The 56,806-nt window shown below is 46.3% G+C and overlaps 3 protein-coding genes across 4 annotated transcripts in view; 2 read left to right on the top strand and 1 right to left on the bottom strand.

The window, feature by feature from the left end:
• IL23R (interleukin 23 receptor) overlaps positions 1-2,406 on the top strand; it is a 10,288-nt gene extending 7,882 nt beyond the window's left edge. Inside the window, exons 13-14 of the mRNA XM_088531967.1 lie at positions 800-881; positions 1,436-2,406. Coding sequence (XP_088388093.1) covers positions 800-881; positions 1,436-2,047 — 694 coding nt within the window. The 3' untranslated portion in view covers positions 2,048-2,406. The remainder of the gene's footprint in view (positions 1-799; positions 882-1,435) is intronic.
• Positions 2,407-14,981: 12,575 nt separating this feature from the next.
• On the top strand, positions 14,982-31,627 carry IL12RB2 (interleukin 12 receptor subunit beta 2). 2 transcript variants are annotated; one of them, XM_088531935.1, is made up of 15 exons: positions 14,982-15,016; positions 16,002-16,345; positions 17,234-17,348; positions 19,004-19,182; positions 19,376-19,515; positions 20,248-20,392; positions 22,916-22,995; positions 24,258-24,474; positions 25,261-25,461; positions 26,521-26,622; positions 26,704-26,859; positions 28,970-29,107; positions 30,059-30,146; positions 30,657-30,756; positions 31,112-31,627. In XM_088531935.1, exons 1-15 carry the CDS (start codon positions 14,982-14,984, stop codon positions 31,625-31,627), a joined length of 2,556 nt encoding a protein of 851 aa, XP_088388061.1. The 2 variants fall into 2 exon arrangements, with proteins under 2 accessions (XP_088388061.1, XP_088388062.1); XM_088531936.1 differs by having other exon boundaries at positions 14,982-15,039; positions 16,025-16,345.
• A 3,634-nt stretch (positions 31,628-35,261) lies between these two features.
• SERBP1 (SERPINE1 mRNA binding protein 1) lies at positions 35,262-51,467 on the bottom strand. Its single transcript, XM_088531954.1, is given in 11 exon segments — positions 35,262-36,185; positions 37,089-37,127; positions 37,993-38,166; positions 40,424-40,471; positions 43,601-43,778; positions 46,111-46,185; positions 46,800-46,895; positions 47,015-47,152; positions 48,104-48,281; positions 50,999-51,158; positions 51,160-51,467. Coding segments are annotated over 11 exon segments (1,356 nt in total). The 5' UTR covers positions 51,373-51,467; the 3' UTR covers positions 35,262-36,128.
• Between the last annotated feature and the right edge of the window lie 5,339 nt (positions 51,468-56,806).

Here is a 56,806-nt window from a genome sequence, read left to right as displayed (position 1 = left end):
CACGAACAGAGAGTATGTAGTTTCTCAGAAACACAGCAATATGCCGTCGCATCAGCAGAGCTTAGCTAAATTGAACTTTCTTGGAAAAAAAAAAATCATTTCTGCAGCAGCTTTGACCATAGAAAAAAATCAGTCTCTAGTAATGTGGTTTTGACCTCATCAGTTCAGGCAATAGATGTATCTTCTTATTTATATAATTGGTTAATTCCCCCCAGGTTAGCAAGACTTTCCAAAAAAATGTATGTTTAGTATAAATACATTATTCAGAGTAGTTAGCTCCCAGACTTGCCTAATAAATGAAATTCTCGGGTTTTGTTGGTAATGCGGAGGCAAATGTGATATTAGGGGGAACACTCTGCATTGAGCAAAGCTGGCCTCTTGGCCAGGGGCAGCCAGGCTTGGCTCACACCACGGATCTAACTCAGAGGAATAAGAGAGGCGGGTGAAGAGCTAGAGTTTGTCCTTTGGGTTTAGCCCAGCTGGCTGAAACGTGGCAATGAGAACCTTGTTGCATTAACAGTAGCTCACACGCGAGGAGCAGCCAGGGAGTTCGGCTTGTTGGCGCTGCTCCACCAGCACCAGGCATCTCCTGGGCACGGGTGACAGCGCGGATGGGACAACCTGCCCAAGCAGGGGTAAAACCCAGTCCCCAGGCCTCTGCAAAGGTCCTGGGCTGCCCATGAACTCTGTGCTGCCTCCTTGTCCCTTATTTGCTTGCTCTGGATGAAACAGTCCCCAGGCTAATAGCAATGGACTAACAGTGTGGGTTCTTTCTTTCTTTTGGGTGACGAATTACCAGAATAACTGTGTCGCTAATGCCGAAGTGGCTGCTTGAAGATTTTCCCCATGTGGAAAACAGCAATGTGATAAAGTCACTCCAGGTAATTGCAACATTGCGTCCCAGCTTGTTTTCACTTGTCTTTATGTAGATTTTAAAACAAGAAGCAGGATGCCAGGAGCTGCAACAAACCTGCTCAGCTCTAAGTAGGAAAATTCTCCCTGCGCTCGAGGAGTTTCTGGCAGGGACAGGCAGCATCAGGCAGTGGGTCTGGAACAAGCCCAAGGTGGGAGCCTGGGGACTGGCTGGGCAACTGGTTTCTGGGCATTTACAAGGCGCATCCCATGAAGGAGCCCAGTGTAGGGGCAATCTCTAGGCCTTCCCCAAAGCAGAAATCCTGCCATGCGCCCAGTTGCCCCGATCTGCGAGCAGGCGAGGGGAGGAAGGCGCGATGGCTCCCGGGCACTGCTTGCTTCTGCCTCACTGCAGTCACATTTGCAGAAGGGGACACGATGCGGGAGAAGGAAAGGACTGAGGCAGAGCCAGTGAGGACTGTCACCATCGTGTTTCCCCCTCGTGATGCTCTAACACTATCTCTCCCACTTGCAAAATCTGCCAACTCATTTTCACAATTGTTATGTTTTTTTTTTTTCCTAGGAAAAAAGTGGATTCACACCTAGCGTCTTCAATGGACCCCCCCTGGATAACAGTGATCCCACAATCATGGAAATAGAGGAGCTGCCTGTGCGTGAGGAATACAAGCTCGTGGATGTCAGAAGGAGCCCCAGCGCAGCGGTCCCCGAGAGCACGGCGTATGTGCAGAGCCCCGCGCCGGCCACCGAGCTCGTCAGCGACTACCGGCCTCAGCTCTCTGACGGGAACCTGCTGGGCTACATGGCTGCCAACATCTACCAAAGCCAGCCCCACGCGCTGCCTCCAGAAGCAGAGACAAATGTTTTCTTCAGGGATTACCCGAGTCCCGTTACTTATTTGTGGAACGCCGAAGGAATGGAGCAGCAGACGTTCCTGCTGGAAAAGATTAATCTCATTTTAAACAACAATAGGAGTGGGCAAAACCATGCGTTCGATTTAGCGCGGGAGGAACAAAATACCCTTTTGGGAAACCAGTGGGGAAAACCACTGTCTAGTGAAGATGCTCAAGAACAGACCCTGGTCCCAGATGAGTTGGTCTCTTGCTTGAGAACAATGAATGAAGAATGTGCGGATATACAGATCTGTTTTCCACAAAGCACTGGAGGATTATTTTAAGAAAACTTGAAATTGTGACTTAAAATGTTATTTTATGACCGTGGCACACACCAGCCTTTGAGAATTCCAGCATCAGAACTGGAACCGACCTCAGAATCGGAAGTTGGCTTCAAATTGACTCCAAATAATTTTGGATGAGAGGCCAATAAATCATTAATGATTTGTGATTTTAAACTTAGTTCATATTCTCACAGTGTAAGCAAGTAAATTTGGATTCCTGTGAGAACTGAGATACACAGCAGGTGATTCTTGCAACATAAATTATGCATCAATCTAAATAATTATCTTGTTAAATATTTGCAACATTTCATGCTTGGGGCTGATTTCGTTTAGAGATGGATAAAATGATTCCTTAGATATTTTGACTGATGTGTGTAAAATGTCTTGGGATCCCCAACACTGCACTGAAGATGATTTAGACATCCTACAGCAGATGTGAATGCCAAGAACATGGAAAGATTTTTTTTTTTGTAGGACAGAATAACCTTCTTCATCTTGGCCTACCTTGTTGACTTAGTTATCTGTCTAAATTTGTCACGGGACAGATTCTTCACTTGAGGTTGAAGATTTATCATCTTCTCACCCCCACGTCATATCAGGCTGTCGGTGTTTTGTCTCGGCCGGTCTGCGTGAGGGGGATGTGGCACAGAGGAGCGCTCATTCCATTGGGAATCCACAGAACGAGACAGGGGAGTCTCCTTGCTGCTGAGCGCTCTTGGAATCTTGTCCTTTGAAGGCCTGCCCAGGTCATTACAGGTGGTCTCGTCTGATGCTCCTGAAGCAACCAGAAACTCGGTGGAAACCTGAAAAGTTCGATTATGTCTCTAGTACTTACTTTGCTTAACAAACTCAACTTTTTTTTTTTTTTAAGGAAACAACCTAAAATACTTTTAAGAAATATAAGCACGGAAGAGGTTTACTATGCGCTGTAAAATGACTGAGCATCCTCTTGAGGAATGTTCTCCGCAGTGCTTGCCCTTCCAGCCCTCCCTTCACACGCTGCAGGTTAGAGCAGAACGTGGCTCTTGTTGTTCTGGAGTCATGGAAGGACGAGATGAGGGGACACAAATGTGGTCCCACTACTGCCCCGAGCTCCTGGCCTCCCTTTTGGAGCTGATGAGCCTCTTCCCTGTGGCTCAGCACCGGACCCCGGGGCACTGCAGTGACACCCTGAATAAAGCACACGCTTGATCCACCTGAAGTGGAAATTTGGTGGTGGTGGGGAGGGTGCTCTGCAGCACTGCATGGAAATTCTGCATGGAAAAACTACGGCTAGAGGAGCACCCTGGTGACCCAGCTGCAGTGCGTTACCTCCTCGGCCTCCCGCGACGTGCGGGACGGGGCGCATGAGCCTGCCCAGAGCTGCCCCGGCAGCTCCTATGGGCTAGGGCCTGAGTCTGCATTTACAGCACCAAGGAACCTCTCAGCTACGTAGCCCTGTGTGTGACTTCTGCTCCGCAAAGAGCTGGCGAGTTTTATAGAGCGCTGGGCAACTGAGCAGGCTAGGCAGGTTGTAGGGAACCTATTCCATAACAGTGACATTAATCATCACCGCATGAAAAGGAAATACATCACCATCACAGATTTTGAATACGTTACCAGTTCAAAATCTGTGCAATAGTAGGAGCAAGACTCAACAATTTTTTGCAAGACTTAAAAACCACAAAACTAATGAAAGTGAGCTATCTGTATTTGGCTATCTAGTATTAACCATCTTATTATTACTACTACCTTTTTTTGCAGTAGGATTTATACACCTGGAGATTATAATTTTCATCCAAATTTTGCTAGGCACCCTATGCTTTTTTTCTAACAGCTGTTCAGTAAATTGATCAATTTGGTCATTTTCTCCCAGAAAGAGGTGTGTGCTGTGCTTGTTTCCTTTCCACGATTCAAGAGATGTGCCATCTGTCACCTCGCTTTACAGAGGGGTACGTTACCTGGCTGGATGCAATAGGTTGGTTCTCTATAGGCAGCAAGCAAGTTGTTTCCAAGCCTGCGAGGTTATTCTTAAGTGCAAACTAGTCTAAAATTAGTGATTGCTGCTGTGCAGGAAGGAAATTGTAAAAGAGCAGCCACATACTATCAGCCAAATGTGTGAGGTGAAAGGCACCTCACAGTCCACATCCTGAGACTTGAGCTGCCTGTATTTGCCTGAACTATCAAAACACGTGGGATGTTTATTGCTGCATGGAAATGCTCAATGTTTTGGAAAGACAAGGTGGAGAGCACGACATAACAAGTTCCTGCTGGTTGAAACCTGAATTTCCAGCCAGGTTAAATCAATCTAGGATGGATAACTACAAACGTATTTGCGAACTGGAGGGTAACTTCTTTCCTGCTATGTGACAATAGTGCAGGGCTAAAACTTTTCCCCCCTCTCCCAGGGCATCCTTTCTTCATCAATGGCAAAACTTCCATAGATATCACTGGGGCTGAATGAAATTCACCTTCTTTAGGTGGGTAAAGCAATGCAGTTGGTAAATATGGACTGGTTACCTGGGGAAAGCAGGAGGAGAAGGGCACAAACATGTCACACAGCCCCCTCTCCCTCCCTTCTCACCCACTCCGGCTGTTTTTCTTTCTCCCAGTGGTTTGCAAGAGGTGACAGCTTTGCTCTGGAAGAGATACTTGTGACACTCGTCCTGCCTGGCAATGAAGCGGATGGATAAGTGCGTTGCCAGGCAAATTGACAAAAAAGGAACAGTTTTCAACAACAGGCCGGGCCCACGATGCCATGTTGTGCCCTCAATTTCAGATTTCACTTGCTCTGTGTGCTGTTTTCCTTTGCCTGATTTGACCTTAAAAAGTCTTTGCTCGGGTCTGTGCCTTCTTTCCGTCACAGACCATATTCAGTGACCTAACACAGCATCCTGAGCAATGGGGATTGAACGGGATATACGTAAGTAACCCTTGATTATATGGATAGCCACTGTTTTGTATCAAACCATGATGTCGGTACTTCTATTTTAACATCTTGGACTTCACTCCTTCCCTTGATATTTCCTGCACTCTAATTCTTTGTGTTACCATTTTTAAAGATATGTTTTCTAAATGTGGTTATTTTGTTGGTAGCCACATCTTGTGCCAGTGAGTTTCTGGCTGTTCATCAGTCTGACTATGTTTCACGGGTTCTTCACCTTAATTCTAGCAGGGGCTTTCTGTACAGAAGGAAGGACATGCTAACTAAAGCTTCTGCCCACAGACAACACGCACCAAACGCACTCGTCTCTCGTGCAACCCTCTGCCCCTGAGCATGAGCCTGCAAATGAAAGGCAGTGAATTCTGTTGATTGTCTTCTGACAAGACATTTTCTCCTCCTGCCTTCTGAGCAACGCAGAGGAATCAGCCACTGCAAAGGAGGACATGGGAGGGCTGTGCCCAGAGCACGGTCTTTTTGGGTGTCCAAGGGAGGTGACCCCACGTCCCTTGGTGTTGGGGTTGCTGTCGCTGCACCAGAGGCAGCCAGGGGCCCACACAGATCCACAGAGCCCAGCCTCAGGAAGAGCTCGGTAACAGGAATATTAGTGCAAGCTCTTCAGTTGGCCGCCTACCTAAATCTAATTATAATTACATATCAAAGCACAGTAATTCGTGACCCACAAAGCTGTTTCTCATTCCTGCTCACACATCTAACACAACCTCACTGGAAAGGCTCTTTTTATGCAAAGTGCCAAGAGATAACAAATTAAAACCAAGCAGAGCTTGGGAAGTAGTGTTGTGCCTTCAGAGCTTAGGTGGTTCTGAGCACAGCAAAGCCATTTGGTGCTGGCTCTTATCTCCACCCCATCACATCAGCTTAGGGTGTATCAGGCATGGCCTTGTGCCAGTGCAAATCCCAAAATGAGGTGGAAATTACAACCAGTGCAGCACAGATTAGCCAGATACCATCTCTGTGACTTGCTGCTTACTCTTCAGCACACTGGAATAGATTAGCAACAGGTAAATATGCTGCAGTGACTGAAATTGCATTAAAAAACTTAACTGAAGTTTTGCAAAGCTAAATAGCAACACTAGAACTCTGGGGATTTCTGAACGCGAAGATGATAAGATCAAAGCAACCAACATGCACAAGCAAAGCAGCAAACAAATGCTTAGCTCAGCAAAGTCAGCCTGAGAACAAAGCAAGTGAGAAATGACAGAGCAAGTGAAATGGTAGCACAATAAAAGCATGAATATTCATTAAAAATATGCTATTTGGTATGGCCTCTGATTTTGGTTAACCTTTGGGAGAATTAATCCTCTAAGAGGGAAGATGAGTAGTTATTCAAAGGATAGAAGGACTGAGCACAACAGCAGAGACTGAAACTAAACTTGTGTTTCATGGAGGGGAGGTGAGAAGTAAGGCTGTGGTTTTGCGCCTTCACTGGCCTCAGTGAATGTTAACTTCACAGAGCCAATTCCCATGAAAATGCCCCTTGCAGAACAGTAGAAGGGGGATTAAGAAAAAAGATTGAAGCGAGCACTAAGGGCATTGAGAAGAAAGCAAACTATAAAAACTGGGTTTCAGGACTGCTATTTGCCAAACCAGGCAAGTCTTTCCTTAACAGGAATTAAAATAATAATAATAATAATAATAATAATAATAATAATAATAATAATAATAATAAAAGAAGAATTAATCTTACTGCAAGAATATATATATATATGTAAAAAAAAAAAAATCCTTAACTTAAAAGTTGCCGAATGACAGATTGTCTAGAATGACACTGAAAAGTCACAATCCCCAAATGAATTTGGTTTTACTTAGGTCAGTTATGGACTCAAGAGAAGTCAGAGCAACTGTATTTGCACAGCTATGTACTTGGTTTGGTTGTGCTGGGAAAAAGAAAAAAAAAAAAAAGAAAATTTACTAGACTCACTGGCATAAACAAGGATGCCAAACTAACACAACACAGAGATGACCTGGGGTATTGTACATGCAATAAATCTACTCTCTTGCAGTTGCACTTAGGATTACGATTCTTTGGACCAGGACTCCACTATCCAGCTTCCCTCGAACCAGCCACCTGAGAGCCACTGAGCAGCAAGTGACAGAAAACGGCAGCAGGGGAGCAGATCATAGAATCATAGAATCACAGGATGCTGAAGGTTGGAAGGGACCTCTCGAGGTCATCTAGTCCAACCCCTGCACACGCAGGGTCACCTAGAGCACGTGGCACAGGACTGCGTCCAAGCGGGTTTGAAGATCTCCAGAGAAGGAGACTCCACAACCTCTCTGGGCAGCCTGTTCCAGTGCTCTGGCACCCTCACTGGGAAGAAATTTTTCCTTAAGTTCATGTGGAACTTTTGGTGCTTCAGTTTGTGGCCATTACCTCTAGTCCTGTCGGTGGCCACCACTGAAAATAGGCCGATAGATGAAGCGCCGCGAGCAAGCGTGATTCCTGGAAACCAGCCTGCGCGCCTCGCGCCGCGGTTTGACATTCAGCGCAGGGCCACGCGGGCTGGCCCGGGCAGCTGGGTCCTCTCAGCCACATTTAGCACTTCCACCTCTCCCACTGCGCAGATGTGAGTCACAGCCGTGCATCATAAAAGGGTTTGGAGGGGTGATCTGGCTAAAATACCAGCTGGTGAAAAATTTAAAAAAAAAAAACAAAAAAAGACAAAAGAATTATGATTCTTTTTTAGGCAGTCAGAGAAAGATCTGGGAAAAGTTTGTTGGATAAAAGTGTTATCCAACCCTTTTAATGAAGGGACTGAGGAAACGTATTGCTGGTATGTGGTTTGGAGGCCGATTTGCAGAGCTGGCCAGGAGGCCTAGCGAAGAAAGGGAGGTCGGAGGCTGGAACCTGGCTGCAACCTGCTGAAATGAGCCCCTCAGGGAGAACTCCACTGATACCCAAAGCACTGTGCTAATCCCAGCTCCCAACAGCAACATAAAGGGCTGCAAGTTGTTTTTGTTGGCTCCTATATTCAACTCTGCGTTGACATTGCCTTCTTTGCCGAGGGAGGAGCGTTGCAGCACGGGGTGTTGGTGCTGCTCGTGTGCCCAGGTCTCCAGCAGTGTTGCTGCAAGGAAATCCAAGCTGAGGGACACTGGCAGCATCTTTAAACACCAACAAAATGGGGATTTGCAATGAACTGTGACCATGTTTTTGACAGTATGACCAGCACTGTCTTCGCTGCATGACCAGAGGTCTACCAGTGCAGGACTGCTGCACATCTCTGCATAGTTCCCAGAACGACAAGATCATCAACACTGTCCTGGCATCTCATCACCAAAAATAGAGGAAAAATTAAGAGATAGGCAAAGAAATTGCAATGACAACAAATTACAAAAACAATAATAATAATAATGGGCAGGCTATAGTAATAGTAATGAAGCCTCCTTTTGGGTGATAGGCCTATCTGGAAGCAGGCGGAACCTCTGAGCTCCTCAAGCAGGTAGAAAAAATTATTTGGGCAGATACAATAAAAAGGAATCATGTTGAACAAAAACTGAAGACAAATATTTTGTGAGAAGCCTTCCTGACTGACTGTTGAAGGCAGCTACAGCAGAATTTTTGGAAATACTCACATTAGGTTTTAAGCTCTAAGTGCTCGGTAATTAACACCAGTGATGTCTCACTCTGCGTTCATCCTTTCTCTGAGGATGACTCACTACCATTCCTTCGCAATTAGTCTTTCTCAAGGTTATTTCCAGATCTACGACTTGACGTAACCACAGCATGTAAGGCTGCATCTCTTGATTTCACTTTTGAACTTGAATTCTCTTCAGTAATATTTTTAACATGGCTATTTTCTAGGCAGGTTCCAGTCTTCTTTCGTAAACTTTAATTTAAACTTTAATTTTTCATGACTTTCATTGGAATTACTATTTGGGAAAGAGGCAGCTTTCCACCATTTGAAACCTCTTATATTTTCAGACAGCAAATTTTCTTCTTTGAACGAAGAGAGAAAATGACTGAATAAGCCAATCCTAGACTTCTGCTTTGTTTTGTTTAGCCTTAGAAATCTTATTTAATGTGTACATTTATCCTGGATAAACTATTTCAACCTTCTCCTCTAGAACTTGACTGTGAATTGCCATGATGGTGTACACTCACATTTTATTGTCATGTACATGCACTTTATTTTCCCTATATATAAGGACAAACCATAGTCTCTACTCCGTGTTTTTAGTGATTCATTGCATTATGGGAGGGGGGCAAAGCATAGAATGTCTTGAACTCAGTGCACTGCGTTTATGTCCCAATGGAAATGCCTTTCTGAGAAGTCCCGGTACAATGTTGCAGAAATGACAAGAAGGTGCAGTAACATCACACACGTTCCTCTCACATCCCACTTGTGGCAGAAGTGCTCCTTGCCCTGCTGCTGTAATCACTGCACTAGCACAGGCACTGGCACCAGCACTGGCACTGGCAGGAGATGTTTTTGGATTCCCCCTCGCAGGGAAGCTCCACTCAAGGTAGCTAATATTGCATGAAATGCAGACTCAGAAAGCTCCAGTGTCACTTGTGTTGCAGCTTTGTGGCACACGCTGGCACTGTGACCACGTGGGCTTCGTGCTGGGGGCACAGCGTGCCTGTGGTTTGCACTAGACCATGGAGATTGTAGAAAGCTCGACTTTGCTCCAGTGGTCTCGCATTATGGCAGCGACATTAATGGCATTTTGGTAGAGCATGTCTCTTCAGCCAGGGTGCCCTCCTCTCAGCTCCGATCCAGCTTGGATCTGCCTCCGCTTCACTGGAAACACTCGGCATCGGAGGGACATGTGATCCCCAAACACGAGCTCTGCTGCTGGTGCTTTCCCAGGCTTCATTTTCAGAGTCCCCCTGGCACAGGGAGCCGATGACCCTGCATTTCCTTGGCATCATCTCTTGCTCTGAGCAGCTCTCAGGGCGCAGGCAGGTTGGCACCCCTCTCAGTGTGCCAGGGCTTCATTTCCATAGGGCCTCATCCTTGGGCTCTTTCCTTCCGTTGAGGTGCAGGGCGAAGGTTTGGGTGAGGAGCGGGTTGCAGGGCTCCATGGTGTGTGCCGGTGTTCCCCTGGAGCGCTCTGCCTTCGCCCACACTTGTGAGATACAGTGAAAAAATTACTCAGCCTGCGGGTTCTTAAGATAGGGCTTAGCACGCACTGCTTCACCAGCCAAAGCAGAGCTGGCAGCAGAGCTTTAGTCTGCAGAATACAGCAACATTTCAAATCATACTTTCAAATATTTTGTTTAGAAGTCTGATAGAAAAGCGGAGGGTTTATTCAACATGTGACATATCAAGGGTTGGTCCACAGCCAGTCCTTGGAGACATGCACAATCTAACACCATCCAGGGAAGAGTTTCAGAGAAAAAGTGGCCTTTGGTGCTAAATATCACAAACAAACAAACAAACAAACAAAAAGAAAAAGGAAAGAAGAAAAGAAAAGAAAAAGAGAGAGAGAAAAGAAAAAAGAAAAATAACAAGTCATTAAGTCATTGCATCTTAGGACTGTTAATGGAATGATTTTCTTTCAATTAAGTTTCCTGTCACCACAGCACTAAATTCTTATCGCTTTGGTCACCTGAGGGGCACCTTTCCTTAAACATATCATCAATTAGTAAAACTCACGTTTCTCTAACACCAGCCAAGCAGAGCGTCCCACAGCTGTTGCCATATTCTTCCACAAACACAAAATATACCCAGCAAGCAGTAGCAACAAGCAGGGCCTTGCCCGAAGGCAGGAGACGGGATCCGCACGGACTCCATAGGAAACAGGATGAATCCTGGTTCTGCAGCCCGTAGAGCACCTCTGTGCTGGGTGCAAGTTCTGGAAAATGTGAAAAGTGTAGATGCTGGGGGAGGAGGAAAGATATACGCTTAAAAAGAAACTGGTGATACTTGGGGTTTCAGAGGGTACGGACCTGCGAGGTTCACACAAGACATTTTTGTGAACATCGTCAGCACTTTTTTTCTCTCCAGAAAAATAGATACAAATGCTACCTAGGGAGCTGGAGGGAGGTAAGTGGAGTGGAGCTAAATTTCTCTGCAAACTTCGTGCTTTCTCTAGTTATTCTTTTGAATGTCTGCCTCCAAAATAGCTTTGCTGCAAACTCCAAGCTAGTAGAAGGTAATCACACCAAGAAAGCGCTGTAGGGAGAACTGATTTTATCCCCAGAAAAATGGAAGGAGCGGTAGGAAGTTTTGGGGTTTGTGTGTTTGTTTTTATTTTAAAACTCTGTTACGAATGGCGGTAGCTCGTGGGAGCAGTGATTGGAAACAAGAGAAAGCAAGAACCAAGTTGCATTAAAATGAGACACGGAGGAAGATGGGAAATGAGAGCGGCCGAGAGGCAGCTGGCTGCGCGGTTACGGGCAGGCAGGCAGCGCTGGGGCCGGCAGCGGCTGCACCGGCTGTTTTCTGGTAATCGCCTGTTTTTCTCACCCCGGCGGTGCTTTCTGCTTCTCCTGCCTGTTACAGGGTGCTGGCTCCCTGCGACGCGGGCAGGCGGCTGGGACCCCGGCGCGCAGGGCCCTGCCAGGGTGAGCACGTGTGCGTGTACAGGGGTGTCTGTGTGTGCTGTACCATGGTGTCCATGTGCGCATGTAGAGGGGTGTCCGTGTGTGCGTGTACAGGGGTGTCCGTGTGTGCATGTACGGGGTGTCTGTGTGCGCTGTACAGGGGTGTCTGTGTGCGCTGTACAGGGGTGTCCTTATGTGCTGTACAGGAGTGTTCATGTGTGCATGTACAGGGGTGTATGTGTGTGCGTGTACAGGGGTGTATGTGTGTGCGTGTACAGGGGTGTCCGTGTGTCGGGGTGTCTGTGTGTCATGTGTATAGGGGCATCTGTGTGTCAAGGTGTCTGTGTGTGTACGGGGGTGTATCTATGCGTCAGGGGGTCCATGTGAGCCTGTGTGGGGAGTGTCTATGTCTCAAGGTATCTGTGTGTTGTGTGTACTGGGGATGTGTGAGTGTAGGAGTGTCCGTGCACACCTGTATGGGGCTGTTTGTGTGTCAGGGTGTCCATGGGTTATGTACAGGACTGTCTGTGTGTCGGCGTGTCTGTGTGCACCTGTGTGGGGGTATCTGTGTGTCAGGGTGTTCATGGGTCATGAACACCGGTCCAGCTGCCGGGGTGTCCGTGTGTCCATGGGGCAGCGTGCGCGTCCCTCTGAGGTGGCGGCGGGGTGTCCGCACCCGAGGCCGTATCCGGGTGCGTGTCCGTGCCGCTGTGCGCAGTGTGTCCGTCCGCCCTGCGCGAGCGAGGGGCCGCGGCCCCCAGGCCGCCCCTCGGCGGGGCGGAGCGAGGCGGAGCGGCGCGGCACGGCTCGGAACGGCACATCTCGGCACGGGCCGGTGCCGGTGCCGCCGCCGCGCTCCCGCCGGAGGCTCCCGGCGGCGCCGGTGAGTGTCGCGGCGGGAGAGCGGGCGGATGCAGGGCGGCGGCGCGGCAGCCCCGCGGCTCTCGCTGACCCCGCGCGGCCGTTAACGCGCGCCGCGACCGTTACTTGCGCGCCGCGGCCCCCGCCCCCGCGAGGCGGCCGTTAACGTGCGCGCGGCGGCCGTTTGCGTGGCGGCCGTTACCTGAGCGCGGCGACCGTTAAGGTGCCCACGGCGGCCGTTACCTGCCCGCGGCGGCCGTTAACCTGAACGCGGCGACCGTTACCTGCCCGCGGCGACCGTTACCTGCCCGCGGCGACCGTTACCTGCCCGCGGCGACCGTTACCTGCCCGCGGCGACCGTTACCTGCCCGCGGCGGCCGTTAACCTGCACGCGGTGGCCGTTACCTGCCCGCGGCGGCCGTTAACCTGCGCGTGGCGGCCGTTAACCTGCGCGCGGCGACCGTTAGGCGCGTGAGGCGCCCGTTAGCCTGCACGCGGCGACCGTTACCTCCGCACCGTGACCGTTAGGCGCCTGTTAGCCCGCACACAGCGACCGTTACCTGCACACCGCAGCTGTTGCCTGGGCAAGCGCGGGCTCCCCTTTTCAGCCCTTCCCCGGTAAGCAGACGGTGGCAGTTGTTGGAGGAGTTGTTGTTGTTGTTGTTGCTGCTATTTTGGCCCGTTGACTCAAGCAGGATTTTGGGTATGGTTTTGCTGCCACAAAGCAGAACTTTTCAGTTCTGGGCAATTTCAGTTTATTGGAAGGCAGAGCGTTTACTCGAAGCTCTTTGGTGCCGCGATTGCTCATGTTCACGGTTACTAATCACCTCCCGCGTTCACGGCTGTGCAGAGCTGAGCTGCTGCAGCAGCTCTTGAAATTCCCCTCTAAACAACGCAGGGGTATAAATAGAAAGCAACCTGACTTAGGTGTATTTTGGAGATTCTTACATATTTCACAGTCGCATCAGGTATTAGTTCATTTTCTTAAGAATCTGGAATGGATCCCGCCTTGTATCCTCATGGACGTGACCTCTCCCCAAATCACATGAAATGCAGTCACGTTTTTAGAGTTTTGCTTTAAAAACAGATGCATACCAGGTCAGAAACTACAGAACTGGTGCTGGTTCATATGTCTTGCTCTGAAATATCTGGTATATGTTTCCTGCTTCTGTAGTCCTGCAGCAATAGTATGTAAAGGAAATAGTTGTTAATGCAGTTTGTGAAATGTTTTGGAAAAATATTGAGCTTAGTTCTGGCTGAACTTGAAGTATGGAATAACTTGAGTAAAACACTTGTTTGGAAAATTTCCAGTAGTGAAGTGTTATTTTTATATAGTAAGTCTAGACATGGTACAGCTTTGCACTTGACAGAATGTTTGAACTATCCTGTAGACCTAAAGCCATTTTGTTGCTAGACAATGCTCTTTCTTATTACATGTGTCTGCAGATTTTGTTAGTAAGGGTAGAATTTAACTAATACCCATCAATATACAATGTGTGGCAGCTTTCGTTTTGGAAAGCAGTGCAAAGAAACTGTGAGATTACTTATTCCCAAAATCTTGCACCAAATTCACTGCACAGTGTTTCAACTCTGGGAATCCTGAAGCCGTGTTAGTCACTTGGAATGAAGTGGGTTCGTTTGGATGTGGTGTCCTTCTAAAACCCCTTCCCTATGGAGAAGTGGGCAGGGGTCCTCCCGGGACACGCAGGCAGGACGGCTGCATCCTCAGCTCAGCAGCGGTGGCCATCGTACCTGCTGCTACGTTCACACGAGGGTCGTCTTGCCCAGTGTGCCCACGTGGTTTCTCCTAAGCGTTGGCAGGTTTGTCCCTGCCTCACCAACCTGGTATTCCCCCTGGTTCAGCTGCCCTGGGGAGATGGGAATCTCCCTGCCTGAGGTGAGTATCCCAGGTTAGGGTTCTAGCAGCCCCAGGACATTTCACCTGGTCTCTTACCTTTCCCTTGTACCTTTCCATCCTCCCTCTGGTTTCCCCACGAAACAGCTCCGTGGAGACCACGACATTTGCTTTGAGGTGGCAGGGAAGGAAGCAGATGGCACACAGGGGCTGTAGAGCAGCCTGGGGCAACGTGTGCTAAGTGCAGCGGGGTTGGCTGGTCGTGGCTAGAAGTTCTGCCAAATTGTAGCTGTTATGCTGCTGCGAGGAGCTGAGTAAGCTCCCCTTTAAATTTGGGATTCTCACCACTTTTGTGCAAATGTGCAAGGCAAGAGGTGTAAGAGCAGACATGAATGCAGAAAATCCTTGTTCCTTTGCACATGAGGTGCTTGTGGTCTGTCCCCGTTCTTCTCAGTTCTCGGCTTGCAGTGGGTCTGTGGGAGGGGAGGGAGCAAGTGATGTCTGTTTTTAAAGTACATAGCTTCAAAGTACACATAATTCTACTCTGCTCTAGCTGTCCTGCCTTTCTGCAGGGATAACCAACCTAAAAATCAGCTGTTGCTTAACACCATGTATTGGGAGTCACAGTTTAGCAGCCATCAGGCAAAATTAATTAGAAAGGATTCACGAAATAAACATTCTGAATTTTCTGGAGTTGTAGAATAGTAGAGTACAAATACTTTTAAATGGTTTTTCCACTTTTTAGGGACTGGTAAAAGGCATTCATTCCTCTTAAGAGACCAAAATGTTATTTGCATGGATTGTGCCTTCAGCAGTTTGGTTTTTGGTGCACGTCACAGCAGGTAAGGATTTCTTTTTTTTGTTTCCTGCATAGAAATTATCACTTAAAAGAAGCACTCAGGTCAGGAATTTTTCTTTAAATTCCTATGTGGTGCATGAGTAAGCATCTTAATGGAGGAAGCAATATTGCCTTAGATTTATGTTATAAAACCTTTGAGAACTGATCGATCCGGTGCTGCTGCTGAGTGACTTCCCATTGTTCATGACAATGTAACTTGTTGTTTATATCTGTTTGTGACAGAATAGAGAGTCAGGTTTTGGTAGAAAAGACAAGTCTGCTCAGGCACTGGCAGCTCTTTTACCGTTTATGCATTTCGTAACCATGTGCCCTTCAAGTCAGTTCCAATTGTGTATTTAAGGTAGTATATAGCAATTAATTGCTAATAAGTTGTTGTTTTTTAATTTGAAGTAGAAGCATGCAGCTGGTTACAGGAGAAAACATGTCTATGGTGAATTCCCACAGAGATTTTTCATAACTCCAGAGTAAATAGAAGTATTGCTCCATCATTTTTCTGTACCCACAGCATAAGTGTCTCCAAGCCTGCCATCAAACACATATCCTTGCACGCTGCATTCAATATTGCCTGCCCAGCCTTTTATGTGCTCTGGAATTTTGAAAAGAAAATATACAGGAGGAAGTCTAGTGAAATCAAAGAAAATTTGACTGTTTTTTTTTTTTCTTTAGCAGAGACATGTCTGCCACTTTTACTGAAATGCAGATAGGTCTGTAAACAGAAGCAAAGTAAAAGTTCTTCTGGCAGGTTTTTGCCTTAGGTTGTACTTTTTCCATATGATGACTGGTGCTAGACTTTATTTTCTAATCTCTGGCCAGTGAAGACTGTGGCAAAGCAATATGTTATGAGTAACAGTGCAGAGACAGGAATTCTTAAATTATAAATTTGGGAAGCCTGTCTTCACAGAGTGCAGTATGTGTTACAAGATAAAGGATATATTATTTTAAAAGTCTGTTTTCCCTTTTTGTTTCAGAAGCATATGCTAAAGGAAACCTGGCTGCTAGGAAACCCGGTGCTGCAGAAGTATGCGATAAAGGCAACATGACTGCTAACACCGCTTCTCACGTCCAACCTGGAGCGAATATTACCCTCTCGTGCCAGCTAAAGCAACCAAAACAGAAAGAGCAGTGCAAGATAGCTATCTTCTTTAACAGTTCTGAACTAAGTAGCAATTATGGCAGTTCAGTAAGCACCAGATTTCTAGTCCGTACATATGGCAAACTCACATTTACCTGCAAAGTAGTTTGTAATCACAGGAAAAAACTCATCTGTGGAATTGATATAGAGTCTGGAAGTAAGGACAGTTTCATTATTCTCTATTCTTACTCATTTTCTCTGGTACTTCTGAGACATATGTTACAAATGAGTAGTGGGTGGCCTTTTTTGAAATGGTGCTTTGTTTATTGGCTCCTTTTTTTGTAAGATATTGTAGGCTGAAACTGCACCACTGCAGAGGATCACTCCTGGCTCCCAGCCACTCACATGGATGGTCAGGATCAACCATATTTGCATCTTTTCCTTCTTTTGGGGGAAACTGCATACAGTTGTCCCTCTGCACCCACTGTGTGTCACCATTCAACCTTCCAAAAATTCCATGGCAGTTTATACACAGTGATGATGCTTGTCTTATCCAACTGGCTGCAGTGTAGCAAGTGAGAGCAGGAGTCCAAGTCACTGATAAATGGAAAGATGTTAAAAAGAACCGCTTAACCGCTTGTTGGAGCAAATACAAGACTTTCTTTCTCCTGGGCTCCCCTTGAAACCCACATCTCCAGTCCACAGGGAACTTGCAAGAAAGAGTCTCAGGAAAGGAAATCTCAGGTTTTCTTCTAGTTGTAGAGAAGCTGAAGCTGCTCCAGTAACCTCCTGCTATATCAGTGGAAGATAGGCTTCTCTCTTAAAAAATAATCTTTTGTTGCTTCAAGTAGAACTTGTGGCGCCCAGTTGTGACAGATTTTTAAGCACTTTTATTCATTTCATCAACCTCGTAAAGTGACTTAGGTTTGTTAGAGGTCTCAACGGATTGCAGAGATCCCAGAGATAGACCCAAACATTTTTTGCATGTATAAATTGAAAGCTGAAGTTTTTTGCTTGTGTATGAACTCTTTAAAAAATTCCTAGCATTTATTAATATTTCTCCCACTATTATTTTTAAAAAGGACACTGACAATCTCTATTTAAGATCCTCCAGATCAGCCAAAAAATGTATCGTGTATACAGTATGGGACAGATAGTAATCCTACCTGCAGCTGGAGTAAAGGAAGATTAACATTCATCAACACTACATATGAAATAAAGTAAGTAACATATGGATATATCTTTGTAATATTTATAATTGTCTCTTAGACTTTTTTTTTTAATTGACGTTTGTTACAGATTTTCTTTCTTTTTATCCAAGCACACAAAAGATTCAGTAAGTTATGAATAAACCAGTCCAAAGCTCTCATGATCACAAAGGCCAGTTGTAGCTTTAAAAAGATTTTTTTTGTTTACATTTGTATATGCTGTACAACAGTAATTCAATTATTTCTGGGTTAAGCAGTTAAAGAGAATATACCGAGGCGTGTCGTCTCTTTTGAAAATGGATGTTTAATATTGGAATTTGTCTTAAAATGGCTGGTTAAACCTGATGCTTTCCCTGTGGTGAATTTTCTGTTGAGTTATTCTGTGACTAGCAATACCTCTACCAGGAAATCTAGAACATGAGCTTGTCACTTTAGCTAAGGAGATGGAGAAGGAAATGTGCCTGGAAATGTGGTGGTGTCAGTTTTGTTCAGGAACCAAGGGTGCTGTTGCTCCCTCTCATTTTGCTGACCGTTTCCTGAAACAGATTGTGAAGACTTCCACAACAAGTGATAAGGAAGGAGCACAGATTTTAGTTAGCCTCTTGGGATAGCACTGGGAGATCCTTTTGATGAGAACGGTAATTTAGGGAATTGTTGCATTGAAGATGTCAGGAACCCCAACCCTCCCCTCCCCCCTCTCCCCCCCAAAAAAACCCTACTCAAGCAAGCATATACATAGAATTAATTAATTTTGCTATTTAAAAACAGCTGGGTAGATTGAACTTGTTCCCATTTTTTCAGAGGTCTTTTCGGCAGACTGTTCGTTTTGCTAGGCTCATTATTACTTATTTCCATGGGTCAAAGAAGTAGCAATGATCTTTTAGTATTTGTACAAACCAACCACTGCTCTTTAATCAGAAGGAGAACATAAAGTTAAATTGCGGAAGAGTGGGAAAGTATGAGGATAATGGGTAAGGATACACAGATATATAGGAGGACTTTGGTGAATTATTAAATATTTTACAAAATATAATCTTCTCTGATTCAAGCAGAAAGAGCAGAAAGGCTAAATAAGTTATGCAGTGCAGTGGGATGAATGATAGATGGAAATAAGTCATGTTTGAAGTCAAGCCATTTGACTATTAGATTACAGATACATTAAATGTTTAGACTACTGACTAATATATGTAAATAAGCCCATAATCAGCCCAGATTCTTGGATGCCAACATCTATGCTCAGTTATAAAGAAATACCAGGTAGCTGTCATGTTGTCAAAAAGAGCATACTCGTGTATTTGCAGCTCGGTGGAAAATCCAGAGGTATTTATTTTGTCTGCAGTTAAAATCAAAATGCAGTATAACACCTTGCTATCAATTTAGCATAGAGGGGTATTTGCTGTAAATATAGTACTTCAGCTGTCTTGAAAGTGCTTATTTAAGCAGAAAAGGTTTATCTTTCATCTGAATTTGAAGAGAGAGATTACCTCATTTTCAATAGAATTGTCCTTCACTTGAAAGACAATTTTCTTACAAGCTATTGAAAGAGTTGCAGTCTCAACAAATAACAAACATAGTTTTATGGGAATCAGATAGCCCTGCACATCAGGGGAATCTGACCTTCACAATGTATGGAAAAGTATTAACCAAGAGTTTTCCTTCTATTCTAGGCTATCGAATGAGACTGATAAGTTGTGTTTTTTAGAAGAAAATGTGAATAATAAATTTGGATTGCTGGATCTGAACATGAAGTTGAATTTTAACTCCACTTACACAGTTGTGGTTGCTGCCTCCAATGAACTAGGAAAAGCTCTTTCACAACCACTCGTGTTCATGTTGATAGACATAGGTAAATGCAATGCTTAACTCCTTTCAGTTAGTCCTAGGTATTTAGAAAGAAATGGAAACCATTTAAACACTATAATTTAAACTAGAAGTACCTAATCTAATAAGCTTCTTTTTCTAGTATTCCATTTAATCCTACTTTTCTAATAATGCTGCATGTCTAAGTGCTCTTTTCTTATTTGTGTTTTTGCTGCTAGTGAAACCACATCCTCCCAAGTTTTTAGTGAAATTTGAGAATTCTTCTGCAACAAACTGCACAGTTTTTTGGAGTGACGAAGCACAAGCTCAGCACTTTAGACTAAGATATCGTTCACTTAACAGTTACGTGTGGAATATGGTAATCTTTTCATTTATTCAAAAAAAAAAAAAATAGTGATCCTTGGAGGTTACTAAATTTTAATACTGCCAGTATGAGTTCATTATCTTTTTACTAGATTCGATTTGTTCAAATTATCCTCTGTTCTGTGGCATCACATAAGAAAAAACTGTCAGTCATAAACTCTTCCATTGTTCTAAAACTGAATGAAAGCAAAACCCTGACCAAGTAAGGGATCGTGTACAGGAATATTTTTCCTTATATTAACTGATGGATGATGCTCTGAAGAATCAGAGCTTATGTTTGAAGCAGTTCTTTACTGAAATGCGATCATTTCTTCTAATTGTAGTTCAGGAGCACGGTTGTGTTTCCGCCTGCTTGTGCCTTTTTTAATGTCTTCGTTTTTATTTTAAAGGGTGATACAAGTTATATAAAGTTATGTAAACTTGTTGTTATATAAATATGATAAGTTACAAAGTTATGAAAATATGTGAAGAGAAAATGTATTATTTTCATATAATTAGATGAAGGATTTTTCTCATGAAGACCTGTGAACTTAATACTCATTGTGACATAGTTTGTAAAGTTGTTTTAGGTTAGGATTTTTTTTTTCATTGACATTTTTCTTTTTTTATAAACTATCATTTTCTTATTTTTGGGTTATGGGGGCATTAGTAATTCAGACTATCACTATCTTCCACCATTTTATTTCCGTGTGAGTTTATTGTTTTATGTCCTTTATCTTCATTAAAGGTTGAAAGTTTAAACAGTGAAAAATGCAATCTTTATGGTCTGCAGCCTTATACAGAGTACGAATTCCAGGTTAGTTGTAAAATTCACCCTGAGAGAGGACTCTGGAGTAACTGGAGAACTTTTCAAACCCGGACTCCGGAAGCAGGTAATAAAATTTGTGATCTGTTACACTAAGCCTGTATCTGAAGTTTGCAGAAAGGGTATATTTTAACTAATAAATTCAGAATGCTAGTAGGCTTTTCCTCCTGGTTAGAACTATCTAAAAACCCCAGAACCAGAGCCAACGGGGAAGTAAACTTTCTTAATGATTAAAAAATAGCTTCAAGTTTCTTACAAAACAGGAATTTCAAGAATCTATTGCAGTAAATCTGAAGAATATATTCTTCTGACACTGTTGAAAATTGGAGATTTTTTTTTCCACATTGCCTGAAGCATAGCAGCCTGCCACATTGCCACACAGCTGGAGAAGTCAGAGAAAGCCTGGGCATTTTAGCTGTGTAAAGTATTTCACAGTATCAGCTCACGTGTTAGGGGTTTCCTGAATTCCTCAGCAGGCCCTTACGTGAGTCTGGACATCTGCCTTGTGAACCTCTGCTGCGGGGGAAGCTCGTGCTGGGAACGCGCTCCTGGTTCTAGAGCTCGCCAGGCAACTTGCCGAGAAGTCAAATAACTGGCCAGAAAACTACCTGGGTTCTCTCAGTTCTGTTGTCGTTGACAAGTTATAACAAAACAGATAGATTGTTTTTTTCTCAAGCCAACTTTTTCCAAGTAGAAAAGCTTTTCAGACAGAGAATTCCCAAACGACTCCTTCCACAAAGCAGTGGAGATCTGTGTACTTTTGATAGAGCAGGATGTGGTCGCATATTCCAGAGACCAATCTCATCTCAAAGTAGAAGGTGAGCACACAGCATTTCTACCTCACAGGAATGCAGAGCAGATTCCAGGGAACACACAGCACGAGGACAATTAAAGCAGCCTGTGCCAGGTCTAATATTAGATGTCTCAGGCTCGCGTGTCCGCTTGCCCGGCCTCTCACTGAGCTGCGTGAAGTCACGTGCTGCAAAACTTTCAATTCTTGTGAAAAAAGAAAGCTTCTCAGAAGCTTATCTTTCAACAAATGTGTTGGTTTTTTTGGCATCCCTTCCTTTCATCTCATACTTGGCTTTCATTGTTCTTTTTTTTTGTGAAATACTATAAGATTTGCAGGTTTCTACTGTTATTACTCATGTTATTTACCACTACTGACAGCATCAGTTTCTGTAAGAAGCATTGATTGATACAGAAGGTGTGAACTTTTTCTTCCCTCCTCCACCTTCCTCTCAACAGTTTTCTTACCCTTTCTGATGCACTCTGGGTTGCTATGGTGTTTGTGGTCATCACCTCTTTTCATCAGCCTGGGGTGCAAAGAATCTCTTCAGCTAATCAAGAAGAATCTTCTGCCCCCAGGTTATGGGAGAGCAAGGTGCATAGGAAAAATTCCGGGTACATAACAACTGATCTTCTTTCAAATAGCTGCAGTTCTACATATGAGTTTGGCCTTTAGCAAATTCAGGAATGTGTCTTTTAATAAGATAATTCTTTTAATGCTTCTGTAGGCCTGACCTGCCACAAAGCTTGCTCTATGCAAGCAGTGGTATAAAACGGGTGGGGGATTTTTTGGCTTATTTGTGTTTCCCCTCCCAGCTAATTTGTGTGTTTCACATATGAAATGAACCCTAAAAGCTGGGCTGGAATCCAAGGGATGAAATCTGAGCATTTTTTTTTCTCTCTTTATCTGTTTCTTTTTCTTTTTTTTCCCCAGATGTATAGAGCTTGCCTCTTCCTCTTTTCCTCTCTCCCCTCCTCCCTCCCTCTCTCCTGTTGAGTATATTTAGGTTTTATTTTTAACGTGGGTCTTGCTTTTTATTTTCTATTCCAGTCATTATTTTGCAGTAGATAAAGCAGAAAATTCTTAATGTTGCTGGTGTTGAGGATTTCCTCTGTCTTGGAATTTAGCCCTTGTCCCTTTCTAGTCAGGACGGGGCAGTGATGAGCTGTTTAGGTTATTAGTAACCTCATTATTATTTGCATTTGGTGAGTTTATTTTGCTCAAGGGCCTTGAGGAGCCAAGCTTTATATAAAGAAAATCAATGTGACAGAAGATAATGTGTCTCTCTGATTCTGAACTCTTTGAGCACATCATTCACTAGTTTTTGCAGTCCGAAGTTCGCTTAATATTATTTTGGAGGATTTATTCAAAACTGTAGGGTTCAATGAATTTCAAACAGTCTATATATATTAGGGCTTTTTAGGGAGCATCTTCCTTGAACTGGCAGCCCGCTGTGCCTTTCCTCCCCTCCTGCCCCTGAGGACCTTAATTAGCTCGAATTTTACACAAAGATTGGAGTTAATCCTTCACTTGGCTTCATGGTCTTCCCTGTAAACCATTCTGATTACTTAGTGTGGAATGAAGTCAGTGACAGAGTATAATCCTGTCTTATTCTTATGTTTTGTTCTCTTTGTGATTACCCGGTTATATGGGCAATCATCAAAGAGCTGAAAATTAACCATAATAGAACATAAATACTTAATAATAATAATAAAAGGTAAAGACTGTAGTCTTTACTCTGGGTGTACACTGTTTCAGTCTAAAGTCTAATTCTGCTTCTTCATCTTCTTTTTCAACCAGTGCCTGCCCGGCTCTCAGGTGTTTGGTACAAAAAGCTGGATATGGACTCTCAAATGCAGAACATTTCTCTTTTTTGGAAGGTGAGTTGTTTAAGTAAAATCTAAGCAAATGCAATAGTATTGAGCAAGTTTAGAGGGGGAACCATATTTTATATGTTTGTAGAAAAGCACGTAAACCAAAGACAGCACAGGGTTGTTTCAGCTGTTTTGTCCAGTGGTATGGAAGAAACCTTCACCACAGACTTTCTTCACTGTGCTAAATTCATCATCAGGCCTGTCCTTTCCAGAGTTTCCCTTTAAAAGGTCCCTGAGCTTTCTGTCACGCTGGAAGTATGACATGCTCCCAGTGTATCTTTTCAATGAATAGAGATCACATTTGGTAGACAAAGTAGAAGTAACACAGAGTTGCCGTTTTTCTCTCAAAAACAGATTCTGCTCTCACTTTCCATACCCTGACCTGATGATATTATATATAAAGGTGCAAATAACTTCCTAGCAATCTTTTAAAATTTCTTTCCAATTAATATCTCCGAATTCTGAAGCCAGGTATAGCAGTAACAGATTTGAGTCATGGCAAAGGGAAACAAGACAAGCAACAATAAATAAAAATGTGTCATCCTGCTTTAGATGCAGAAGGATGCTCCTAGTTGCCTCCTTTCTGTGGAACAGATACAGGCAGAGAGTGTTGTGCTAGGAGCCAGCAGAGTGTCACTGTTATTACACTCCAGCACACAGAGGCCAGGCCTTAAGAGCGGTCTGCCCACCGTGGGCTGTTACACTGTTTTGTTTTACAAAATGAGTAACTTTCTTTCTTTTTTAATAATAAAGGATAATTATCTTTGATTTCTGGCTTTCTGTCTCTAGTTAACCTCTTTATCTTTTCTCCAAAAAGCTAGCCCTAGACTTTAAGTGAAAGCAGAAATCACCAGTTGTGGCTTTAAGATATAAAGCTTGCAATAGAAGATTGACAGCACTTTATCTTAGCAGGCTTCCTGTGGTGTCATTCATAAAATGGTTTGATATTTTAAAGTCTTTACAACAGATACAAAGCAGAAGACATAGACTTAGTACAATGTATAAGCATCGTATATTTTTGTATTTTCACATTAATACAAAAAAGGAAAAAAAAAAAACAACTATTGACAGATTAGTTTCAGAACATTTTCAAGTGTTTTTTTTTGCCTTTCCTCCAGTCTTTGATCTTGATAGTTTACATATGTATGTATATATATGTTTTATATATATATATGTATATAAAACAAAGTTATATATGTATATAAGTTTTATATATATATATATATATATATATATGTTTTGTATATACACACACATTTTCTCTGCAGGCTTTAAGCAAGTCAGAAGCAAGAGGAAAAATCCTGCAGTACACTGTGACCTTTCAAGCACTAAACCACAAGGGCAAAGCGATAGAAACAGATGTTACCATGCAGCCCAGTTACAGCAGAGTCACTCCAAAGACGGACTACAGCGTAACCATCACCGCCCAGAACTCCAGGGGCAGCTCCCCTCCCGCCTCCCTTGTGACCAAGCTGCACGTGCAGGGTAAGGACTTCCCCCGGGGCTGGCACTAGACATAGAAGAGGGCAGGAATATGTCTCTGATGCAAACAAGAGAGAGGGTGGCGGGCACGGCTGGCGATGACAAGGTGGTGGCGAGGGGGACGCGCAGCTCCTCGGCGTTCAGTTGCCCTGAACTTGCCTGCCGCGCTGGACCTGTGCAGCAGCGTTGCTGAGCGTTAACTGAACTCCTCTGGCCACACATTTCCCACGCTGACAGCCCAGCCGGCCACAGAAGAGTCTCCCAGTAACCAGAAGGCTATGTTTAAAGATAAGAGTCTGCTACTTGTCCTGAGGTGCCATCAGCCATAATAAGACATTTTCCAAACACATTGCTAAATATTACTTAGCCCGTGCAGCATCAGATATCGCTGAGATGCTCTTGCTCCTTCGAAAGCAAATGGCACAGCTCACACTGCACAGGGCGTTGATCACACGAGTCCTTTGGTTAGGCAGCCTGTGTGGAGAAAAGACTGACACAGGAATGTAACCGGTGTATGATTATTTGTTCAGAGGGAGTCAGATGAGAACTGTGCTGTGAGCACACTCCCAATTTCCTCCAAACTGGAGGGAACACAGTAAGTATTTATACATACTGTGTATATAGAGATATACACTGTATATCTATATATAGATATATCTCAAACTTAATAAACTGATTATAAATAACCATTAGCACCTGACACTCACTCCAAGTTAAGGGCATGTCAGGGGAGTCTGTACTGATCTGATGGGGTGTTTTGTTGCTTGGTTGTTCTTGCTGCCTTTTAAGATTTACCTCCTCCACGGAATGTCTCTGCTATCGCAATGGGAAACAACAGCATCTTAGTCATCTGGAAGCCTCCCAGTAAGTCTACAGCATTCCTCAATGGATACATAGTGGAATGGATAGATATACATAGAAACAAGAGCCTGGAACCCCATCTAAACTGGATAAAACTTCTAGCATCCAACCTGTCTGCAGTAATATCAGGTAACTACAGCTTATAAGTAGGGTATTACTGAAGCAGCCTTTTTTTTCTTTTTTTTCTTTTTTTTTTTTCTTTTTTTTCTTTTTCTTTTTTTTTTCTTTTTTTTTCTTTTTTTTTTAAGCTTTCTTAAGGGACAGGGCAGATTATGACTTTTATGAGTTCAGCCTGAGAAAGTAGGGCAATTAAAGCTGTTTTATGGGGAGGAAACTTGGTTGCTGCAGTTCAGCAGTTGGTCACAAGTAAAATTTTTTTATCTGGTAAATAGAAAGTCTCTCTTTCACACTCTCCCGCCCAAAGACCAAGCCCTCCCTAAAGAAACAAAGTGAATAGATAAACCTCAGAGATCAAAGGCTTAAGAGTTTTCTGCTCTAGCAATTGTTGATTATTAACCTAAACCAGCACTGAAGTATCAGTGTTCTTGATGCCAAACAGCCGTAAAGTTACGATTAGAATGCAGGGAGCATTACCCTAGCTAGTGTCTCTATGTTCTGCCCCACAGCTCTGCCTCATAGGGCTTTTAAATCCCTGCTCTTAAGCAAGCAGGGAAGGAAAAAAACAAAAAAAACCTACTCTTGCCATCATTTTGTATTGTGCTTTGAAGAGGAGCAGAATGGACTGTCCATCTTTTATAACCCACAGGGTACTTGGGAAGAGGATGCTCATATGAAGTTATGAGGAAGAACTAAGGTGTCATTCTCGTGTGGCTTTTATTTTATCTTGCACAAAGCAAAATGCTGCGTATCTTATCTTTGCTATTTTGCAACTTCTTACTTGTAAGTGATCCAGGATTTTCTCTGGATAATTTTTCTTTTTTTTTAGCACAAAGGTGCTTAAATGGGTGCAAACAGGATTCCTCCCTTAAGAATGGTTAACGTGACTTTCTTAATAATTGGTATTTTTTTTGCCACACTGCTAAATAGGAGACCATACAGCATTTTTTTTTTATCTTCTTTCTGAAGTAAAAGAAACTTCACCTCAGGTCTAAATTGCTAGCATGAATAGCTTAACCATGACTGAATACTTTAACCAGATAACTAGCCACTTTTAATCTCTTTATTTAGAGCACATAAAAGATCATGTGTGCTATCACATTGCTGTATCTGCACTTTATCAGGACAGAGCTGGAGAAGTGGCATCAGTTAGGGGATACTCAAGAGAAAAAGGTAAATCATCGTAATTCTCTTTCAAATATTTCAAGACAGTTTAAATAGTTTGGCTTTAAAAGTTGGTCTTCTATTTTGTAGCACCATCGGTTGGGCCCCAGATGTACCCAACCCCGCAGACAAATGGCATTTTGGTTTCATGGGAAGAGATCCCTGCCAACCAGCAAATGGGCTGCATTACAGAGTACAATATTTACCTCCAAAAAAAGGACAGTAAGGCAGCGCCCGAAGTCTATGGTAGGTCTGGGGTGAAAGGGATGTGTCTGTGTGTTGTGTGGGTTGGGGAGTAAAAGGGAGAAAAGATGACTCATTGAAGTTCTGTATAGTCTAGGATTTACAGCCTTCTAAATTATTCTTAATATCAAATATTAAGATTTCTCCACACTTTTTCCTTTTAATTATTTTCTTAAATTATAACCAATGCAGCCCTTTTTAATTATCAGCACAGTAAAGTAAGAGGCTTTCTGAAAGGCATATTCAGCAAACGCAGACACATTGTGAGACAGATCTGTCAGTGTGCACTGTGTTCCCGTATGTGCATGTTTCACCCTGTGAGCCCTCTCATCACATCCATCTAGCTCCCACACAAGATTTTTTTTTTTTTCAAAATTTTATTCAGGAGTTTCAGGCAGTTTTTAATGGATGGTTCACAGTTCCAGCGTACAACCCGCAGTTTACATTTGAACATTACCATAGTCAAAAGCCAGGCTATCCAGTCAGCTGTGTCTATCTGTTCAATTCCATACAATTGTCTAAGTCTCATAACAAGCCAAATGGTTCAAAGGCTCCCACAGCCTTTCTAATGATTCACTAATGTAGCAGAGCAGCACTTACTTAAAGCAGAAGTCATTGCATGCTCCTTTTATAATTGTTTTGGTGCTGTGGGGGGTCCCACAGTGGGGTGGGAACATGGGGAAGAAAAGGAAGGAAATGAAAGGCACTCCCATACATAAAATAAACCTAATAATAGGCTAGCAGAAGCCTAACAAAACAACAAAACCTCCCTTGCTTCTAAACAAGATATATTCATGACTTTATATGGCCTGGAAAAGAAAGCAAAGAGAGCACATAGACAATTATTATATAATGATGTCGCTTGTTTTTTTTGCAAACAGGCTGGGTTTCTGCACCGAAAGCAAAACATGCCCATCTCAATAAATAAGGGCCTTTTCTTCTTTTTTTTCCCACAATTACATGTATTTGCTTTATTCCAATGTGTAAAAAAGAAAAAAAAAATCCATGGAAAGGGCTATTTCGGGTGAGGCAGCCTATAGCTCTCTGAGCTGGAGATGGGGGATTTCACAGCTTTGTTCCTGACAGACCTCAATTACAAAGTGAGGAGAGCAGCACCCCTTGGGGTCCCACGTATGGTGCAAGAGTCAGTGCATAAAGAAATCAGGTGCCTGAAAAAGGGCAAAGGAGAGCATAGGACAGGTGGTTTTTAGGAAAAAAAATATTTTTTAGGAAAAAAAAATATTAGATCACTATTATTAGTTCAAGGAATAGTTTTATACATGGAACTAGTTTATTGAAAATACAAGATCATACTGAAAATGCTGAGAAAAAGGATGAAGAGCTATGTGCTCAGTGGGCAGTGGTTAGACACCAGTACGGTGACTAAAGTGGATTTTCCATTGGTTTGGAGCAGCTGGTCCCTACCTGTTCCAGCTGCCTTGTTAAGGCTCCAGAAGACAGTGCATGGGAATCAGTCTGCTGACTTTGCAAGAAGGACAAGAGGAGAGTTGGCCTCTGGGTCCAGAAATCATTACACTGCTTTTGGTGCACAGAACTTCATTACAACCAGAGCACACTGAGCAGATGTGCCTAGATGCATATACCATACAGCAGTACAAATACTACTAAAACTAACCTACCAGAAACACTTTTAAACTAGCATAGTTGCTAAGTATTAATTGTGACAAAAATACCGTGAGTGCATGAAGGGGTGCAACATTGTTGGTCACAAGCCCTTCTTTTGTCTGCAGCATCTTCTAGGTTCAAAGAAGCCAGACTCCTTAGAGAAACTTGCAGTTCTGCTCAGTAGAAAATATAATGGTTCTGCTGGGCCTATGGGTGATTTTTTTTTGTTGTTGTTGTTGTTTTTAATCATGTGAGCCTTGTAAGAGAACACACAGAGACACAGGAGCTGCTCAGCACACAAATCATGCAGGGAAATGTGCTGCAAGAAGACCAGAGACTGAGACTTACAGGGCTGAAGAACAGTGTCTGCGTCCTTATAGTGAGGGTAGCTTGATGTGGCCCCCCGGGCGGGGAGCCGCGTCCTGGGGGTTACGCAGGCCGGGAGCGCGTGCCGGCTGCTCCTCTGCTTCTCCCTCTCTCCTTGCAGCCGTTCACAATGTGGCTGCCCAGCGCTCGTTTTACATCGCCAACCTCCAGGACGGCCAGAACTACTTTCTGTGGATGACAGCGTCAACGGCTGCCGGAGAGAGTCCCCGGGGAAACAGCGAGCTCGTCTGCTTGGAAAGTACGGACACGGCGGGGAGGCAGGACCCCGAGAAGTCCTGCCCCTTGGCGCGGTGGAAACTCGTTACCCACTACTCTTTAATTACTGCCAAACTCAGGTTGCAGCTGCTTTTAAAACATAACGCATCTTCTTTTGTCATCAAGTTCCCACTTTTCTGCCAAGAAAATATTAGCTGTATACTTAAGAATAGTAGTTTAAGACTAGGATAATTGTCTATTGCAGGCAGGGACTAACCTTTAACACGGCAAAACAAAACTGCTGTCAGTAGTTGTCACAACTTTGGTTTGAGCTGACCCACATGCAGCAAGGGAAAAGCATTTGGTTTTCAGGCTCCAAGCTGTGCCTGTCCAGCTGTTTTTGGCCCCTCTTGGAGCCTGTCTTCTCCGAGTAACCATCTGAGCAGCTTTCTCAAGGCCGCAGGAGCAGGCAAGGGAGAGGAGCATGAGCCTCGATTTTTTTTTTTTCCAGTCTGAAATATGGATTTTGTGGAAAGCTCCATGTTAAGAAGACAGATAGTGCAAGTCCCTTAAAGCCAACACGCCCACTGAAAAAAAATGCTCATCACTGATACAGTTTATTAAACATTTACTCTTTTTGTAAAATCTTGTCTATTTAACATCATCATGATGCATGCATCACCCCAGGGCTATTTACCAGTGGTAAGTTCAGTACTAGAGAGGATCAACAATTGTATATTGTGGGAGTTGGACTAAATATCACAGGAGATAGATAGTGTTAGAAATTCTTATGTTACAAAATAAGCATTTTTCCTAAATACCATTTGTTACCTCCAGATACTAGGTTTTAAACCAAAAAAAAAAAAAAAAAACAGTTCTGGTACGTTTTATGAGTGCAAACACTAGCCAAACCATGTCCCTTGGCCAGTTTAAAGTACCCATTTAAAAGTTTGCTTTGTTAATGCAGATCACAAGCAGGTGCTGTGGGTTTCAGGTGCTGCGGACTGGGTGACGGTGGCGCTCGCCTGCTGCGTGGTGCTGCTCCCGGCCTGCGTGTGCGCGCTGCCCCCCGCGCGGAAGGCGTGAGTAGCTGCGGGCGCGGAGCGGCTCTGCGGGCGGCTCCAGGACGCCTTGAGGCGGAGGGAGCCTTGGGCTCACGAAAGGTTTCAGATTACATGACTGAATCACAACACCTACCGTGCTTAAAATATGTTTATGTATTTCATACACGTTAGGAAATGGTAAGTGGAACCCTAAATCCTGGCCACTAAAATGAAACAGAAGTGGTGCCATCCTTGGTAAATCCCCTGGAAATGAAATTCAAGCCTCAGACCACAGCCTGACGGTACTAATTTTTGAGGTTCAGTTCTGTCAAAAAGGCTTGGACTGAGTAAAACCTGGAGACACAAACGACTGGGCAGTGCAATAGTGTATGTCCTCAACTCATACTAGTGGCCATAAGCATTAAAATAAATAAATAATTTAAAAAGGAAGCCAATGTTAAATGCCCGGACAACACGGTCCAGCTCACTCACACTTGCAGATATTGGCAAGGTAATGGCATTCATGTTTTAATTACCTTTGATTTGCAGGTTACGCGTGCTCCTTTCTGTCATTGTGCCTCAGTGGTACAGCAAAGCTATTCCCAGCCCTGCTAATGCTTCGTGGGCTAGGAACTACACCTCTATGAAGGTAAATTGTACTGTTTTTTCTTCTAATTCCACCACTCTCAAATTAAAAAAAAAAAAAGAAATCTATTATTATTTATATATATATATATACATCTCAAAGTTATGTAAGAAAGCAATACCTCAGTGTAGCAAATCCAGCATTTTCTGAGAGTAGATAACAGCTGAATCTTTTAATTCAACTTTTATGTGAGGTTGTGGTCATCTATCAGGCAAATGGAAAAACAATGCGGCAATATGGAGATTTTTCATTCTTGGCAGTATTACATGTAATGCTGAAAGATATTTGCATTTTGAGGGGGGGGTCAGAAGACACTGCGTAATTACTCATCACTGCTGCGTGTGTACCCATACACCAGGGTGAGCTGAGTTTACCTCCCAGTCCGTTTCTACCCAACGTGAGCAGTTTTGAAGAGCCCGACATAACCCAGGTGGAGGAGACCTTCGTAAAGACGGACGCTCCCGTTCTCCAGGACAGGGCCCTCCCCAGCTGCACCGATAGCAGCGGAAATCAGGACTGGCACCTGGAAAGCAGCTTTGAGAAACAGGAGAGCGAGTACAGGCCTCTACCCGGCATGACCGATGGAGACGGCTACGAGCAGCAGCTCCCGTACCTGTACAGGAGGATAGTGGGGGAGGCTCCAGGACAAGCGCCACCCGCCTCGGGCTACCTGGCTCTCCCCGCTCCAGCACCCCCAGCCTACCTGCCCTCGGCCGTGCTAGCGCCCCTCACCGGCACCAGCCAGGACTATGAACTGGACTGCAGCCCCACCTCCGTTTTCCCACCAACTGCCTTTCTGACGCCAGTGTTCTCCTATGGAGGGTCACTGACCCTCGATGCAGTAAAAATAAACTGCGCTTCCTTCACCAGGTGATGGAACAGCCGGGCATGGTTTTGCACACACCAGTGAGATGCTGCAGCACGTGTTTCAATGCAGCCGGTGCAGTAACTTGCACGGGATACCTCTTACCTGGCTGAGCACTCGCACCCACCTCTCCAGCGTTGCCTTAGCTTCACCGAACAGCAGCCCTGTCACACAGACCACGTCGGCAGAACTGCGGGCAGAGCTGGTGCTGCCAGGGCTGGGGGACCCGTCTCCTCCAGGGTTTGCAGCCCGCGCCGCCCCACGGCTCTGTCCCCACGCATGGGCTCACCATGGGCCAGAGCCCCCCCCAAGCCGGACATGTGCACCGGGTCGCTCCAGCTGCACGCCCAGACCCACGCGCAGCCAGGCAGGGCTCAGCACCCGGCTGCAGCGGGTTTGAAATGCAGCACCTGCAAGTCTGCATAAACTGGTGCTAAATGTGCATACTCGCACCCCAATAGATCTATTTGGGCTGCTGTGAATACAGAGTGGTAATTGCTGTTTTCCATAACCACACCGGTGCTACGGCCCAGCACGGGCACTGAAGGGTGCGCAGCCCTTGTACCGCGGCAGGATCGAGCGGGTCCAGCTGAGGCTGCTTTTATGGCTCAGGCGAGAAAGGCAGGATTCATCCTTGCCCAGAGCAAACAGGCGGCACAGGGGCTGCTGAGAGGAATTCAAATAATTTATTGAAGTATGCCAACTACAGATTTGAAGCATTTGTTACACATTAATGACTTAATGTGGTGTGTGTGTGTGTGTGTGTGTGTATATATATAAAAATAAAATCCTAGAAACCTGGAAGTTATTTCCTGCTATTTTCTCCAGTCAACTTCAGGCTCTAGGCTGCAGCTACCCGTAGAATAAAGTGGTGCTTTTAAGATAAAGCATACGCTTTGCTGCAAGAGATGAGGCAGTTCAGATTTGGAACTTACCTGGAATATTTTTTTACCTCCTTTTGCTCAGGTTTGAGATCGTTGTTCTCCATCCAAGGCTGGTAGCACAAGCCATGAAATGAGTGGCATAAAGCTGGGCCTGGACACGTGTGACTGACACCTCCATCTCAACAACTCTGCTAAAAGAGTGTTCACAAACTCCTGAGGGAGCGGCCTCTAACCACCTTCTCTGCATTCCTTTAAGGAATACCTGGAGCAGGACACTGCTGCTTCAAAGCCAGAGCTTTTCCCACTGCATCTGACTTGAAGAAAACAATAACAAAACACCAAGAGGAACTGCTGCATCAGAGAGACTTCTTGCTTGTTTTCCTCTGTTTTTTATTCCAGTCCAGCTGTGTGATCTTCTACAACACCAACATGAACTTGACACTGGCTGCTCAGAGAGGCAGTGCGACAACCCATGGTTTTTAATTGAACACACTGCTCTCTATCACGTGTGGAAACAGCTCTGGAGTTCGTTAAGTCTGTAGTGTTTTACACATCTACTTGTATGGTGAAGATGCCTCTGTAGCAGATGGCAATTATGAAAGTAGTTGTATTTATTAGCTTTAAGGCTCCAACCCCCAGGCAGGGCTGCACGACTAAGAGAGGCCTCGAGAAAACACCCGCGATCGGGTCAGCCACGTTTCCATGCCCTCACCTTCAGCTCCACGGACAGCAGCGCTGCACTTCCCGCTAGCCAGTCCTGAGAACTACCCCTCCCAAGCACAACACTACAGCACCCGTCTTTTAAGAGAGTTCAGGTATACGCAGCCTCCAAGGTCCCTCGTGGATCTTTCCCAGAAGATCCTGCTCAGCCTGGACTAGACACACAGCCCATGGACAGGAGCAGCGCCCAAGCCGCGTTGCAGATGCATGAACAAACCCTTCTCCCCGCGCGGGCTGCGGCTCCCTCGGCAGCACCGCGACGTCCCTCTCTCCAGCGCGGCGGCACCGCAGCGCTCGGCCGCGCTCTGCGGGGTGGGCGCCGAGGCCTCGGGGGCTGTACAGAGAAGCGGGTCAGCACAGGCTGGCAGCAGCAGAGCTTCAAGCACGTCCTGCACTTACTAAAACAGAGAAAAGGCTACGCAAACGCCGTGCTGCAAGCAAGAGGCACTACAGCAAGAGCAGGCTCAGCCACACTCACACCCACCTCTGGGGTTCAGTTCTCCTCAGAGCTCGTGTCCTTTCCCTAAGGACAACGCCAACATTCACCCTCAGTCTCGTTCCCACGCTGGGCCAGGGGCATTCGATCTGCAAGATGAACTTTCATGCTCAAACACTGCTATCGTTAGTATTCGTTAGCCAACTGGCATTAAGTGCTTCTCTCCATCTCTCCGCCTTTTTCTGTTCGTGACCCTCTTTTCAGAATTATTTGGCTTTAAAAAGGCCTCGTCCTCCGCTGTGGTGTGAGAGCACAAGCAGGACAGGAGCTGCTAGTGAAGAGCGAGCTCCCTCCGAGGAACGGCGGAGCTCCTCGGAGGGAGGCACCTCCCAAAGCTGCAATGGGAGGTGCCTGGGCAGGGCCCTGTTCACCATGTGGAGCCACGTCCACGTGTTCTCAGGACAGTTTAAAAGAGCATGAAAATAAACCTTTATTTCAGTTAACACCCACCAATATTAAAGATTCACCTTCACAGTTTTAGTTCTTGACACAAATGGACTGAAAGAGGCAAATTTACATCTACGGGCAGACAGGCCAATTTCCTGCCCAAGCTCCCTTGGTGATTGTGCGAGGTGCCGCTCAGGAGACCGCTCCAGCACCTGGCGACAAAGGGGAAGCTCCTGCCCAGGCCAGGCCGGCCCAGAAGGAATCTGAAGAGCAGAGCTGCGTGACAAGAGAGAGCAAACACAGGCGTGTGGGGCGCAGGTTTGTGTTACAGGGAAAGCTTTTCCAGCCCTTGTTAGGAGCGTTACCCAGGGCGTCCCGGCCACGAAGCCGCGACTCGTCCCCCGTGTGTGGAGCACGCGGGTCTCAAGGGGCAGCGGGGCCGGGAGCTGCCGCGGGACCATCGCCATCCAGCTGGGAAACTGCAGCCTCCTCCCGGCCCTGCGAGCCCGCCGGCGCGCGCACTGACCTCCAGTCCAAGCTGTTAACAGGGGTGCACAACAAGGAGCTGCATAGGAAAGAGTTCAAACAAAGCAAGCCAGCTCAACACCACGGTTAAGGAGGCTGGGAGTTCATAGTCAAAGGTCTCCAGTACTTTTTGCCTGTCCTGTACAGCTTGTAAAAAAACAGGGCATTACCATTTGTTTTCTATCTACCTAGTTAAGAAACTACAAATATGTTATAAGCTGTTCAAAGTGTAAAACATTAAATGAGAATCCTGTTTCTAGGCTCCTAACAAATGCTGCAGATAAAAACTCTTAAGAAATCCTCTCCAATAGTCACTCTCTCAACTCCTTTTGTGTACTGCAGTGGTCCCAGTCCCGCTCCCAGGGGTTACATTAAACCTAGGGCAAATTTCTACAGGGGTGTAAAGGGTTTCTCACAACATTCACCTGTCGGCTCCCAAGCAGAGCCCGAAGCTGCAGAGCCCCAGGACAAGCTCCGGAGGGGCAGGAAGCACCGGGCTGCCCGGCGCCTCCCCGCACGGACGGTCCCGTCCCGGGCGGCCGCTCCCGGTCCCCCCGCGCGCCCCTTCCCGCCGGCGCCGGCCCCGGAGCGGCCTCCCGCCAGCAGGGCCCTCGCAAAGAAAAAGCGGAAGTAACTTAAAAACTCTTTGTTTTTTTTGCCAACAAAGCATCTAGGTTTGTTGTAGGGAGGAGGGAATAAAGGTAAAAAGGGCGAGTGAGAGGTGTAATACAGAATTAAAAAAAACTGTTTAGACCAATTATCCACACATCACTGCTGGATCATTACACAGGTATTTAACTATAAACCAATGTGCTTTGAATATTTTTTTTTCAAGTATTTGATATCAATTTTGTATAAAGATTTTGTGTAAACAAACTACCAAACATAGATGAAAAATGACTGTTTTTCCAAGTTGGAAATTAAGGATTAAAACTAAATTAAAATATTTCCAGGAGTTAGTATTCCACACAGTACTAACAGTTTGCCAAATTAAACTTTACATATTCCAAAAGACCATGGGCTGATAAAAATCTCCTAAATAGGTGTTATGGAAACAGAAATAGTGTGCAGCAATAACTAAAAACCAGTTTGTTGTTTGGGGAAAATGTCTAAAATCCTGAATTAAAAACACAAATGAAGTGAAAGCTTTTAACTGGTACACACTGTTCACACCTATATTTCAAGTTTGGAAACGCATATTTTCAAGCAGCAATACAAAAAAGTATCCATGAAGAATGCATAATCTCTGAAAAAATTATGAAAACATCCCTGCTACCATTACATTTCTAAATACAAAACTGACTACCATATTGTTGCTTCTGTGTAGCGAGAGAAGTTCATTTTCAAAACAGATAAAATTCAGTCTTTAGGTGTGAATGGTATGAATGACAGTCTCTTTTTTTTTTTTTTTTAATTTCTTAGTTGTTTAGGATCCTTAAGCATGCAAGCCTCGGAGAGGAAGGCCCAGTGAGGGCAGGGTTGGCTTATGACATCCAGTTTAGGACAGCGCTGGGAAAGCCTCTGGGTCGTCTACATCGGGAGCAGAAGCGCTCGACTGCAAGAGAAGCGGCAGAGAGGCGTTAGCAGCGCGAGGCCCCGCGCCGGCCGCGGCCCCGAGGGGCGGCGGCAGCCCAGGCCCGGCGCGCAGGGCGCTGGCACCGCGGCGCAGCCGGGGCGCCCGCGGGCTCGGGCCCGGTACCCAGCTCAAGCCGGGCCCTGCTCGGGAGCAGCGTCCCCTCCGACGGCACCGCAGGAAGCGCCACCCGGCAGGCACGGAGCAGCAACGCTTGTCCAGCGCGGGCAAGGGAGGGCTTTTCATTCCTGTGCCCGGGAAGCCTTCCGCAACGCTGGAGCCCTTTAGGTAAAGCTGCCTGAGCAGATGCTGCCAACAAACGTGTCTGCACACGACTACAGCACCAGCTTCTCACAAGCGCCTGTTTTGCCATCCTTGCAAAGTCCCTGTCAACTCTTACCAAGGGGCATGGCTGAAAAGTGGTACCAAAAGGCCTGTTGTTCAGAGGAAACACCAAGTTTCACCCATTTCAGGTTTTATTAGCAAGTACTTTGGAAATTGGAAAAGACTTTTTGGTGCCGACTTCTGACTACAAATTCACACGCACTAACCAAAAGGGGGGAGTGGTGCATCCCTAAGGCAGCCCTGAAGGCGGCTCAGGACTGCCCTGAGCACCAGGTCAGGGCTGAACCACAGCAAACAGCGTAACCCCCTCTTGTGCGGGAGGGATGCGGGAGCGCGGAGCAGCCAGGGAAGCAGCAGCTCCTCAAAACATCCGCGTTTGTCAGGAGGGAGAGATGTGCACCGCTCCAACACAGCCCCGTCACCACCCAAAGGCAGAGCTGACAGCGGGCAAGCACCCGGCCCGCACCAGAGCGGAGCGGCCAGGCTCTCGGGGCAGAGCGGGGCAGCCCTCCCCAGCGCCCGCGCGCAGCCGGCACCAACCTGGTTGGGCGTGTGGATCACGTCAAACTCCTTCACCAACTGCAAGGAAACAAACAAAGTCGGCATGAGAATCGCAATGCATTACTTTATGTTCCTGAGAAGAATGTTCCAACTAAGGAGTGTAAACTTTAGGACAATCCAGTACAAGGAGAAAAAGTCTGTGCTCTACAAGAGAATTAAATGAGCAAAAAAATCTGGCATAGGTGAAAAAAGTCACACCACGGACCAAACTCTTTTCACATGAGTAACAATTTGAATAGACACGTTTTAAGCTGAGTATCTCATACTAAATCAAATCCTGGGTGCAGACGGATTCTGTTATTTCAGTTTTACAATCCCCCTCTCAGTGCAGGACTTTTCCTGAGCACTTTCTTGGGGCTTCAGCACTAGAGGAAGGAAAAAAACATGCTGCAGACTAGGAAAAGGAGCAAAAGCGCTATTTGCACCTAAAAACCACAAATTCCTCAAATGTGTGACTAACATGCAGTCTTAAACCAAGCGATCTCCAACAGAGGGATCACAAAGCAGATAGACTCGGGAGTCTATCTGAAACCATCACTCCAGAATGGACACTCCTGACACTGGACACCTGGATTTGTCCAGAGCAAAGAGTCACTTTTAGGATTTAAGAACAACCACTGAAGATGGGCACATTTTTTTTAATTCAACTTATCCGTCACCTTCCCCTTTGCAGGTAACACACCACGGACACACTTGTCCTTTTGCCCTAACACAAACCCAGCTGCCCGAAGCTCATAAGAACAAGTGTTTTACTGGGTTTTTGAAAGCAGCGTTTGTCTTCCGAGCGCTGTCCCCAGAAACAAGACAGACGGCTGGGACCACCGAAGGACAGACATGAGCCTGGGTAGCCAGACACCCCTCTGGGGCAAGGAGCCCTCGTTACCTTGTCAGTCCTGCTCCCGCGGCTGGCCCTGCCTCCGCGGCCTCGGCCACCCCGGCCCCCTCGGCCGCCACGGCCGGGGCGGCCCAGGTCTCCGAAGTTGATCTCCAGCTGGGACGTGATGTCGTTCGCCGGTTTGCGGAAGTGATGATCCATTACCGAGTCCTCAGCATGAGCCTAGGATTAATGATTTTTCCCATGAGTAACAAAAATCACCATTTATTTAAAAAGTTGTAACGCACAGCTGCCCTCTCAGCAGCAGTGCCCGCATGTTCACCTCCAAATGCACCCTGCGTTTACCTGCGTTCAGGCAAACACCAGGGCAACTTTCACAAACCAAGTTACACCATCTCTAAGGAGGACACAAGCAGACTAGTAAGTAAATCTTCACTGAAAGGACGTTAAATTTAAGCCCTCAAGCTGATGAAGTTATTCTGCATTGCCAAGGTAACCTTGGGAAGTTCGAGAGTTCCTGCAGAGGAACAAGTCCAGGTTCCTTTCAGACCAAATTGACTGTCTTCAAGCCAATACAGAACCTCATTTCTTAGTTTTCTCTTCCCACATCCCAGCCTAAAAATCTCCCTGCTCTATAAATTCTCATTTTTTCCCTAAACACATTCTCTGTAGTGAATCTTCACCTTGCTCAGTGATTATTTTACATTTCATTTGCTTAGTTTTGTATAGTATTTAAAACAAGGGAGAGAAAGAACCCGTTGCTGGAGTGCATCAGGCAGAGCAGATGGTGAGCGAGGCGCGAGCAGAAGCCGCGAACTGGGGCAGCGGGGAGGCGGCCTCCAGGAGCCGCCCGGCCACGGCCCTCCCTGCCACCACCCTGGCCATGATCCAGGGCCCCGTGCAGCGAGCGCAGGGCACCCAGTGAGACACACGGGCCTCAGAGCAAGCGGGCGTCCAGGACCGCTCCTGACACCGAGCGCTACTCGCACAGAGCCGTGTCTTGCAATCCGTCACACACCCAACACACGCAAGGCTGCTATTTCTCACTTTGCACACCTAAGAGTTTTCCGTATGGCCCCACTACGGCACCCTGCGGTGGTTGTCAGTGTACAACCGCCTGCCGCGGAGCAGGCCGAGGGCTCTGGCAGCCCTGGGGAGCTGCTGGGGGGCAGCCGCCCGCCCGCCTGCCAGCGCTTCCCTTCCCGCAGCAGCCGCCCGCCAGCTGCTCACAGGCTCCTCGCCCTGTCCTGCGTAAGCTTGGAAACGGTACGGACCTCAGCTCACTGACTAAAACTTACTTTTCTTGTGGTCTAATTTCACAATACACTGACTTTCACGGGCACCACAGTGTGCAATGACAGCCCCCCTGCCCTCCCGCTCCCTCGGTGGATGCCCCGCAGCCGCGGCGCTGGGAGCTGCTCCCCTGCCGCTTCCCACCTCCCCGGCACGGATCTCGCATCCCGGCAATCACTGCTCCCCATCCCGTCCCTCACTCACAGACCAAACTGCTCTTTCCCTTGCAGAGCTCCCTTCTAAGCGCAGGAAGTGACCTTGGTGCTCAGAGGAAGGTCTGCCAAGCTACAAAGTGTTCTAACACAAGGACACGACAATCTGGAACAGGAACCGTTATGGGTTTTTCATTTCTTTTCTGCCACCTAATAGTTTATCTGCTGTTTTAACTATTCCCTGGGTACTGAGATGCTATTTGCAACATGCTGGTGTTTATATATTTTTTCCCCGAGTGGTTCTAGCAGTGGCTTTGTACAAGAAACTCTGCATTTCCTTCCTACGTTATTACTGCTGGGGGTTGTGGAGGAAGATGGGGAAGAAGGATAGAGGAGAACCTACAGTCTATCAAAAATCATTCTAGTTCAACAATTTAACATCATTTAACCACTAACCCAACAAAACCCTGTGCATACAAAGATAATGTCCTTGCCCAAAAGAACCTAAGCTAGTCTGAAACAGTAACACAAGATTCAGAACACTCCTTTTCCTCCTATCGTTCAGTGGTAAAATATAATCACGGGCACATCAAATTGCTTGTTCTGCATCATCTTCCAACTTTAAAAATGTATTTGCATTAGCACCTCTCAATAGCTCTCTGATCTAACACCTGGTAACTTCTTGTAGGCTTCGCTGCAGTTATGGGTCTCGGGAAAGGCCGCTGAAAAGCTTAAGAACAAACCACTAACAGAAAAGGGCCAGAACAGACACTGAAATGAGGCGGGAGGGGGAAAGAGTCATGATCGAAGCATTTGTGATGAGCAGGTTTCAATCCAGACAAATTAGGAGCAAGGGAACTAGTTATGAAAGATCCTGCATGGTGCACAGTTAGACAACAGGCATGGACAGAAGAGCTCCATCTCATATCTACTTATATTCTCTATTTTGTGACTTCTTAGTATCAAGATTTTGAATTCTGGAGGAGACCACATTAAAACACAGATATCGCCAGTTAGATATAAAGGATCAGTACCTCATTTGATTCCAGCAGACTCCCCTGCATTTCTGTCATCGCCTTTGTCTGATGAAAGTTGCGTGTCCACGCCAAAGTGACAAAAGGAACAAAGGGAGAAAACAAAAGGAAGAAATGAGACTCAACTACATACAGAAACAACAGGTAATAAGGTCACATGAACTTGCTGGATACAGATGTCACTGAGCACACGGAGCAGCAAAAGAATGAGATCCACAGTTGTGCAAGCATCCAGAAGGAAGAGAGCCCGGAGCGGGTCGGGAGGAAAGAGGGAGCCCGGAGCGGCGCTAGCCAAGGTGGACCCAAGCTGCTGGCAGAGGCTCCTCGGGAGGCCGAGCTCCAGCGTCTCGCTACGCCAGGCACACGCAGAGAGCAAAGACACGGAGGGTTTTTAATTACTGTTAATGAGGAAGAGTTTCTGCACAGCCGGAATTCAAGAGTTGCAGCTCCAAATGCTGGAGAGATGAACTGCTATTTTCCAGAATGCATTTCTCAGCCTTCTTTCATAACCTCCTCTCTAAGGAAATTATTAGATGAGCAAGGAAGCCTGGAGGCACAGGGAGGAGGCACACCAGATGCACAAAGTAGAAACGCGCTTACTAATATACCAATCTTTCCAGGAGACTTGTCCCAAACTATTTAAACAATTTAAGTTCTCTTCTTTTTGCTCAGCTGTATCAGCAGAAGTTAAAATATTCAAATCACAAAACTACAGCTGGAGAGAAGAGAAAAAAGCAAATTATATGACATAACCCCATCTCCTGGGAAGTCTTGTCAAACTAGGGCTGCCAATACACAGTGGATTTCATATGAAGGCAAGAAGAATGAAAGGGTATTAAGAGATGGTTTTATAAGAAAGTGCCACTTGTATAGCGAAAGGGAAAAAGAAGAGAAGACCTAAGACAGAGTCATTCTGCTCCTCAAAGCAGTCAAGAAAGCACACAGCAGAGGAGGACAGCCCTTTCACAAGACTAAGGCAGATGAACAGCCCTAGATCCTCTCCTACCCCCTCTCCCACAGATCCCCAAGGTGCTCATTCCCCAAGAGCCCCAGACAGGGTCTACTGGAGGGAAGATGGTCCCCACGACATTTCGATTCCTCCAGCAAAGGACCAGGACACACTGACAATCCAGCCCTAACAGCATGGAAGATCTTGGGCAGAAACCTAGACTTTCCCTGGGACACTTCCATTTACCAACTTCCTTCTTGTAATCAGTAACAGAAACCTTTGGCCTAGGTATGAAATATTTCATACACCAAAACTTGCCTTTATTTGAGGACTTGAAGGCTATCGAGGATGACAAGGCAGGGAAGGACAGAGGGGAGGTCTTGTTCCCAACTGCTGATTCTCCCACCTTCCCCACCCGAGAGCTCTCGGGATGCTGCTCTGGAGGGAGCGCTGCCCTCAGAACCGCCCCCAAACGCGCTGCTCTCCGGGCACCAGGGAACAAGCAAGATAGGGACAGACATTGGCTGGACATGAAACAACTCAAAATAACCTAGAAAATGCTGGATTCGAAGACCGTCAAATATCCCTTACTGCTTAAGCACAGAAGTGAGATTAAATTATCTTGAATACAGTACATGAGAAGTTATCTGACTCAATTTCTTCAGATAAATTATTGTTCTATTTTGGAAGTGAATTCAGCTTAATTGTGTGGGTTCTTCTGAATTGAAAGAGTATTTTGATTATTTTTGATTATTCTCATCCTCCCCCTCTTTTTTGGTTCATTAGCAGTACATTTTCTGCACGGAAAATACAACGTAGAGCCTTCCAGCTTCCAAGTCTCCCAAAAGTGCCACTATCCTGTATTCAGATAAGCTAAAAAAGAAAAAAAAAAAAAAAGTGGGGAGATGCCAAATACTTCAGCGAGATCAAGATGAGGGCTGTGTTTGTGTAGTGGGATTTCCTAATGTGCTTGCAGAAATTCAGCTTTAGCAAGTATTAGCAAAGTAGATAAATGCTGCTATTTAAACCTGCTATTCTAATATACAACAATCAAGAATTCCCTCCTCCACAACAACCTATATGAACAGTTACTTAATGAAAGCTTCCAAAACTGAGCAGCAAAACTGAGGAAAATGGAAGGATAACACAGTTCTGGAAAGGCTTGTGTGTCTTGCACAGTAAAGTATGGAAAGGCATGACTGTGGCTTGAAGTCTAGCTCAAGTTCAGCGAGACCAGAAATTACGTTCTCCTTTTAAGAGAATACTGAAGAGTGCCATCCCCTTTACATCACATGATTCCAAATAAATAAAAATGAAATACAGAAAATATCCATTAGAAAAGCCAATCAGCACATTACCTACCAATTACTTACGTCAAAGTTAGAATCATTTGCTAAACAGATTTTTAGGCCCCTATTTAGCAGTAGCCCATTTAAGATAGTACAGAGTGTCAATGATGCAAAGCTCGTGACAGTTTGCAAGCTGAGCCTTGCTAGCAGCGCATCAAGAGGCTCTCAGCACCTCCCTTCCCTCTGGAAGGGAAAAGCATTTGTCTCCTTACAACTCCCACTGTTTTAAAACAGAATAATTCAATTTTATGACAGAAGTGTTTGAGAAACTGAAATGTTGAAGTGATTCATAGCAACTATGGTGACTGTTACTGAAGTGTATAACGGACTTCAGACGTTTTCTCAAAAACTTCCAGACACTCAGCCGTACAATACAAGTGACCAGAAAGACACCTCTTACAAAATAAGATATGCTGTTTTAAATGCTACAGTGTCCAAGGCCTGACTGATTTTCGCCTTGGTCTTACACTGTGTTTAGCCAGCAGAATGAGTTGGTGATAAGACAAGGTAATAGCATAAGATTTCTTTAAAAAAAATAATTTTCATACTGACTAAATGACATTTTCCTCTAGAAAAAGTCCTTATAAAGTCACCTACTGTAGTCAGCAGCATCCCAGAGTCTAACTTCTATGGTTAGATCATACCATGGTATACACCAGCCTAAGGATTAAGCAATTAAGTGCTGGCTAATCATAGTAAAAGCTGTTACTTACGCTCCTGCATTAACTGCAAATTCATTAACAAAAATCTCATTCCTGCATTATAAACATTTAGTGGCAGCTCAGCCTCGCCAAGAACGAAACTCCCACTCAAAGAAGAGTTGGCATATAAAAAACCTATACAATCTGTACACAAGCAAATACTGAAAAATCGTATTACCTCCTCACTCTTTGACTTGTGGAGAACAAATCCTTTTTTCCATTGCCCATCAGCACCCTCATTTGGTTTACGGATGTTGAATTCAACTTTTGCGCGATCCTTACTTTGAATAGCTTTCCATTCATCCAGGGTCATTTCTTTAGGACCTTCTTCCTTAACTTCTTCAACCTCATTCTCTCTGTAGTAAATTCATGGATATTGTGATCATGACTTAGAGCTCACGCTCTACATATAGCAAATTCAAAAAAAGTTTTATCAGCACTGGATTATAAAAGACCGTTTTTGTCAAAAACTCAGCATTCAGAGGCAAAAAGTCATCTCAATTCCACCACTCAAAAATCACACGCAAAAAACTTATCATCTTTAGCCACAGTGGCAAAAAAAGCAGCCAAATACCTTTAAACAAAACACAGTGCAGTATAATTTCAAAGTTATTGACCCATGATGTCTATTCTCCACAGCAGTGGCAATTTTCACTGCAAATATGAGTGCCATGGACCCATGCAGGCTTTTTGCCACCCTCACAACTTTTTTTGAGATTCCTCACTCCCCGCTCAAGTTTCAAGTTCAGCACTTACTACCATAATTCTCAGTCTTGATAGTTTAAAATCAGTTTTTAAACACTTTTTATAGTTTGCTTCTTTGCTGAATCGCAAAAGTAATAACTTAAAAAAACAAACAAACAAACACCTTTCTGATAGCTTGGAAAAGTCACTACAAAGACCTTAGTGATTAAGTTACATCACTCCAATGTAAAATTTTAGTATCCCTAGCTTCTGCCAAGGGCTATTTTTAGCTTAAATAAAAAACACAACTATGGTGTAGTAGATCATGTTCCAGCCAGGCAGGCAGTCAGTCCTCTAGCCATTCTACACGCAGTGTGTCTGTGCAAGTAAAACTCCAACTTACAGGGTGCTGCGACACTGTAGAAAGCTGGTGTTGGGAGGTGCAGTGAAAATATCAGGTCGGCACCAACTTAAGAGAAATTGCTTCCATTCTGTAGCCATTACTTTTGGTATGGTAGCTCAGAGGTTTTTCATCTCAAAATTATTATAAGCAGAATTGCAAGCTTTTCTTACTTTATAGTACAGAACCATTTTTGACAAGCTATATATTTAAAAAGTGTATTGCTTGGGGCATAGACTGCATATTTTACTATACTTTTTAACTATATATAGTAAAGCATCCGATGGTTCTACTGAAAAAATTAAACTGCACCAACATAGCCAGCTTCAGAATTAACCCACATAAAGGTGCTTCATTTCTCTAAAAACAGAACTGATGTTAGAAAGTGCTGAGCTTGACACTCAGAAGATTATACATTGTCTGAAAATTTGAGGCAGATAAGAAGGGTGGGAGAAGAAAAACCACCACCATCACCACCACAATAGCCTGCAGATAACTAACAGAGCTGCACATGGGTAGGCCAAGAACTGGTCAAATACCAGGACCTGAATCTTAAAAAGACCCAAGTAGTACTGAATACACAGCAAACTTCATATATCAAATTTTTTGGTTATATGTGATTTATTGAAGGTTAACAATCCTTCCTTTTCTGACCAATGCTCAAGCTGTAATTCTTTGAAGGTCCTCATGCTCCTTTAAAAGAAAAAGTTCTATCTGCAAGATGACCTTGGCTCTCTATGACCTTGAAGCAAGTAACAGCATTTACTCCTCTTTATATTAACCTAAATTTATTTCTAATTCTCTATTCAATGACTGTCCTCTCTTTACAGAGAATAAGTTGTGAAGAAGGAAACCAAGCAATACAGGACTCCACATTAAAAAGCTGTAAACAAGTATTTCAGTCTCTCCAATTTGTTGTCATTTTCCTTTGAATCCTTCAGAAAAAAAATACTCAAAAAGAAAAAAATATGGTAGAGAACTACTATAGAAATTCCTATTGTGTTTTCAGTCAGCCGCAAGCGTCCCTACTGCTCAACTTGCTATTCTAAAATTTGTTTCATTCATCAGAGTCATTGATTTCATCAGCAATGGTGTCCAAGGAGAATTAAAAGCCATCAAGTTTGAAAATTCACTGCATACACAGAAATTGGAGACTGGAAGGAAGAGATGAAGCTTTTCTCTACAGACTAGTTGCATAGTCTCAACGCAGCTGTTTTGGAAAGCACTAAGTTTCAAGAGAAATGCCTCCTACTGGCAGGAGAGCAGTTGTTCTACCTAATTATGGGCAAGGCTGGCTTTAGATTATTATTGACAGCTGTAATCCAGAAATCCTAAGTAAAATGGATCTAATTATTAGATAGCTGAATCTGACAGTAACCTAAGAGCTTCTGTGACACTAATAAACAGTGCCAAGATAGCACTGTGCACAAGGCCTGGTTTAACCAGCCAGCTTTTCAGTAGCACAGGGGGCAATTTTGTATCTACTGGAGAAAATACAACCCAAACAGAGCAATACCGGAGTAGGAATGAATATCAGAAATTAAAGGAAACATACTACTACCTTTGAAGTAATCAAAGGACATTTTGTAAGGGGTTGTACTCACTTGTTTTCAGAATCAGCAGGTGGATGTTCTTCTCCTTCTGGCGTTTCCTCAGTTACAGCCGACTGATCCAATTCACTGCAAATAGAAAGTGTTTGGGGTTCTCTCTCTCAAAAAAAATACTTCATCACTGTTTAAAAACACATACAAAGTTAATGGCTGAATTCTCTAACAAGTACGCAGTTCTGAAATATTTTTGATGAAATAATTTTGTAAAGAGTAATGTTTTCCCTTCCTCTTAAATGCTATGATTTCCACTTTCCTAACAGTTTTCCCCACCACGTTCTAGTTCTAGTTCTCCCTTTGTCCCCAAGACAGAGAATGGACTTGGGAATTAAAAGTACTATTTTCAATACAATACTTGGATGAAAAAAAACAAACACGCATGCTTAATCCACTCAATATTGCTAAAACTAAGAATCATTTAAGTTTTAGTAAAAGATTTTTACTAGCAAGAATTGTTCAAAAGTAGCGTAAGTCCCTCATTCCAACCTGCCCCCAAATTTTGGTTTTAAGAATGAAGCCACATTACCAAGGAGATAGTACAGTAGATTCCAAAACTCTGTAGTCAAGGGCTTCTTTAATTGCATAATTAGAAGTTACCAAAACCCCAAAAAGCAGCTAAATATGTTTTGTTAACCATAAAAGCAAAGATTTGCTAATAGTTTTCTGAGCAATTACAGATTACTAACGTTAGTTCGTCTTTGACGGTTCCCCAGTTGTGTGATCCACTGCCACCACGCTTGTCCTCGTGCTTTAGGCCGCTGAAATGTGAATGTGAAACAGAACTAACAAAACTGAGTTAACATTATAGTGTCCAGATACAGAAATTCAAAGGCAAAATTTTAAATATATATTAATTGTAAAGAATAGCCAAAAAAGCACTAGAAAAAAGTCAAAGACTTACGATCTATCGCTGCCACTATGTCTGTCAAATTCACGTTTGCCACGAGAGTCAAACCCATCTCCTCTGCCCATTCCACGGCCACGTCCACGTCCTCTTCCGAGTCCACCACGTCCACGCATAGGTCGGTCAATAATAGGTCTAACATATAGAACAGATACATGTGAGTATTTTATTTCAGAAAAATATATACATATACACACGCAGCATGGCTTTCAAGGTTTCTTATTCCCTCTTTTCAACCATAGAAAAGTGTCGTGTTTAATTATTTCAGAAATCTTTTAGGAAACTATTTCAGGAAGAGTTTCAATGCCAAATTAATACATTTAATATACATATATAACTAAATTTTAGAGTCTTGAAGCTGTTTTGATTATCACTGGTTTGCATACTCTGATACTGCAAAATGCACTGTTGTTTGTATTGTATTACATCCCTAGCTAATACCACATATTTCAGTTTAACCTACAATCACACAACTTACCTCTAAAAGAATTTCAACTTTTACAACTTTTTTCCAGATTTGATTGGTGAATATTCCATGCAGAATACCATCTCTGGAATCCGCACAATACTCAGACTACTCAGGCCTTGCCTAGATGTAAAGCTGACTGTTCCACCATAGATTTCAAGTCTGTCACTGTAACTGAGAAGGCAAAAGCACCTTCACAGACAACCTCTGAAGGCTCGAAATCAGCTGTATATTGTAGCAGCTGCAACAACTACCAGCTTTCATCCGGCAGCGAAGAGCTACATTTGATTTCCTTTTCTGACTTATCCTGACTTAGAGAAATGTAAGTGCCTCTGAAGGACGTTTTACTGATTTAAGTCACATTTAGTTAAGCCAATAGAACTGTTCCCACATTAAATAATTCCTGGCCAAAAACTGATTACTGAATATAAAGGAAAACATTCTTCAAGACAGAAGTATTCTATTTTGAATGATCAATGCTTTTGCATGAAGATATTGATACCCCAAACTTGTTCTAATTACAGTTAGCTCAGGGATCACTTCTCTAACTTAGCAGCAGAAGCAAGGACCACCTCACTCTAGAAGAGAATCAGAGGACATCTGCAAGACAAAGCTCTTACTTGTCAACAGAGAACTCTCCTCCTTCGCCTTTCTCCTCCACCGGTTTCTCGAACCGGCGCTCGCGGGGCGGCCGCCGCTCGGGTCTCCTCTCGATGGGCTTCCCTTCACCCTGCTGCGGCGGCTGCTGCTGCTGTTGCTGCTGCTGCTGATCAGGCCTCCTGCCAATGCGCCTTATCCCTGCAACGTGGGGCGAGACATCAACCGCATGTGGAGCTGCTCACCCAGAGATACCACTGCTATCATCGCACAATGAAAGACAAGCGTAAGCTGGACTTGAAGCTTTTATTTTAGTCACCTCCTGACTAAATCATCTGAGTTTGCACTTTAAGAAAACCTAAAAATAAATGTTAAAACACAGTGTAGATCATTTAACTATTCATGTTTTTATGCCTTGCCTGACTCAAGTGCAGCTCTTACAATATAGTACCAAATACCATGTACTAAACTCATGACCAATGCACAACTCATGCGTAATCTGTGTTAAAATTGTAAGGCTAATTCTAAAGGAAGGAACAAGTTAAGCTAGAATTATTTTTCTGTAAAAAGTTCTGGCAGGTAGAAGGTGTCCTTTACTTGAGTGCGCACTAAAATTAACCCAGTATCTCCACCAGAGATCTAAATCCCTATGAAAATCCCCTGTTCCATTCTACTGTGCCCTCCTAAAACTTTTTTGGCCAGCAGTTACCAGCTAGGCCAGGGTGTGCTCCTACAAGACTGTCCTTTTGCCCACACAGGTGTTATTCGCACCCAAAAGAATAAGGGACCTGGTGCAATAGGCTCTGATCAGTTCCTGGGTGATGCATTAACCCACACTCCAAACTCACCATCCAACACAAGCTCACCAAAAATAACCTCCCTAGCTGTGAATTACACAGCTAACCCCCTCTCTCTCCTTCAATTCCACCCAAATTATACAGTTTTCCCTCTCTTCCTATACACCTTCCCTTCATTTTTCATTAATTTTAGAATAACTGCTTCTTATGGTACCATCTACTTCACTAAGACATTTGAAGGAACTTGAATGGACGAGCAAACTGTATTTATCTTCCAAAATGCCCATCTGCTGCTCTTTAAAAAGACCTGGATGAACACATAACTCCATCCTTAAATCACTGTTTTTCCAGTGTTTAGGAAAAAAAAAACAAAAACACAACGACAAAAAATTAAGCAAGCCACAGACTGTCTTGAAAAAAATGCAAGTTTTCTTTCAAATTAAAGATTCCCAATTTTAATCCTTTTTAAATAAGTTCCTGCTAACCATGAATGTCAAATTTGGGTGGGGCTATAAGTTACAGTTGTAATGACATCCACGCCAACACACCCAAGTGAACAACGTCTCCTTACCTTGCAAGCTGTACTTAACATTAAGTTTGCATGACCTACGTATCTTACTTAGGTAATCCTGGCTCCCTCAAGCACCACGCGAGTTTAAGCTCCCTACTTCTGACTTTGAGAAGACCTCTCAAACTCAGCATTTTAGGGGCAAACCTAGGAGCAAGTGAGCTGCCTGTGTCAAGCGCATATAAATAATCCAGCTCTTTAAATCTAAAGTTCAAAATTTGTGTCTTGAAAATCATAGTTCCTAGTGAAGCCTAACCAAAAATATACATTATTTCTTCTTCTTAACACCCATCACACAGCTTTGAGCAGATAATTCATCAGTCAAATGCTCTGCACCTTTACAGGTTAAGGCAGGAGTGTAAAGAGTGACATATTCACACACTAAACAAACCCTGTTCATACCATGGCATTGACTAACTTAATGTTATAAAGTACTATTTCCCTCCACAAAAACTGAAATTTTCAGAATGGAAAGTGACTGTTCTCTTCCTGAGGTACTCTAGACACCTGCTACAAGAGGAGGTTTAGCTTTCTCTGTTTCAGGGCTATAATAATTCACAAAGTTAAGCAGTGTTTGCTCTCGAAAATAACTGTGAGAACTCCTATGTACACACTGATAGCCAGTCCTACCAAAACAACCCTCGCTACCCTGGAGCGTTGGCCAAAGACACCGCCCGTGTTCCAGGTTGGCTTTTTGAGGCCTCGTACCATAAACGTGCACCCGACTTGGGCATTTCCAAAGGACAGTTGCTTAGTAAACTGCCACTCAGGACAAACTGCTGCATATCTCATATGAAACCCCTCAAGCTTGTGGGTCGAGCAGACGTATACGCAAAGGCTACTGCAAAGCAGTCTCTGACCTCTGTGTATCCCCACGTGTCTTGACATAGTATTTTGGGGTGGGTTTTCTAGAACAACAAGTGTCTTGGAAGTTTTTCCTTCTTAAAAGGCATAGAACCTTGCCGTTTGGCAAGATGTATACCGTCAAAATGGCCTCGTGCAGCAGGCTGTGCTCCCCAAGCAGGGCGCGTTTCTAGGGAGGCCCTTCGGAGCAGCGGGTGCCGCAACCGCCCCGCGCACGCTGCCCTGTCCCCGCGCACGCTGCCCTGTCCCCGCGCACTCGTGGCAGGGCTGCGGGCAAGGCGCGACGCGGCCCGGCGCTGCTGGGGCTCCCCCCGCGCATCCCGCACGCGCGGAGCCCACCCAAACCCGCGCCCGGGGTCGCTTCTCCCGCACCCTCCGCGTCTCTCCCTCCGACGGGGCCAGGCTTTCCCGGGAAGGGCGCTGGGACGGTGCGGGGATCGCAGGGCCCGGAGCCCGCGGCGCCACCGCGGGAAACGCGGGGAAACACCCTGGGCGCTGGGGGAAGGAGGGCGGCGCGGGCCGGGGCTCCCGCGCCGCGGCCACGTGCGGCGGGACGGCCCGGCCCCGCTCCGCCATGCGCGGCCCCACGTGGGCGCCGCCGCCCGGGCTCGGCCGCCGCGGGCCGGGGGGGCCGCGGCCGCCTTTGTGCGCGCCCCGCTCGCCGCGTCCCGCCCGCCTTCCCCGCTCACCCTCCTTGCGCAGCGGCGCGCCGGGCTGCGCGCTGGCCTCGTCGCGGCGCTCGGCGCCGAAGGGCGGCAGCGGGTTCTTGCGCTCCTTCTGCGACTCCCTGCGCAGCTGCTTGGCCGCGCTGCCCGCGCCGCCGGGGCCCGCCGCGCCCCCCGCCAGCGCCGCCGCCGGAGCCGCCGCCCGAGCCGGGCTGCGCGCCGGCCGGGCCGCCGCGGGCTCCGCCGCCGCCCTGGCTGCCGCCGCCGCCGCCGCCGCTCTCTTTCCGCCGGCTCTCGGCCGCCCGCAGCACCTCGAAGGGGTCGGACTCGTCATCGAAGAGCTGGTCGAAGCGGTTGGTGACGACGCAGCCGAAGCCCTCCTGCAGGTGTCCGGGCATGATGGGCGCCGCTCGGCCGGATGCGCCTGCGATGCTGCCCGCGCCCGCCGCCCCCTGCTCGCCGCCGCACAAGATGGCCGGCCCCGAGGAGAGGCGCTTCTCTTCCGGCGCCGGGCACATCCGGGCACCGCGCCCCCCGCCCCTCGGCGCGCGCGCGCCCGCGCGGGGCACGGCGGGAGCTGTAGGCGGCCCGCGCCGCCTGCCCGCGCGCGCGCGCCGCGGCCGGACTACAGCTCCCGGCGTGCCCCGCGCGGCCATTGTGCGCGGCGGGCGGCGGGAGGCGGCGCGCGGGCCGGGCCGGGGCCCGCCCGGGTGTCCGGCCGTGTCCGGCCGTCCTTCCCCCGCGCCAGGGCCCCTTGGGGCGGCTTTTGTGCTCCCGGGAGCGGCGGGGAGCCGCGCAGCGGCCTGTCCCCTTCCCCGCCGGCGGGGCTGGGGGGAACGCGCGATTTCATCAGTCTGGCTGATAATAGTAGTAAAAAGAGTAAAAAGAATCTACGTTTTCTAAGCTAAATCCAAGTTTTCTGCTGAAGTGCTGCTTGGGCGTAGTTCTGAGGGAACAGGGAATGTTACGAGGGAGCGCTCGTAACGCAGGGCCTGGCGCTGCAGAGGCCACGTCGCCAGCGCTGTCACCGCGGTGTCACTGCGCAGGGGCCGGTGCCCTCCCTGGGTCCCCGCAGACCCGTCCGGTGCCTCCGCACGTGGGTCCCGGAGGGCCCCATTCACGTCCCCAACCTGTGGCCACCAGCGGCTTCCCGAAGGCCGGCCCCGCGCTCCGGGGGAAGACCATGATGGGGAAAAACCCCTGGGAAAAGTTCCCACTTCTGCCCAAAGTGCCATTTTGAAGCTTTGGGGGGTACCTTGGTGCTGGCCACGCCACCCGGGCACCTTCCTCCGCGGACACAGGTTGACGCTCACCCGAGGAGCAGGTCGGCACGGCTGGATGGTGGCGGCAGCCGCGCGCGGGCAGCGTCTGCAGCGTTACCGGGTCTCCATCATCAGTGCGAGTTACATTTAAGGATTAAAACACATTTAGTTGTCACATATATGTCATGTCGTTCTAAAATACTTTCTCCTAGGCCCACGGCTTCTGCCTCAGAGAGGCCAACTTAGCTTGCTCTCAGCAAGTGACGTTTTCTCTAGTGTTCACCTTGTCTACTCGGATAAGCTAGATCCTTTACATAATTACTTTCAAATCGGTTTAATTACATTTGTTCAGGTCTTTAATGAGAATTGCTTTTGAATGGGGAACTCCACAAACCATCCATTAAAAAAAAAAAAAAAGTTCACACTTTACATTCTTCTAGATAAGCTGAAAAAAAAAGACTTTAGTCATCTTTTTGCTCCCCATCAGTTTTCCCTGCGTTATCACAGCCCCTTCTTTCCTGGAGCAGGGACGTTTTCAGGATCCCACCCCAGGAAGACCACTAGGAAGCTATGGGAGGATTGAAGCATCGCCTCTCATAGGAGCAGCTCACCCCGTTCACAGGATGTTGTTTAGTAACGACCATGAATTACAGCCTTATGACTCAAAATATTTTCCTCAAGCCAGCCTTTTGCTTTTGGGATGGATCAAATGTCACCGAGTAACACATAATTAAAAATATTTATATATCCAGAGCAGATGTTTTCAGGGAAAACCTTAGACGCACTGCAGCCTCCCTGTGACATTACACATCGAGGCGGCGTTGCGCTCCACGTATATTTTAGGAACAAAACACAAACATTTCTCACTCGTGGTGAGCAGCCTCGCGGTGCTGCTTGCCAAACGGCACGGGCAGCTTCCTCGGCTATAAGAACCCACTGTTGGCACAAGCAGATTTCCTGCTCCCCTGTCTGCTGCTGGGACCAGTGGATGTTCACAGCATCTCTGCTGTGTCGGGCTTGCAGGGATCACGCATCTTCCACCTCACTGTGCTACATGAAGCCTGGTATAGAAAGACCTCTGCACTCCAGTTCTGTTCCATTATCTAACAAAATCCCCTGGTAGACAAGGCTAGCTGATATATACGCAGTATTCCACAAATTTCCAAGTGCAGATGTGGCCGAATTGGTTTAGGATCATGCCTTGAGCTAAGCAGACATAAAACAGACTCCAAGTATTTTAATACCAGCTCAGAGGCAAAGTGACTACCACATGTATGTGCTCCCAGAAAGCTGAACATACCGAGCACTGTGGATCAGGAAATTGCAGGTGGAGGATGTGGGACCATCTGCAGCCACTCTCAGGATGGACCCCTGCATGTGCTCAGGTATTCGGCATTTGCAACAGAGATGCGGGACAAGTAGCCACGCAGGGCAAGAGTCCAGGTGACAGCACTGCCCATGGAACACAGGACTGCAGAATTCACAGTTTCCAAACCAAAACATTAAGAAAGGTTCTTAAAATGCCAAAAGCAAAAAAAGAAAGGGAGTGTTTACACAAAGGGAGAATCCTAGCACCGTAGCTGCAAACAGCCGCCTTGTCCTCAGTCACACAAAAGAACAGCCCTGTCAGGATGGAAAAGCTGCCTAGGTTTAAGTGTTATTTGAAAAGCAAACTCACGGATCCACGTGTGCACGTCGGCAGCCTTTGCCTTGGCTCACGGCCGCATCGTCCCCGGCCCCGGGCACCTCCTGCGCCCTCCTTCTGTCCGTCCCGGCTCTTGTTCCATCCGTCTGAGGAGCTCGGAGCTGGGACACCTTGGAAATGCAGTGAAAAAGGCTTTTTGCAGCCTGCCCTGGGATATGGGGAAAGCAGTCAGTAAACAAGACTGTGTGCAGGACAGGGCTGGTCAAACCCATGGCAAGGCAGGCAGACTATTTCGGGGGGAAAAAGAGAAGAAACCCACCAGCTCAGACAAAAGACTGCACGAGCACAGGGCCAAAAAGGCCTCGTGTGTCGGCCTCTAAGACTTGGCGCCTTAGAGACAAGTAACTGAAGGGTTTGGCACTACCTTATAGCATCACCCCTTCTCTGGGAGCTTCTTCATTTTGCAGGGGCATCCACCAACCCTCTGCTCTGCACCCAGCTTACAAGAGCACAGGGCTTTTTAGCCCCTCGCCGCTGTGTTAAACCTGCAGGGCATTGGCCAGCACGTTCACAGTGTGTTGCAGGGAGGGCTGCTGCACCTGACAGCTCTGCGGGTGCCTTGCTGCCTTCGGGCCCTCAACCAGAATGCATCTTCCAGCTGGAAGAGCCAGGGGGGAAAGCACTTGTTGGAGAAAACCTTTTCCCTTTGCTTTGGCAAAGGTGAGTTCTGCCACGCTCCCATCGGAGCACAGGGCTCCGGTGCCGACGCAGGAGGCTTCTCGCGGTGCCGTGCTCCGCACCGGGGAATCTCTGCTCTCCTCATTCTGCCCCAAACTAACCATGTTCCTGCCACGGTGAGCTCGGGAGAGCAGGTCTGGGCCTTTGCTACTCACCGAACGGTGTCCCTGCAGCAAAGCTTTGTGCTGGAGAAGCGCTCACACGTGTTCGTGATACTGAGCTGGAATCAGCCCTGAAAATCAGAGCAATAATCAGTGCCGGGGGATTAAATAGACAGGGATGTTTAACTTTGGTTCTGATTGAGGACAGAACTATGACTTTAAGGCTGCCAAGTCGCGGCGATGGCCCCCGTTGCTCTCAGGACAGTCGTCCCGTTAGCGCTGTTTGCTCAGGTGATCCAGACGCGCGCAGGAAGCCCCAGGGATCCGACAGCTCCGCATTCTTTGATCCAAGAACCTTGGGAAAAACCAATTTGCTGGATTCTGCGGATGCACGTGCACGAGCTGCCATGGATAGTGCAAAGGGGGCTGCTTGGGTTCTCCTTGAAGGACTTGGAGATGGATCTGTTCCCAGGCTGTACCCAATACTGCGGGTTCTGGTACAGAAAACATCACATTTGTTCCCAAGTAAGGCAGAATATGACCATGATTTCACTAGGGACACAAGAACAACTTTACTTCCTATATCATGTTGTGTATATACCACGGAGCACATTCAGCACTTCTTTCTCCGTTTATTCTGGAAAGGGTTTTCACTGGATTCGCAACTTGCTGCATGAACATAACAACTATTCAAAAGCAGATGCTCCACAGCCAAAATACGGCTTCGACAGAGACAGCTGACAGGACACAGGGCGACAGGACCACCTATTCCTTGCACTTTTTTAAAGCAGAGAGTATCAGTGAACACACCATGCTGGGGAGTCTGCAATAACAGACAAATAGTGGAAGAATAACAAGGAACCTCCCCAAAATTAAAATTTTTGCAATAGTGCCCCCCCCCCGAACTACATACCTTTACAAAGAGGTACCTGGCACTTGCCAAGCCTCGATCATTGTAAGTAGCAGGAACATACAGCACTTGTCACTGAGTGCCCCTGCCTTGCACTTAGTGAGTTCACAGCACGCAGATTCCTTACGAGAATGAGTCCCAGGAATAACAGGGAGAAGGGTGATGGGAAGGGGCAGGACGAGGTGGCAGAGCGTGGGGATACACAAGCTGCCCCGCGCCGCTCCGCCTGCCTGGATATTCTGCTTGTTTCAGCACAGCGGAGAAAGAAAGAAAACAATAAGCAAAAAAAGCATGATTTGTTCTGAGGGTTGCAACCAGGTGAGTAACAGCAGTATTTCTGAGCAGACATATTGAAAGGTAACTAAAGCAGCAGTGCTCTGTGCATTAAAATGTGCAACTGAGAGGCAAAATCAATCACGCAGACACAAAACTTTGCACGGAGGCTCAGCGGGACTGGTGGAGCCCAGGGCTCTCCCTCCTCGGAGCGGCACCGGTGCCGAGGCCGCTCCGTGGCCACGGGCCACCGCAGCAGCTTCTCCCCGTGGCTGCCGCGGCGATCCCGGCGGTGCCGGCGCGGGAGGCAGCGGACGTGCGCAGCCGCACGGAGCCGCGCGCCGTGCCAGCGCCGAACCAGCCGGGCCGGCCGGGCCCTGCCGGGGCACGGGCTGCTCCCGCCTTGCCTAGGGCTCCCCTCGTGCTTGCACAGGCCTCCTCTCCTCGCCACCGTCGGGCTGGGAAGGAGCAAACGCACCTTTATTTTTTCCCGGGCTGTTTTCCTTCGCACGGGATCGGCTCTCTGCAGCCAAACGCGGGGCCTCAGCGTGGGCGACGTGTCCCCGCGCTCGCAGGGCCGGGATGAGGAGCAGTGTCTCCTCCTGCGCTGCTGCTGCCCCCACACCCCAGTTCTGCGGCACATCCGTCCCGTGGCCCTTCCTGCCCCTTCCTGGGACTCCTGACAGGGATCAGGGGCTGCCCGGACCTGTGGCCTGGCCTCCCCGCATGGCTCTGCGCCGAGGGAGCCGCCATGCGTGGCACCATCCCCGCCAGGCCCTGCTTGGCCGTGCAGGCGGGCGAGCGCTCGCCGCTCTGCGCAGGGCCCCTCCGTCCTGCTGCCTCCACATGCTTCACCGGTGCCGTTCGCCCCACGGAGCGCATTGGGGATACCCCCGTTTGCAC

Source organism: Tinamus guttatus, unplaced genomic scaffold (genome assembly GCF_059628265.1).
Source record: "Tinamus guttatus ecotype Peru unplaced genomic scaffold, ASM5962826v1 Tinamus_guttatus_pri_ptg000441l, whole genome shotgun sequence".
Lineage (NCBI taxonomy): Eukaryota > Metazoa > Chordata > Aves > Tinamiformes > Tinamidae > Tinamus > Tinamus guttatus.
Note: the sequence above shows the minus strand (reverse complement) of the source record. Positions and strands in the feature narration are given on the sequence as shown.

Bases quoted from the DNA above. Each gene is read 5' to 3' on its own strand.
- IL12RB2 (XM_088531935.1), top strand. From the start codon at position 14,982: ATGTTATTTGCATGGATTGTGCCTTCAGCAGTTTG. The intron at 15,017-16,001 runs GTTTTTGGTGCA...TTATTTTAAAAG, and splicing joins ATTGTGCCTTCAGCAGTTTG to TCTGTTTTCCCTTTTTGTTT. The intron at 16,346-17,233 runs GTAAGGACAGTT...TCTCTATTTAAG, and splicing joins AATTGATATAGAGTCTGGAA to ATCCTCCAGATCAGCCAAAA.